This window comes from Ambystoma mexicanum, chromosome 7q, assembly GCF_040938575.1.
Source record: "Ambystoma mexicanum isolate Mex_15411 chromosome 7q, UKY_AmexF1_1, whole genome shotgun sequence".
Classification (NCBI taxonomy): domain Eukaryota; kingdom Metazoa; phylum Chordata; class Amphibia; order Caudata; family Ambystomatidae; genus Ambystoma; species Ambystoma mexicanum.
This window is the reverse complement of record NC_090941.1, coordinates 369,110,690-369,182,778: the sequence shown is the minus strand read 5'-3', so window position 1 is coordinate 369,182,778 and position 72,089 is coordinate 369,110,690.

Genomic DNA, 72,089 nt, shown 5'->3' with positions numbered 1-72,089 from the left:
GTGCACCCACACATGTGAGGTACCGTTTTCATCGGGACACCTGTGGAAACGCGGGACGGTAGGCCATGTGTTGTTGGGGGCGTGTTTTGATGGGTGCATCGAGCAAAATGTGCAGAAAAAGTGGTTTTATCCGACATCTCGGAATTTGCAGGGCTGTCTGGGTAAAAAATTCTGGGGCGATGTGCGCAAATCATACCTCTGTGGATTCCCACGGGTGTCCTCTTTTCGGAAATGCATGGGGTTCCCCGTTTTCCTTGGTGGTTTGGACACCCGAGGCCCATATCTGTACGTTGTGCCGGTCGGCAGAATGTCTGAGATTTCGCTCTGAAAACAGACTTGGGGTTACTTGTGTTTTAGACTTTCCCCTTGGCGGCCAGGTAGGTGCACCCACACATGTGAGTTACCGTTTTCATCGGGACACCTGTGGGAACGCATGACAGTAGGCCATGTGTTGTTGGGGGCGTGTTTCGAAGGGTGCGTCGAGCGAAATGTGCGGAAAAAGCATTTTTTCCCCACATTTCGGACTTTGCAGGGCTGTTTGGGTAATAAATTCTGGGGCGATGTGCGCAAATCATACCTCTGCGGATTCCCACGGGTGTCCTCTTTTTGGAAATGCATGGGGTTCCCCATTTTCCATGGTGGCTTGGACACCCGAGGCCCTTATCTGTACGTTGTGCCGGTCGGCAGAATGTCTGAGATTTCGCTCTGAAAACAGACTTGGGGTTACTTGTGTTTTAGGCTTTCCCCTTGGCGGCCAGGTCGGTGCACCCACACATGTGAGGTACCGTTTGCATCGGGACACCTGTGGGAACACGTGACGGTAGGCCATGTGTTGTTGGGGGCGTGTTTTGATGGGTGCGTCGAGCGAAATGTGCGGAAAAAGCTTTTTTTTCCCCACATTTCGGACTTTGCAGGGCTGTCTGGGTAATAAAATCTGGGGGGATGTGTGCAAATCATACCTCTGCGTATTACCACAGGTGTCCTCTTTTCGGAAATGCATGGGGTTCCCTGTTTTCCTCGGTGCCTTGAACACCCGAAGCCCATATCTGTACGTTGTGCCGGTCAGCAGAATGTCTGAGATTTCGCTCTGAAAACAGACTCGGGGTTACTTGTGTTTTAGGCTTTCCCCTTGGCGGCCAGGTAGGTGCACCCACACATGTGAGGTACCGTTTTCATTGGGACACCTCTGGGAACGTGTGACGGTAGGCCATGTGTTGTTGGGGGCGTGTTTCGATGGGTGCGTCGAGCGAAATGTGCGGAAAAAGCATTTTGTTCCCAACATTTCGGACTTTGCGGGCTGTCTGGGTAATAAAATCTGGGGCGATGTGCGCAAATCATACTTCTGCGGATTCCCACGGGTGTCCTCTTTTCGGAAATGCATGGGGTTCCCCGTTTTCCTCGGTGGCTTGGACACCCGAGGCCCATATCTGTACGTTGTGCCGGTCGGCAGAATGTCTGAGATTTCCCTCTGAAAACAGACTTGGGGTTACTTGTGTTTTAGGCTTTCCCCTTGGCGGCCAGGTAGGTGCACCCACACATGTGAGGTACCGTTTTCATCGGGACACCTGTGGGAACGCGTGACGGTAGGCCATGTGTTGTTGGGGGCGTGTTTCAATGGGTGCGTCAAGCGAAATGTGCGGAAAAAGCATTTTTTTCCCCACATTTCGGACTTTGCGGGACTGTCTGGGAATTAAAATCTGGCGCGATGTGCGCAAATCATACCTCTGCGGATTCCCACGGGTGTCCTCTTTTCGGAAATGCATGAGGTTCCCTGTTTTCCTCGGTGGCTTGGACACCCGAGGCCCATATCTGTACGTTGTGCCGGTCGGCAGAATGTCTGAGATTTCGCTCTGAAAACAGACTTGGGGTTACTTGTGTTTTAGGCTTTCCCCTTGGCGGCCAAGTAGGTGCACCCACACATGTGGGGGTACCATTTTCATCGGGACACCTGTGGGAACGCGGGACGGTAGGCCATGTGTTGTGTTTGTGTGGTTTTCATAACGTTTTGACCCATTTGCTGGTGCCCTTTGTCTCACAACCCTTTCTTTTCCCAAATGTGACCTACATTTAGTCGCTGCTTTAGCCACCATACACTTTTGTAACCTGCACAAGTCACCTACCCTTGAAAAGGTCTGCCTGTGCTCTTTCAAAAAATGTATGGCTGCCGTTCCTCACCACATTGGTTTTCCCAATTTACAAATGCTAAGTGCATCTGGTCAGGCCGTGAGCTTAAAACTCCTGTGTACCATGGCTCAGTGTTTGGCTTGTGGTATTGCTTGTTTTGTAAAAACACTCCAAAAATTGTATGCTCTCCTAACTGCAAGAGTCGGGGGAATGTAGCGGAGCATTGCTTTTCTCAAAATTCATAGAAGCCATTGCCGTACCAAGCCAACCATGTCCAACACATACCCTTTTTTTCAGTCATTTTCCCGCTTTTCCCCCATTCGATGGCAGTTTCCCCTACCTAGTTGTTGCCTGACTTATGCAAATCACCCCTTCCTAAACTTGGAATTTTGTCTACTTTTCAGAAATATATGCCTTTCTGTCCTCCAATTTGGCTTTCCTGCCCTTTTCTTCCATTCCGTCCATGCATGTTCAATTGGCAAAAATGGCAAAAATCGCCTACCTCTCACAAAACGGTTAATAACCACATAAAAATAATTTTTTTCCATTTCCACTCAACCTGTTCCTGAAAGCCACGAAATTGGGGAACTCAGCACAGCAAACCATTTGTTCCTAGCTCTTACAAGGTAAAAACCACAGGCTTCTTTGTACATCATTTCATTGGCATTTTTTGAAAAAACCCAACATTTTTGCACTTTTTCCTTATTTTCTCTCACCCCCCTACAGCAACCTGGGATTCCTGGGTGGCGTTACGACCGCCTACATGTGGGAAAAAAAGGAGCCAAATTTGGCCGAGATATCTCATGTAACAAAAAAGTTACAAGTCACTGAATGGCCACATACCAAAATCACCAAAAAAGGCCCTGGCACTGGGGAGAAATACCCATGACACTTAAAGGGTTAAAGGTAACCTTGATGTGGAGCAAGGACTAGTTAATGGAGCGCTGGGTACAGTTGTTGGCTTTCAAACATACCCACGTGACAATAACGTTAACGGTAAGAAAACCTTCACAACAATAGGTATAATCTGCCACGCAGGAGCCACAACCAATGCAGGTCACTACACAGCATACATACAAATGAAATGTGGATGGTTCGAATGTAATTATAGTACCATTACTCCAAAGCAGAGATTACCAGTAAATCTTACAAACACTTATCTAATCTTCTTAAAACCAAAATGTAACTAATCTGTACTTAAATATTAACAAAAATTCAATTAAAAAACTGTAAACTGTTAGAATACGCCAACAGCTATCTAACTGGCCCAAGATTCTATAACAACCAAACAGATCAATGAATACCACTAAATTATAACAAAAAATAGATAGTTAGAAGACGCCAACATGTATCTAACTGCTCCAAAAATCTGCATCAAGCCAGCAGAAAGAACATTAGCCAGAAACAACAAGTGAACACTGAAAATAAACAAACAAATAGACAGTAGTGGCTGCGTAGTTATGGTAAAGTTGCTGTTTCCATAGGAAGAGCACCTTTTGGGTGGCTTATAACTCCGCTCCGTGGACATGACGTGTGTGGTGGTTGTGGCCATGGCATAGAGTCTTTGGAGCAAGGCCATATGGCCATGCATCCAAGACTCTATGCCCTGGCCACAAACACCGCAGCATAGCACACCCATTGTGGCTTATCCAGTCTTGGGTGCATAGACAAGATCAAATCTATAAGTAGCGAAGTTATAAACTGTTATGGGTGTGGTATGCTGCGGTGGTTGTGTCCAGGCCTAGAGTCTTTCCTGCATGGTCAAGACCACATTTATAAATAGTGAAGTTATAAGTCACTATGGGTGTGGTTTGCTTCGATGGTTAGACTTATTATAATATACTTACTGTTTGGTTTAGTAACTATAGTACATGTATTCCTTGTTAATTTCTGTGATAAAACAAAAGATCATGTTAGTATTGGTATTTTGTAACAACTTATAACATGGAATAATCAACATTTCTTTTTTACCCTCAAATTTAGTACATTACAAACCAGTGTACTGTGCAATTTGCTCAGTTTCTGTGTTTGTTGCTAAAATCATTGGGTCTGTGGTAAAAAATATCCAAGGTGGATTAAAAAAACATTTTTTTTGTTATGCTACAGTCTATTTGTTTGTTTGTTTTCAGTGTTCACTTGTTTCTAGCTAATGTTCTATATGTTGGCTTGTTGCAGATTTTTGGAGCAGTTAGATATCTGTTGACATATTGTAACTGTCTATTTTTTGTTATAATGAAGTGGTTGGTATTGATTTATCTGTTTGGATATTGTAAAATTTTGGTGTAGTTAGATACCAGTTGGCGTATTCTAACGGTCTGTTTTTTGTTATAATGTAGTGGTATTGATTTATCTGTTTGGTTATTGAGAATCTTGGGGTAGTTAGATACCAGTTGGCATATTCTAACTGTTTACTTTTTATATAATTTAGTGGTATTCATTTATCTGTTTAGTTGTTGTAGAATATTGGGCCAGTTAGATACATGTTGGCATATTCTAACTGTCTATTTTTTGTTATAATGAAGTGGTATTGATTTATCTGTTTGGTTATTTTAATATTTTGGGGCAGTTAGATAGCTGTTGGCATATTTTAACAGTTTATGGTTTTTTAATAGAAGTTTTGTTAATGTTTAAGAACTGTTTAGTTAATGAATCTTGGTTTTAAGAAGATTAAATAAGCGTTTGTAAGATGTGCAGGTAATCTCTGCTTTAGAGTAATGGTACTATCATTACATTCGAACCATCCACATTTGTTTTTATATATGGAGTATAGTGACCTGCATTGGTTGTGGCTCCTGTGTGGTAGATTATATCTATTGTTGTGAAGGTTTTCTTACCAAGTGATACTTGAAAATGTGTGAATCCAGTCAGCTTGCAGTTGTTTTTGGTACCATCTGCATTGTAACGTAGAAGCATTAGTATTACGTACTTACTATGTGTTTGTATTAGTAAGGTGAAGCGATTATCTGAATTGCAGGTAGTACATAATCTACCACGGTTTGCATTTTGTACAAGTTGCTGAAATGGAACAGATTCACAATTAGATATTGATACATACACAAAACACTCATTGGGGATTTGTTCTTGTGTCACATTGTTGCAGAGAGTGCATTTATGTTTCCACATGTATGAAATCTGGAAGATTTCATTTATAGGTATGTTTTTGTTTTCCAGTACTTGTAGTAAGTACATTAGAAATTCTTGTGGACCTTCCTGTGAGTTTATAGTGAATTTTACCATTCCAGCACAGTAGTCCAATTGTGGTCTTATTCCATAAACACTATGCATGTTGTCAGGATTGTTTGTTGCGTTTCTATGAAGTACTAACATTTGCAAACACAATTGGTCTGTACTGTGTAAGTAAATGTTGTCAACAATCGGTGGTAATTGAAATAGAATATTCATTGCTACAGTTGCATAGCAACTTACACCAATTACATTTGAAAGTTTAAATGGACCAGGTAGTTCTGTATCTGAGTGCTTTTTTTTGTGTTTGTCTTCCTTTTTTGAAGAAGTACCTGGTTTACTTTCCCTAAGTTTCTTTTTTGTTTGTGGTACTTGATGAAGTATTAGTTTATTTTTTTATTCTCTTTGGAGGATTTGCAGTTACATCCTGTTGCATTTCTGTTTTATTTAGTTTTCTTTTAGAACATTTTACTTTTTGTGGAACAGGATGTGTTTTTAGATGGGGGGTGTATAGTGAACAAAGTCTATTGTATTCTATAATGCAAGGAATATCAGCGTTTACTTTACTTGGATCAAAGTTGATTAGAAATAGACCGTCAAGTGTAGGGTAACCGTGATAGTGCTCCGTAGCTCATGCCTTCTTTAAAGACTGTGTTACCAATGTCTATCAATGCTTTGTCTATGGTACGACCTTGCGATTTATGAATGGTGACTGCGTATGCAAGAGTTAGAGAAAATTGTTCTCTGCGTACATACATGTCGTTGAAGAGAAGGAATCGAACTGTTGAGCATCCTATCCTTTTCACTTCTGAAAGTTTGTCAAAGAGAATATTGACAAACTGAATGTTGTTGTCACGTGGGTAAGTTTGAAAGCCAACAACTGTACCCAGGGCTCCATTAACTAGTCCTTGACCCATGTCAAGGTTACGTTTAAGCATTGCTCTGCAATTTAAGGATCATTTTAATATTTTTTCCAATCCAGCTGTGTTGGAGATCGAATTTTCTAAACTATTTAGTCTTGTTGTGGCTTGTTCACACATGGGTAGTGTCATACCATGTATGTCTAGTTTGTCTGTGGCGCTAATTTCAATTATTGGTTGCCTTTCATTTTTTAACATTGTTTCATTGAATTTGAAACAGCTTGCAAGAGATGGCATTAAGGCCATACAATTGACATTTTTGTGGGCTAATTGTTCCATAACATCCGTAGCAGATGCATTATCGCCATAAAGTGCATGAATGTGCCGGGTTTTCAATATTGCTTGTGCTTCTTGAGATAAAATACCAACTCTAATACTTTTTAAGATGTTGGCATAAGTGAGATCTGCAGATTGCAGCATATTTTCTGTTAATTCTTTGTATTGGAAATGTTGCCAAAGGTTGACATTTCCAATGCTGCCAACAGTTTTACGGCAGAGTTTGTGTCCTAACGTTTTAAAAATAGGCTCACCTTTCATTGGTGTCAATTGAAGTAGATCTCCAAAAACAATAATGTGTTTTCCTCCCAAGAGCTCTTAGTAGTTTGGAGTACTTCTTGTAATCTGAGGTGAATCCAAGCCAACATTCGGTTGGGGACCATGCTCACTTCATCTATTAGTATCATTTTCATTTGTTTTAATACTCTGCGTAGTTCCATTGCAGCTTCTGTAGAAATTTTGTAATATTCTAATTTGTTTTGGTGTTCTCCTGGCAGGAGTAGTAATTGGTGTAAAGTGACACCACCTATGTTGTAGGCAGCTAAACCTGTGGGGCAGTGACAAAAGCTGACAATTTGCTGTTTGTCAATTGTTGAAGGAATTTACTGATGATTTTGATTAAGAATGTTTTGCCAGAACCAGCTTCACCACTGACGTACAGTAGTATAGGTTTGTAATTTTGGCAGGTGCATTCTTTGTTTTCATGTTGTACACCATGCACAATTTCTGTTGTTACTTCTTGAAAAATGCTACGTTGCTCATTGTTTAGTTTTGATTGTAGTATAGTTAAGTCTTCTTTATCTTCATACTGACACATGGTCTTTTCTACTTCCGTCATAGCTAATTCTGCCTCATTTGTTATTAGTGGCTCTCCCACAGGTTCTTGGCTTCCTGTTACAGAAGGTTGACTACTGTCAAGAGTGTCCTTATCTAGTTGGGTCTGGAGTTCTTCGTGTTGCTGTTCACTGTGAAGCTTGTTTTGTACTGTGTAAAGTTTACATTGGTTATAGTGCTTTCATTTGCTTTGAAAGCGTCTTCATAGGAGTCATAGTTACGTAGTATTTCTTCTTCTTTTCTCCATGGTTTAAAGAGTTGTAGCAGGGACATGTAATATAGTTCTTTATGTGGAGGAGTCTTTAATGACAATTTGATATGATTAATTAAATTTGGTTTGGTGAGTTTTACTAAGCTGCCTTCACAATTTGACACTCTGTATTTACCTTTTTTTCATCGGGTTTTATATTATTGTTGTATGTGAAGTGTTGGGCTATGTGGTATAGACACATGGTTTCCAAAGTGGTACTTCTGTTTGGGTAGAATGTGTCCAGTAAATAGTTTTTTTAAAATGACTTGACTGTTGGGATCATGTTTGGCTATTGTTTCTATATCGACGTATGATTTTAGAACTCTTTTTCTAGATTTAGCAGGACCAAGACTTAGCAATACTATATTTTCAGATTTTCCATACAAAGCAGTACCAGTTAAACGATCTGCTGCTTCATAGGAGCCACATTCTCTATGGGAGAGCATTTTTATGCCCAAGCTGTATAATTTCTCAGACAGTGTTTTTTCTGATGACAGGTCGTTCCAGAGGTCTTGGAGACCTGTTTTTTCTGCTTTGGTTAAGTATGCTGTAACATATCGTGCAACTGCAGTGGAATTGTCTGCAATTTACTGCACAGCTATGTTTGCATTCCATAAGTGGGCAATGATTGCATTGTAATCATTGATATATTTTTCTTCTTCTGTTCTTTTTATGTAATATGTATTTTTAGGTGATTTACCTTCAACACTATGTCTAACTAAAGACATGAAGTTGTTTACTTGACCTGTTTTTGTAACCGGTCTTGGGAAACCAAAGCAGCATTTGGTGTATTATTTCCCTTTGTTTTTGTATTTGCGAAGACAATATGTACCACATTTGTGTCTTTTAAATTGAAAAATGTGTGCATGAAGATTACTATTTGTTGCTTCTGATGGAATTTCACAAGTGACATATTTTTCAATAAACTGTAACACAGTGGCGTCATTGTCTTGACCAAATATAGGAGCATCTTCAATCCATAAAAAAGCATGTGGATATGTGGTGCTCCTCTAGCTTGGTATTCTTTTCTCCCAAAGAAGTGTTGCACTTCTCCGAGGGGAGGAACAGTTTTATTACAAATAAAGAGTAGTATAGCAATGAAGCTATGGTGAAAATATCTTGAAACATTAACAGGATCTAGAAAACAAAGTTCTCCAGGTGTTAGTATATCTATGTTTGTTTTGTTTTTGTTTGATATGCGTAGGAAATCATGTAAATCTTCCCATGCATATTCTGCACAACTTAATGTAACAAACCAAGTGGGTGGGCCAAGGTTTTTAGCATACAATGTACATCTCCACAACGTCAAAACCAGTGCTCTTTAGTACCACTCATGTTTGCTAATAGATTTGTAATAATTGATTGTAAAACCTCATCTTTTTGTTGAACTTTTTGTAATAATTGTGTAGCTGACATATTTTGAAAGTGGGATCCTGATTTTAATGTGTGTGCAACTCCGTAACATACAGTTGCTAATTCACTTTCAAAGAGTAGGTGGAATATGTATTCCACATTTTGTCTAAATCTGGGATCTTCAGAATACATCCGTAACGAGCGGTATTCTGATGCTGTTATTTGAATAGGTCTATCATCGTACCTTCCTCCTTTGCCAGTAGGAAAGAGTAGAGGAAAAGCACGTGCTTCTATACCTTTTTCCCATATGCTGATTCGTGATCCTTTTGTTTGTCGCATTTGGTACGTTTCTAGTGCATCTTCTACAGTGTCATTAGAGTGCAATGGATAAATTGTATAATGGACTAAAGTATTGGATACTGAAGCAGGATCTAGAAGCTCAAATTGACCAGCTTCTGGTGACTCTTGAATTATTTCAGTGTTTTCCTTCAAGTTGTCTTCAATATTAATTTCTTTGTTGTATTCATTATTGTCTTTTAGATATTGCAAGGCTTGTCTAACTTTATGTAAATCTACCAGTTGTTGCCAAATTTTTTTGTCTTTTGTAGGTACACCTAAGATAATTAAAGATTGCTAAATTGGATGTTGCACTCCAAGAGTGTGCACATTTTGTTTTAGATCTAATGGTAAATACACTACTTTTCCACGAATACCTTTCACTAATTAAGAGGGAGGTAATTTTGCTGTTTTATTGTTGAAGGCGTATTATTGCTTGAAAGGGGTGCACTGTTTGAATTATGATGCTCTCATATAAATTGAGTTGTTGTAGGGGTTTTGGTAGCGGAAATAATTCCAAATTATTTGTGATAGCACGTGAAGGAGTTTGGTTGTTGTCAAGTTTTGTACTGCAGTAGCTGCAAAGTATTAAGGGGTCAGTTATTTCGTATTTGTTTTCTGCTATAAGGTAGAGAGCTAATTCAAACCATTTAGAATCTTTATTGTCTTATATTTTGTATGTTAGGTCTACAGCTTTTGTGTTATTTTTGTAAAAAGTTCTACAGTAACATACACACACATGGTTTGGCACTTCAGCAGATGTACTTTTAAATTTCAGTATTTCTTTTTTGTATGTGTGTAGTAGAAGGTTGCCATGCATAGAATTGTTGCTAATTTGTTTTAAAGCAATTTCATTCTGTAAGTGGCTTTCACTTCCAAAATTTTTTTTCTGGATATAGTTGATTTCTTCAAGTAGGCCTTTTGCTGTACCATGTAGAAGAATGTTATTTAAATTGGCTAGTGCTGAAGCAGGACTTTTAGCATAGTACGGTTTATGAACTAGATTTCTTATAGTTGAATGATGTGTTGATATCATTTTGATATAATGGAAGGTGGTTTTTCAAGTAGGTCCTGAAATGCAGGCCAATGAATGTCCTTGTAGTCCTGTGTACTTACGTCCTGGACAGGTATCCATATGTTGCAGTAGTTTCATTTTGATTTTGTCTTTGCCTTTCACATATTGATTGAGGAATTGGTGTAAAGACTTGAAAGATTTTTTTGGGAATGTTACACATTGACGTGCATGGCCATTTGTATACTACACGTTCTGATTCAGTTGAATGGAGAGGTAATTCTAAGTTTTCGGGGGATATTTTTGTAAGCAGTATTTCTTGTTCCATTATGGTATTATTAACTTTTTCATAACCTCGTCCACTGCTATGTATGGCAATTGTATTTGTTTGCTTTTGTTTGTATGCTTCTTCATTAAAATATGGTTTTGTGCGTGTAGTGTGACTCCATTCACCTCCACAGATATTTAAGAAGTTATTTCTGTTGACATTTCGTTTATTGATGTCTTTTTTGTAATTTAGTCATTAGTTTTGTTAGTGGTTTCATTTTGTTTAACACTAAAATAAATAATTAGCGGAGTGTATCGAGTGTGTTGCCTGTGCCTGGTGAGGCTTTCTGCCATTGCCCCTGCAAGGAGAGGAAAAGGAAGAGCTTTGCCATAAAACGCCCGACCCCGCCAGAGCGGAGCATAGCAGAGTGTATCGAGTGTGTGGCCTGTGTTCCCTGGTGGTCCGTGGGGGGCGTGGACAGTGAGGACAGTGAGGAGTAACATCACACATCACCTCGAAATTGGCAAGCTGGTAAGAGCGGATTAGCGCAGACTGGAGCGTGCGCTGCTCCAATTAAAAATAGCTGTGGGTGCATGTGAGGCCGGGAGTCCGCACAATGAGGACAGTGACAACGGCGAATACCCGCGCTCACGCGAAGCGTAGCGTGGCATCTGTAATTGCTAATACAAATGTACCTATCCTGCACGCTGCTGCGGCGAGGATCCCACAAGTGGAAATTAGAGACTCGGCCCCGCCTGTTGCACCTCTCCCCCTCTCAGTACCGCAATCTTCATCTTTAACCCCTGTTGGTACAGAAACAAATAGTAGGGAGAATGGAGGAGGTGTAGGAATAAACAGAGCAGCGACCGAAGTATGTGATGGAAGGGGGGTCAATGAAAACACGAGTAAGCTTGGTAGTGTGAGCGAGGAAGAAGCGGAGGTTGGGGTTGATGAGGGCGCCGCGAGTGATCAACAAACACGTAAACACTCACACCCAACACAAGCCGAGGATGTGATGGTAAAGGAGATATCGGTGGTAGTTGTGAGTGACAATGCAGGTTGTGTGAAGGAAAGATGCATTGTAATGGCACATCATACACCGGCACTGAGTAACATCCCCCCCTCTCGCCAGCTACTAATCCCCTCTCAGCTCTAACTGTGTGTCCGACCATGTGTAGATATTCTGGGTGAGGCCGAAACTTATGAGAGGGGTACAGCCGATTGGGGTGCCTCGACAGGTACTCATCTGAATCATAATGTTAGTGTAAAGCATACGGAGAAAATGGAAAAAGACAGGAAATGGGATCTAATTCCGGCGAAAGAAGCTCAGGTCAGAGATGCTGGAAATAATATCCAACCAGCAGCAATGACAATTGGTACGGAAAGTCCTATAGAGGAGCAAGCGTCCTCGAGGCTCCTACAAGCAAGGCCAGAGGTGACAGTCCCAAGGATGGTGAGTTGCTACAAGGATCCTCTATCTTCAACATCGACTATGGAGAATATATCAAATTCAGGGCCATCTTTAAAAATGTTGGCATGGGCTAGAGTTGCAGCAATGCACAAGCCAGAACCTAAAACTCTAAACACAGCGAAAACGATTGATACACCACCATTCCTGAATGAAACAGAGGGCCCAAGTCCCACTCTACAAATAATGATGAAGACCACAAATTCAGTAGAGACAGTGCTAGAGATAAATGAGGACTGGACAAGACCTGAGGTCTGGAATGAAAGAACTGCTGAGCCAAACTCTCCTAAGATAATACCCCAAAGAGATTCCTTGGGGATCGCTGATCAACTGCTGAAAGATCTAGCAGCGATGAATTCCAAAATAGCGCAACCACGAAAGCCCTCCCAAGCAAACTCAAGCGAGAAAACAACGCCACAAGTTGGGTGGTTATCAAACAAGGACCGGAACATTGCTGACGTCTTGAGACTTGAAGCAAATACACCAGCGTTTGAGACGAGAAATGATGAAATTGTAGTTTCTCAAAAGAGAGGTAGAAGAAACATAAGCTCTGATAGCGAAACAGAAGGCTTGTCCAAATGATTTAAAGGGAGATTAGGGAAGAACGGATCCCCTCTGCTCAAATGCCCAAGAGAGCATATTGAGAGCCAGTCAACCTCTGAGTCTGAGTGTGAAGACAAGACACCATGCGTACACAAAGCGAGTCACCAGCCGAGTCGAGCATCAAATTCTAGTGAAGTGAAAATCTCTCAAGACAGCGCCGCCCTCTTAGAGTTGGTTGTTGCAAAATTAAGTCTGATTTTGATGTCAGCCACGACAATAGCTGTGGCGCCTTTGATGAAGTTGTATGAGAATGTAAATGAGAATTGCCGTGACCAAACTACGCTAATAGCACTACTCAACGCAAAAATCATAAAACTGGAAGCCGACCTAATGGAAATGACAGCACAGGTCGTTATGACATGAGGAGGCAACGAAATCTCTTTAACAGACTTAAAAGAGTCTCTAAAAAATTCAGCGGAAGATAAGAGACTCCTGGCGGAAGTCACAAGACAGGCCTTGACACTGTTACAAAATGAACGTAAAGACAAGGAGGTTTGCGGTTACCAAATGACAGCCCAATAAAGAGCTTCCTCCAGTCGCTACAATGTCAGAACTGGGAACAGAGGCTACTGGTGAGAAGCCACTTATTGATAACCAACTCAAAGAGAAAATTGCGAAGAATAAGAAGGCATCTCCATCTCAGAATTGCTGCTATGTAAATGAACTCACCATTAGCAAGGTGTCAAGTGTAACCCCCGAGTAAGGACTGAATGAAATGGGCAGTCCAATGAATATGGGTATACAAGCAGTTTCAACTTCCATGACGATACCAGTAAAAGCAAATTCATTGATCACTTCTCAAAGTGAAAGAGAGAACGGAAATGGTGTTAACTCCCCAATAATCGACCTGACTGACCTAGATAAAAGCAATGCTCCCAGCACAGTGAGTGCCGAGATTAGTTCTAAATCACCACCACCAAAAAAGAATGATTCACAGTGGTTTGATATATTCGAAAACCCAAAATCGCAAGTGAGCGGTGAAAAACCAAAGAAAGGTCTGAAGGCAGATCAGAAGCAAAGTAATGGTAACAAAAAGACGAAAACCTCAGCAAGCCCAAAAGAACAAAAAGTAGAGGAGTTCAGCAAATTTCTTTAGAACTATCAAAGCAATGAATATTACAATAAACAACACAGTGCAAATCACAACAAAAAATAAAAATAAAAATAACAAAGAAGATGCTGTGCCAGACGGGGAAACTGAAACTTTAGAATCTCAAGCAGAGAATAAAGAATCCCAGCCAGGAACAATCAATAAATCAATTAATAATAGTGCTCCCCTATTGATTGATGATGATGAGGAAGATTCTGAGGAATTATTGAACCTGTCAACTTACAGCACACCAGTTGACGAAGGCTTGGAGAATAAAACCACGACTGAAGTAAATCAAATAAGCGAGGATAAAAGTGGCCAAGGTGAGACCCCAGTTGACTTAACTGGTCCACGGGTGCCAATACAAGAACATGAGAAAGTGCGAGACGACCATCTTAGAGGTGAAAGAGTGGTCTCTTGGCCTCGATCACCAATGAAAACAAACCCTACAAAAGAAAAAGAAAGTGCAAAACTTCAAGAAACCCAAGTCTTCCACACGCTTGAGGAAAAACGTGTGATAAGCATGCTGAAAGCGAATAGTGGGGTTTTGTTCCCGGTAGAAGCACAGACCAAAACAAAGGAGGCTCCTCCAAAACACAATTTAAACCTAAAGCCATTGAAAGTGGTCCCGAGCTCTGTTACTAAATTAGATGGGGCTAAGAGTGAAAGGCCAAATAAATCCAACCAGCAGCAGCACCCCATCCCCAATTCCAAACTTAAGACGCCGGTAAGACTCCACCCTTTCAGAATACTGGTGGAAAAGATTGAATCCAGATATTCCAAAAAATCCCGGCTTTAAAAAGTATGAAAAGTGCACAAATCAATCGGGTTGAAATTATAACAGACGCAATCCGGAAATGTGTCCTGCTACACATCACGGACAAGAAAGATGTGGAACTAGTCATGATGTGCGAAAGGCAGTTGTGGGAGGCTGGCTACCAAATTTATGAGGTGGACAACGCTCTGGTGGGAGTTCAGCCTGATAAATTAAAGGAAAAAAAAGTGACAACAGAAAAAAGAAAGGGATGCCCGGTGAACAGCCCTGCAATAGCAGGTGTCAGTGATGATGCTCGGAGAAACGATGAAACACAATCAAGGGAAGGAGATGAGAATTAATCTTGCCCATTGAATGATACAAGATTGAATGCAATTAAAATAACTATAGAGAATTGGCAGGACAATAAATCGGCAGACTCTATGAATGAGGACTCGAACATCCAGGTAGACAAGGGAACAAGATGGGCATGGTTGGCAAAAAGTTTAAATGGCTCAATGAAGAGTTAATGCCAGGAGAAACACGAGAGGCTTTTCTCACCTTTTGAATTCTACACCCAAAAGTTTAGGAAAGGCTGATTTGATATGCCTGCAAGAAACGTGGCTCGCAAATATACCTTATGTGGAGGGCTTTGATGTTGCAATAAATCCAGCTATTAGAATGACCAAAGGACGTCCAATGTCGGGCCAATTATCCCTAATTAAAAGAAAATGCGGTATGATAATCAAATCAGCTGTAAATATTTCACCATTCGTGCAGAAAATTTGTGTAGAACCTGCAAGCCAGTCAGAGCTGAAGGTGCAGGTGACTCACCTTCTAAACGTCTACTGGAACACAACGCCGAAAACACACCAAAAATTCAAAGATGATCTCCTAGACGCAATCGACAACATCATAATTGATGACCCGGAAGCTAGGTTGATTGTGTGTGGAGACTTTAACATGAAAATAATAGAACTTGACCAACCAAAGGCTGCTGCAAACTCCAAAGAAAAATATAACAGTGAATGCTGGTTAAAAGAAATGTCATATAGGAATCTGACAATGTTGAATGGAACAACGCGTGGAGATATCCCAGCTAAGCCAACCTGGGAAAGAGGTGGTCAAAAATCTATATTAGATTACATCTTTGTATCGAACAATCTGGTGCAGGATATAATCTCCTTCGAGGTGAACAGGTCAAACAAAAGTGACCATAATATTGTGGTTATGGAATGGAAGAAAAATAAACCTGCTCAGAGGAAACAATGGAGACAATGAGTGTTGTTGGTCCCAGGGCGGAACAGATTGCGACTTAGAAATGGTGACATATTGAAGTGACAGAAATTCTGAAACAGTACCAGGAACGGGGTTGGTCTGATCTAATTGAATACCAGCAGTTCTTAGAGATTTATAAAACTCAAAAGGGCAACCATATGACTAAACCTGGGTACAAAAATCATCAATACGATTCTGATGTTGCAAGAAGGAAAAGAGAGTTGAGGAAATTCATAAGAAGAATTGGTGCTGCAAACCTAAGGAATGACAATCATCAAGTTAAAAAGGCAAAGAATAAATACATCAATTGGTGTAAACAGCATCGGGCTATAATGGAACAACGAGATGCCGAGCTAATGCTGAAGGCTCTAAACCAAAGAAACTCCAAAGGCTTTTGGGCTATAATAAATGAAGTATCTAATTCCGAAATGGCAATAATATCAAGTATGGTACCTGAAAAAGAGTGGGCAAGTCACTATGAAAAATTATTCAAAAAGAGAAAAATCCCGAGTACCACAAATTTTCAGTGGAGCGGACCCTGGGAAATTGAAATAGACAGAGAAGACATTCGCGCAACTATTAAAAAAAGCAGTTCCTCGCGCGCAGCCGGGCCAGATGGCTTGTCAAATGCAGACTTAAAAGAGAACATCGACGAGTGGGCAGACTTCTGTGACATTTTGTTCCCCTCAATAATTAAAGAAGGAAGGATCCCTGTGTCATGGAAATCTGGGATAATCGTACCCATCTTTAAGAAAGGAATCTGCACGGACCTTGCTAATTATCGGCCAATAGCCCTCTTAGATGTAGTGGGCAAAGTGTTTGCAACACAACTATTGGCGCAACTTACAGCATGGATCCGAAAGGAGGATATTTACGATGACCGACAGTCTGGGTTTGCCTAAGGGGTAGGCTGTGGCGTAAATTTACTAATGCTGAACCTGCTAAAAATTGATGCAATTAGATCTGGCCAAAAAATATATCTTGCATTCATTGATATGGCGAATGCGTTTGATGGAGTGGAAAGTGGATAGGTTAGAATTGGCAAAGTTTTGCCAATTCTAACCTATGGATCTGAGAACATGTTTGGGTGCGAATACAAACTATGGTCACGATGCGAAGGCTTTCTCTGGAAGAAAATTCTCATGATCCCCCAAGGGACGCCAACTGCGAGTGTCCTGTTTGAAGTAGGGATGTCGTCACTTAATGCAAGGATCACTTGGAATGAGCTATCACTATTTAGGAAGACATGTGAAGAGGCAAATCTACCTCCTTTCAAAATTTTGAGAGAAGAGATGAATCCAAAGAAATCAGCGCTAAAAGAATGGAAACAACAGTGCAAAGTGATCCTAATCCAACTTGAAACAGACGAACAAACTCTTTGGTATAATCCAGACTCTGTGAAAAAGAAATTGTTGGATCGTGATTGGATCGAAATAGCAGAGAAAAGATTGACCCAAAAATCCATGCAAAATAAGAAGCAAAAAAACGAAATACGCTTCCAAATTACCTGAGGCTAGCACCTTGCAAGCGTTTAAGAAGGTTGTTCCTAAAGTTCTGATTGAATATCTTTGAAACAAAAGAAATTCTGAGTCACTGATGGAGGATCCCGATAAACAATATAAAATGTAGACTGTGTGCTAAGGAAGAGGAAAACTTAAAACACCTGATTCTGTATTGCACGGACCTAAGGATCCAACGTGAGAATTGTCTGGGTAAATTGAGGAGCTCATACCAGACGTATAATGCTGAAGAATGATGGAAACATCTGCACATCGGGGAAAGCAAAAAGCTGATGATTGGCATGATGCGATTTTTGGAGCAAATCCAAATCCAATTGGAGACAAGATCTCCACATACTTGTAGCGATGACGCAGAGTGCGAGAGGAAAGAGACTGTTTTAAATGAAAGACTCATAAGATATGTAGCAGTCTAATTTTTGAGTAAAGAAATATGTGATCATCAGAATGACGAAGCAAAAGGATTGATAAGAAAGATGAATGATTTTAGAGAATAAGAAAAATTCTATGTTGACAAGTTTTCTTGTCTTTTTATTTTTTTTTTCCTCTTTATGTGTATCTATTTTCAAAACGTTTGTATAAACTAAATGAAAGAAAAAAAAATCTTTTGAGAAAGATTGCACTGTCCATCAAAAATTCTAAGATTAATTTCCTATGATAGGTTTTAAAGGTTGTGCCTGATTTCTCTCCTGTTTTTATAAGATTTTGAAGGACTTTGTGAGAGAACATTTTTGCTAAAATATTTTTTGGTATGCTTACTTGGCCCTATTTCAAGATTTATAGGAGCAGTTTTATCAGTGGTGGTAGCTGAATTCTTGTTAATTGTTTTCTGTTTCATTTTACATTTTGATAGAAGAGACAAAGTTTCTGTACTTGAGGCTGGTTTTTTTTCGCTAAATGACTGTATTAGCTGTTTTGTTTCAACTTTTTTTAACAAATTCTGCTAGAGATGGATGCTTATTTTGGACACTTCTATTTTCATTTGCTCTACTTCTGCGTTGCTTTCTACGGACTTGATTTTTGGTAGGCATTCTTTAGGGTCTATTGAAAAAAATAAAGAAGGTATGGGTTGGGGTGTTCTGCAAAGTATGTGTGCTGTGTGCATGAGTGTCTGAGTATGATGATAAAGATGTATGTGATGGTGTGTGATTGTGCATTGGGCAACTACAACTAGTTGGGATGGGTATTCTTGAATGTATGTGCTACTAAACTGGGGTTCAGATGACAGTAGAAAGTAAACCAGTGGTGTGGAAAAGTACAAATAGTAAATCTAATGGTATACAATTAAAACAGTTGTTTGTTCTATAATATCAACATTCTAGGGGCTGAGCTGGGTCATTTGTGTGCCGAAAAATGGGAATTTGCCATTCTGCTATTCTGCCTGTAAATCTCTGTTTAACAAATGGGGATTTGTGGACAGAATGGTGCATAATCTCTATTTTTAGGTGCAGAAATAGCATGAATTAACCTTACAATGTGTTTCAGTAATATTACAAATATGATGGTGATATTTAACTTACTTTTTTCTGGAATGAGCAGGTTTCTTCTTAGTTGTTGTTTGTACTTCAAATTCTGCTGCTTCTTTTCAGGAGAGTGGTCTTCACTGCAATTGTAAAGGAAACAAATTAGTAATATTGTTTGAATATAGCACTGATTTTAATTTAGACATTGATTTTTATGTTTTTGTACAAGTATTGTTGTTTGATATTTGAACATAGTGTGTGCATGCAATTTTGTTTGAGTATGTTAACTCTTTATATTGTACTTTAAATATGTTAGTTCAACATGCTTTGCAAATGTGTGTGTAAAAAGCAATTAAATAGCAGATATGTTTGGAAGTGACAGTTGATTATAGGAGATGGGAAAAATGACAGTAAGTTCATTTTATAGGTTATACAAGCTAAAAGTCAGTTAATTTATTTATATGAATCTATAAGAATTGTACATGTACTATATAGAACATATGCATACCTGTAGTTTGTGTTCATGCATATGGATATGCATGCAGCTGCCAGTAGAAATCGTGGAGACTAGACCAGTATTTCTTGTAGAAGGTGCTTGCCAATGATATGACACTTGTACTCAGAGAGATTAACAGTACATTTGAAGTGCTGATCTATGATGATGCAGTTAGATGTAGAGGTCTTGGATGTGATTGGTGGATGTGACTGCCTAGCTATATCCAATGAGGGAATGGCACAGAAAGTGAAATGAAAATGGTAGAAGGACTGTCCATGTTATGATATGTCCGCGGACATGGCGATGGTACGCGGACTTCGCGTGTTACATCTGGGGATTTTGGGGTGGGGAGGCATGCAAATGAGAATGAGCAGAGCAAGGGATTGGTCAGTAAAGTTTAGTGGGTGTGTTGTGCCAGGAGAGAGTTTCTCAGATACTCTTTTTGCTGAGAGAAGAACAGATAGCTATGGCTGTGTGTTTCAGAAAACAGATTGTTTGGATTTTGGGAGACTCGTGGATACATTGGTTGAAGGTGCATGCAGAAAGCTGTGGAGTAGCTGTAGATCTTGGATTCCCACATGTGGAAGTGCACTGGCATGGAGTATGTGGAATGAAGTGGTTGGACTTGCTACCTCTCTGTGCTACTTTGGAGACAGAGCAACATCCAGACATAATTGTAATTCATTGTGGAGGGAACAGTTTAGGACATGTGTCTGGAATGTCTTTGCAATTTGCAATGAAAGAAGGACTTGGGAAGGTCATGGACATGTTTCCAAATTCTCAAGTAATTCTTTCACAGATTACGCAGAGACAAATGTGGCTTCGTTCTTCTTCATTTGGTCCACAAATGGAGAAAGCAAGGTGCAATGTCAATAAAGCTGTTTGTGGTTTTCTAAGAGATGTTGGCATGTCCTCTTTTCACAATGAAAATATTATGTTTCGTAGCACATACATTTTTCGCAGAGATGGAGTCCATCTTACTAATGCTGGCAATCAGATTTTTCTGAGAAATGTACAAAATGCATTGCAACCTTTTTTGGAATTACAGCATCCATTTTGTAGTAGGTGTTGAGCATTTAAAATTTTTCAAACACAAACAAACACCACCAAAATGCTCTTTTCGGAGCCACCACTTCCTCCCAGACAAAACTGCAATAGGGCAGCACCCCAAAATTTTAGATGTTCGCGGACTGTCTGTGGACTTCTAAAAAATACACAAGGCACACAAAAATACACTTCATTTATTTTCACTTCTATTTTTAAACTGTGAAAGGCGGCTCTGAAAAGAGCCTTTTTTTTGTTGTTTTATATTTTTTTTGTTTTTTATACACGACACACTAGGAGAGGATGGAAAAGGAGGGTAAGGGGGGACACCAACCACGGGGATAAGAAAGTGCGGGTGGAGAGGGGAAGATGTAGAGAGGCCTTACTTAGGTAGTGAGCAGGTCTTCTCGTGCTCTGAGACCAGAGTCTCAAAAGCACTTCGAAGTCTTTCCACCCTGCAGAGTACTGCGTCACAGTACATACACACAACTGTGACCCTCGAAAGGTAAGGGTCATCAGCATTGTGAATGGCCTGTGAGGCAGCTGGAGCAATACGCTGTCCCACAGGAGTGTTCCTTGTGGTGACAGGATCAGAAACAGAGGATGTAGTAGAGGAAGTGAACCTACTACGCTCCTCGCAAGGTACAACCTTGCGAACAGCCCCCGCGTGTAACAAATTTAGGTGTCGCTTCATAGTAGTCGTACCAAAGCTATACGAACCAGGCCTCCCGTGACTCAGTACCATTTTGCACTGGTTGCAAGTTACTTGGTTCGCACGCACCTTAGGTACGTTACCATGAATGGTAAATAACCACCACACCCAAGACTCACGGCGAGTGTTGGTAGTAGGGACTTCCACTACCTCATTCTTGTCATCCTCTTCATCCTCCTCTGCATCCTCACTCCTTTTCCCCTCTTCAGGCCCTTTGGGAGTTGGTGGTGGTGGAGGGGATGGTGGTGGTGCTGAGTCAGATGCAGCACCAGGTGGCAGTACTGCAGCCATGGATGCCATCAGGTTTCAGATAAAAATCTGGAAAGTTGGCAGCAAAATGCACTGTGTTCTGTAAGAAAGCCAGAAAGACAATGAGAATGAGCTCTAGGGTGTGGCCTTTTATAGGGGTGCTTGTGGGCGGTTCGTGGACACATGCACTGTCCGTGGACAGATCCAACACCAAAAAAAGGTCGAAAAAGTCCCAAAAAGTATGTAGAAACTCAGGATTACTGTCTGAGACTTGTGCTATGGTGATTTATTAATGAAAAATATTGTGAATTTCCTGAAAAGGTAGTTTTAAATTGTTCGGGGACACGAACAGTGTCCGCAGTCAGAACACACGCTCAGCGTGGGCGCGGTCACAAGATAGCTTCGCGAACATGTCTGCGAAGGGAACCGGTGTCTGCAAGACACCAAAGGCATGGGAACTGTTTTGCGCATGTGCTTTGGTTTTCTCCGGACCCTGTTCGGGTCCTGAAACTAATTAAAAGTGCGACACAAGCGAAACAAACAGTTATGAACAGGCGGTTGTTCTTAGAACAGTTTCAATCCGCTTGCGAACAATACAGACAGGCATAGTGTCCTCAAGACACACCCATTTTGTTTATTTACGAACATGTCAGGACACTGCATGTGTTTTTAGAATAGTTTCACCTCGCTTGCGAAAAATACGGACAGCGTCCTCAGGACTCCCCCATTTTGATTATTTGCGAACATTTCAGGATATTGCTTGTGTTCTTAGAACGGTTTCAACTCGCCTGCGAACAATACAGACAGCGTCCTCAGGACACCCCCATTTTGTTTATTTTCAAACATTCTGGAACACTTGATGTGTTCTTAGAACAGTTTCAATCTGTCTACGAACAGCACGGACAGGTCTAGCGTCCGCAGGACACCCCCATTTTGTTTATTTACAAACTTTTCAGGACACAGCGTGTGTTACTTTGATTACGGACATCTCAGACACCAAATGTGTTCCTAGAACAGATTGGACTTGTTTGCGAACATTACAGACAGGCATAATGTTCTTAGTCCATCTCAATTTTGGTTAATTGCGGATATCCCAGACATCTCGTGTGTTCTTAGAACAGTTTCAACTTGCTAGCGAACAGTACGGACAAGTATAGTTTTCTGAGGACACCTGCATTTTCGTTTTGTCATGGACATTCCAGACATACACGCTGTCCGTGGATATCTGAACTGCTTTTAAAAAAATAAAAGAAATGAATTAGGACACAATATAATAATTTTACTTTATTTTATATGGATGTTAAATTTATGACAGAGAAGGTGAAGCAGAAACTGAGACAAACACAGGAGAATTGGGGGTTACAATAGGATTCATATGAGGTGAAGAAGGGATGGAAGTCTCATCAAAACGTTTTGGTTCATGGAGAGGGTTTGGGGATAATTGACTGGGATATGGTGAGGGGAGACAGGTACATGTGGGACAATGGTATCTAGTTTTTTGTTTGAAGTGATCCTCCACAAAGTTTTTTAAATGAGTAGGTCCATTTTTTCTTCCATGTGCTGGAGAGTCTTATCCAATACTTCATTTTGTTTACTATTTGCAATTTTTGTATGGTCTGTACAAAAAAATAATGTATATGTTCAATGTATATAAAATTATATTTATTAATTGGTTTATATAGTAAAGTCTATACCATTAGGTTCACTATCTTCAGACATTTCCTCACGTGGGAAATGCTCCTCTAGCCACTCCAGAGTACTAGACATTTCTGTGAGAAAAAAAATAATATGACTTTTTTTTATATCTAATAAAGAAAGTTTAGAAATATATTAGTAAAATGCAGTACACTTACTAGCTTCTGGTAAGGTGTGTTCTTACTGGTCTGTAGATATGCTTATTTGTGGAGTTTCTGTGAGGTAATCACGTTGGAAGCCTATCTTTCTTTTTTTGGTATATTCCATTTTAGAACATATTGGGCCTCATCACAAGTCTGGCGGTAACCCATAAATGCGGCGGTAGCGCTATTAACGCCGCATTTAAGGGTCCGCCTGATCATGGCTTTGGCGGATTTCCCCCAGGTAAATGCACATGTGATGTCATCAGTGATGTCATCAATGACATTTGTGATGTCATCTTTGATGTCCTAGGTGTTAGGCTTAGCAGTGCACCATGGTGGCGTGAGTTATGGTTGTTTAGCTTACCATAACGGCGACTTTCAGGGGTTTTTCGGTTTTACTTTGAATCATAACGTCCCTTTAACAAAGTTTTTTTACTGAATTTCATAGGTTTTTAGTAGCGCAACTTAACCATAACGCCCCTTTAACAAAGTTTTTTTTACTTAATATATATACACATATATATATATATATATATATATATTCAGTGAAAAAACGTTGTTAAAGGGACGTTATGGTTCCAACTATCATTCTATTATTAACTTCAATCCAGTATACTAAGGTACTCATGTAGAAACATAGGCATTGTGTGCAGCATACATGATGGAGGTGCAATATTCATAAGCTTGCCATGTTGAATAGTGAAATGATAACTGTTTTCATATTAGAGTTTTGCGCACAGTGAAACTTGTGATAAGTAGGTAATAAAACCCACTTACTACATAATTGCATTATTATAGACAAATCACAAAGAGACAACACCACATACAAATATGAATATATACAAGGGAATTGAAGTAAGAAAAAAAAACAGCAATAGTAGCAGAAAGTGTTCATAACCTAACTGATTACCTTTATGCAGAGAAATGATTGCACTGTTTCAAAGCTGTTACTTACCCTATCTATATATGTCACATGATGTGTCTGGACCCTAAGGAAAATAGGGTGAGTACAACATATAAAAATATGAGCATATACAGGGAAAGTACAGTAATAAAAAAAACATCAAAAGTATCAGAAAGTGCTGATAAATCTACTGATATTTTTAATGCACAAAAAGGATTGCTGTCTTTCAAGGTTCTGTCTTCCCCTATGCATATGTTTCATATGATATGACTGGACCCTAAGGGAATTATTGTAAGAAGATACTTGAAGGATAAGTCTACAAATATAGTACATTTACAATGTTTAGTTCCTGACTGTTACTGAAGAAAATCATGTGGCCTAGATATGTCAGGAAAGGAAAAAGGGGGAGTCAGACATGTGATGTCATCAGTGATGTCATCAATGACATTTGTGATGTCATATTTGATGTCCTGGGTGTTAGGCTTAGCAGTGCACGGTGGTGGCGCGAGTTATGGTTGCTTAGCTTACCATAACTGGAGAATTTCAAGGGTTTTTCGGTTTTACTTGGAACCATTTTTTCACTGAATTTCATAGGTTTTTAGTAGCGCAACTTAACCATAACGTCCCTTTAACAAAGTGTTTTTACTGGATTTCATAGGTTTTTAGTATCGCAACTTAACCATAACATCCCTTTAACAAAGTTTTTTTACTGAATTTCATAGGTTTTTAGTAGCACAACTTAACCATAACGTCCCTTTAACAAAGTTTTTTTACTGAATTTCAGAGGTTTTTATTAGTGCAACTTAACCATAACATCCTTTTTAATGGAGGAAGACCACTAGCATCCTAGGTTCTCAAAGTGGGAACACGGGGTGGTAAAAAAAAGATTTTTCTTCCCAAACCGGGACGCCACAGGCAGGCGTCCCGGTGTATGAAGGAAAATCTTTTACCAAGATGGACACCAGGGAAAGGGAAGGCGGGGTGTAAAAAGAGAACACAACAGGGCATCGGCGGGGGGTCAGGAAGACCAGGATAGGGGCACGGGGCATGAGTGGGGGGTAACACAAGGGAGACACGGGGCATGAGCAGGGGTGGGGGGGTAACCCAAGGGAGACACGGGGCATGAGCGGGGGGGAAAGAAGGAAGACACGGGGCATGAGCGGTGGGTGGGGGGAAAGAAGAGAGACACTGGGCATGAGCGGGGGGTGGAAAGAAGGGAGACACAGGGCATGAGCAGGGGGTGGGGGGTAAAGAAGGGAGACACGGGGCATGAGCAGGGGGGGTGGAAAGAAGGGAGACACAGGGCATGAGCGGGAAAGAAGGGAGACACGGGGCATGAGTGGGGGTTGGGGGTGAACAGGGGAGACACGGGCCATGAGCGGGGGGAAAAGGAGGGAGACAGACACGGAGCATGAGCAGGGGTGGGGGTGAACAGGAGAGACACAGGCATGAGCGGGGGGTGGAGGGTACAGGAGGGAGACACGGGGCATGAGCGGGGGGTGGGGGAGTACAGGAGGGAGACATGGGGCATGAGCGGGGGGTGGGGGGAACAGGGCAGACACGGGGCATGAGCGGGGGTGTGGGGAGGAAGAAGGGTGACACAAGGCATGAGCGGGGGTGGGGGCAACAAGGGAGACACGGGGCATGAGCGAGGGGTGGGGGGAAAGAAGGGAGACACTGGGCATGAGTGGGGGGTTGGGGGGAAGAAGGGAGACACGGGGCATGAGCGGGGGGTGGGGGGAACAAGGGAGACACGGGCATGAGTGAGGGGTGGGGGGAAAGAAAGGAGACACTGGGCATGAGCAGGGGGTTGGGGGGAAAGAAGGGAGACACAGGGCATGAGCGGGGTGTGGGGGGTGCAGGAGGGTGGGGGAAGAAGGGAGACACGGGGCATGAGCGAGGGGTGGGGGAAAGAAGGGAGACACAGGGTATGAGCAGGGGGTAGAAAGAAGGGAGACACGGGGCATGAGCGGGGGTGGGGGGGAAAGAAGGGAGACACGGGGCATGAGCAGGGGGTGGAAAGAAGGGAGACACAGGGCATGAGCAGGGGGAAGTAGGGAGACATGGGGCATCAGCAGGGGGTGGGGGGAAGAAGGGAGACACGGGGAATGAGCGGGGAGTGGGGGGAAAGAAGGGAGACACGGGGCATGAGCGGGGGGTGGGGGGGGAGAAGGAAGACACGGGGCATGAGCGAGGGTGGTGAAAAGGAAGACACGGGGCATGAGCGAGGGGTGGGGGGAATGAAGGGAGACAAGGGGCATGAGCGGGGGGTGGGGAGGAAAGAAGGGAGACACGGGGCATGAGCAGGGTGTGGAAAGAAGGGAGACACAGGGCATGAGCAGGGAGAAGAAGGGAGACATGGGGCATCAGCGGGGGGTGGAGGGAAGAAGGGAGACACGGGGCATGAGCGGGGAGTGGGGGGAAAGAAGGGAGACACGGGGCATGAGCGGGGTGTGGAAATAAGGGAGAACCGGGGCATGAGCAGGGGGTGGGGGGTAAGGAAGGGAGACACGGGGCGTGAGCAGGGGGTGGAAAGAAGGGAGACACGGGGCATGAGCGGGAAAGAAGGGAGACACAGGGCATGAGTGGGGCGGAGAAGGGAGAAACGGGGCATGAGCAGGGGGTGGGGTGAACAGGTGAGACACGGCCCATGAGCGGGGGAAAAGGAGGGAGACAGACACTGAGCATGAGCAGGGGTGGGGGTGAACAGGAGAGACACGGGGCATGAGCGGGGGTAGGGCAAGGTGGGGCCCCCACCCCCGCTCATGCCCCGTGTTTGCCCTGTTCCAACAGGGCAGACACGGGGCATGAGCGGGGGGAAAGGAGGGAGACACGAGGCATGAGCGGGGGTGGGGGGGAAAGAAGGGAGACACGGGGCATGAGCGAGGGGTGGTGGGAAGAAGGGCGACACGGGGCATGAGCGGGGAGTGGGGTGGGAAGAAGGGAGACATGGGGCATGAGCGAGGGGTGGGGGAAAGATGGGAGGCACAGGGCATGAGCGGGGGGTGGGGGGGAGAATGGAGACACAGGGCATGAGCGGAGGGTGGGGGGGTAAGAAGGGAGACACGGGGCATGAGCAGGGGGTTTGGGGAAAGAAGGGAGACACGGGGCATGAGCGGGGGGTGGGGTGGGAAGAAGGGAGACACGGGGCATGAGCGGGGAGTGTGGTGGGAAGAAGGGAGACACGGGGCATGAGCGGGGGGAAAGAAGGGCGATACGGGGCATGAGCGGGGGGTGGGGAGGGAAAAGGAAGACACGGGGCATGAGCGGGAGGGAAAGAAGGGAGACACGGGGCATGAGCAGGGGGTGGGGGGGTAAGAAGCGAGACATGGGGCATGAGTGGGGGGGGAAGAAGGGAGACACGGGGCATGAGCAGGGGGAAAGAAGGGAGACACGGAGCATGAGCGGGGGGTGGGGTGGGAAGAAGGGAGACACGGGGCATGAGCGGGGAGTGGGGTGGGAAGAAGGGAGACATGGGGCATGAGCGAGGGGTGGGGGGAAAGAAGGGAGACACGGGGCATGAGAGGGTGGTGGGGCGGAAGAAGGGAGACACGGGGCATGAACGGGGGGAAGAAGGGAGACATGGGGCATGAGCGGGGGGTGGGGGGGTAAGAAGGGAGACACGGGGCATGAGCGGGGGGTGGGGGGAAAGAAGTGGGACACGGGCCATGAGCAGGGGGGAAAGAAGGGAGACACGAGGCATGAGCGGGGGGCGTGGGGGGAAGAATGGAGACACAGGCATGAGTGGGGGTGGGGGGAAAGAAGGAAGACATGGGGCATGAGCAGGGGGTGGTGGGGGAGAAGGGAGACATGGGGCAGGAGCGGGTGGTGGGGTGGAGAAGGGAGACATGGGGCATGGGCGGGGGATGGTGGGGAGAAGGAAGACACGGGGCATGAGCAGGGGGTTGGGGTTGAAAGAAGGGAGACACGGGGCATGAGCGGGGGGTGTGGGGTAAGAAGGGAGACACGGGGCATGAGCAGGGGGTGGAGGGGAGAAGGGAGACACAGGGCATGAGTGGGGGGTGAGCAGGGGAAAGAAGAAAGACATTGGGCATGAGTGGGGGGTGTGGGCGGAAGACAGAAGACACGGGGCATGAGCGGGGGTGGGGGGGAAGAAGGGAGACACGGGGCATGAGTGAAATTGGGGGGGAGAAGGAAGACATGGGGCATGAGCGGGGGGTGGGGGGTGGAAAGAAGGGAGACACGGGGCATGAGCGGGGGTGGGTGGAGAAGGGAGACATGGGGCATCAGCGGGGTGTGGGGGGGAAAGGGAGACACGGGGCATGAGCGGGGGTGCGCATTGGAAAGAAGGAAGACAAAGGGAATGAGCGGGGGGTGCAGGGGGGAGAAGGGAGACACGGAGCATGAGCGGGGGGTGGGGTTCAAAGAAGGGAGACATGGGGCATGAGAAGGGGTGGTGGGAAGAAGGGAGACACGCAGAATGAGCGGGGGGTGGGGGGGAAGGAGGGAGACACGGGGCATGAACGGGTGAGTGGCGCGAGAAGAAGGGAGGCACGCGGCATGAGCGGGGAGTGGGGGGGAAGAAGGGAGACACGGGGCATGAGCAGGGAGTGGGGGAAAAGAAGGGAGACACAGGGCATGAGCGGAGGGTGGGGGGGAAAGAAGGGAGACACAGGGCATGAGCGGGGGTGGGAGAACAGGGCAGATACGGGGCATGAGCGGGGAGTGGGGGTGGAAGAAGGGAGACACGGGGCATGAGCAGGGGGTGGGGGGTAAGAAGGGAGACACGGGGCATGAGCAGGGGGTGGGGGGAAGAAGGGAGACACGGGGCATGAGCGGGGGGTGCACAGCGGAAAGAAGGAAGACACGGGGCATGAGCGGGCGGTGCGAGGGGAAGAAGGGAGACACGGGGCATGAGCGGGGGGTGGGGGGGAGGAAGGGAGACATGGGGCATGAGCGGGGGGTGGCGGGTACAGGAGGGAGACACGGGGCATGAGCGGGGGTGGGGGGTACAGGAGGGAGACACAGGGCATGAGCGGGGGTGGGGGGAACAGGGCAGACACAGGGCATGAGCGGGGGTGAGGGGTGGAAGGGAGACACGGGGCATGAGTGCAGGTGGGGGGGAAGAAGGGAGACATGGGGCTTTAGCAGGGGGTGGGGGGAAGAAGGGAGACACGGGGCATGAGCGGGGGGTGCACGGCGGAAAGAAGGAAGACACCGGGCATGAGCGGGCGGTGCGAGGGGAAGAAGGGAGACACGGGGCATGAGCGGGGGGTGGGAGGGAGGAAGGGAGACATGGGGCATGAGCGGGGGGTGGCGGGTACAGGAGGGAGACACGGGGCATGAGCGGGGGTGGGGGGTACAGGAGGGAGACACAGGGCATGAGCGGGGGTGGGGGAACAGGGCAGACACGGGGCATGAGCGGGGGGTGGGGGGGAAGAAGGGAGACACGGGGCATGAGCGGGGGTGGGGGGGAAGAAGGGAGACATGGGGCATGAGCTGAAGCAAGACACGGGGCATGAGCAGGGGGTGGGGGGTGGAAAGAAGGGAGACACGGGGCATGAGTGGGGGATGGGGGGTAAGAAGGGAGCAGCGGGGATGGGGGGAACAGGGCAGACACGGGGCATGAGCGGGGGGTGGGGGGAAGAAGGGAGACACGAGGCATGAGTGGGGGTGAGGGGAAGAAGGGAGCCACGGGGCATGAGCGGGGGTGGGGTGGAAAGAAGGGAGACACGGGGCATGAGCGGGGGGTGGGGGGGAGAAGGGAGACACGGGGCAATGCAGGGGTTGGGGGGGTAAGAAGGGAGACACGGGGGGTGGGGGGGAAGAAGGGAGGCACGGGGCATGAGCGGGGGGTGCACAGGGGAAAGAAGGAAGACACGGGGCATGAGCGGGGGCTGCGGGGGAAAGAAGGGAGCCATGGGGCATGAGCGGGGGTGGGGGGAAGAAGGGAGACACGGGGCATGAGCGGGGGGTACAGGAGGGAGACACGGGGCATGAGCGGGGGGTGGGGGTACAGGAGGGAGACACAGGCATGAGCGGGGGGTGGGGGTAACAGGGCAGACACGGGGCATGAGCGGGGGGTAGAGGGGAAGAAGGGAGACACGGGGCATGAGCGGGGGGTTGGGGGGAAGAAGGGAGACACAGGGCATGAGCGGGGGTGGGGGGAGAAGGAAGACACGGGACATGAGCAGGGGTGGGGGTGGAAAGAAGGGAGACACAGGGCATGAGCAGAGGGTGGGGGGGAGACGGGAGACACGGGCATGAGCAGGGGGTGGGGGAGAAGAAGGGAGACACGGGGCATGAGCGGGGGTGGGGGGGAAGAAGGGAGACACGGGGCATGAGTGAAAGTGGGGGGGAGAAGGAAGACATGGGGCATGAGCGGGGGGTGGGGGGTGGAAAGAAGGGAGACACGGGGCATGAGCGGGGGTGGGGGAGAAGGGAGACACGGGGCATGAGCAGAGGGTGGGGGGGAAAGGGAGACACGGGGCATGAGCGGGGGGTACGCATTGGAAAGAAGGAAGACAAAGGGCATGAGCGGGGGGTGCAGGGGGGAGAAGGGAGACACGGGGCATGAGCGGGGGGTGGGGTGCAAATAAGGGAGACATGGGGCATGAGCAGGGGGTGGTGGGAAGAAGGGAGACATGCAGAATGAGCAGTGGGTGGGGGGGAAGAAGGGAGACACGGGGCATGAGCAGGGGGTGGGGGAAAAGAAGGGAGACACAGGGCATGAGCGGAGGGTGGGGGGAAAAGAAGGGAGACACAGGGCATGAGCGGGGGTGCGGGAACAGGGCAGATACGGGGCATGAGCGGGGAGTGGGGTTGGAAGAAGGGAGACACGGGGCATGAGCAGGGGGTGGGGGGTAAGAAGGGAGACACGGGGCATGAGCAGGGGGTGGGGGGAAGAAGGGAGACACGGGGCATGAGCGGGGGGTGCACGGCGGAAAGAAGGAAGACACGGGACATGAGCGGGCGGTGCGGGGGGAAGAAGGGGGACACAGGGCATGAGCGGGGGGTGGGGGGGAAGGGAGAATGGGGCATGAACGGGGGGTGGTGGGTACAGGAGACAGACACGGGGCATGAGCGGGGGTGGGGGATACAGGAGGGAGACACAGGGCATGAGCGGGGGTGGGGGGAACAGGGCAGACACGGGGCATGAGCGGGGGGTGGGGGGGAAGAATGGAGACACGGGGCATGAGCGGGGGTGGGGGGGAAGAAGGGAGACATGGGGCATGAACTGAAGCAAGACACGGGGCATGAGCAGGGGGTGGGGGGTGGAAAGAAGGGAGACACGGGGCATGAGCGGGGGATGGGGGGAGTAGGGAGACACGGGGCATGAGCAGGGGTTGGGGGGTAAGAAGGGAGGCACGGGCATGAATGGGGGGTGGGGGAAAGAAGGAAGACACGGGGCATGAGCGGGGGGTGTGGGGGGGAAGAAGGGAGACACGGGGCATGAGAGGGGGGTGGGGGGAAGAAGGGAGACATGGGGCATGAGCAGGGGGGTTGTGGGGGGAGAAGGGAGACATGGGGCAGGAGCGGGGGGTGGGGGGAGAAGGGAGACACGGGGCATGGCCTGGGGGTGGGGGGAAGAAGGAAGACAAGGGGCATGAGCAGGGGGTGGGGGTGGAAAAAAGGGAGACACGGGGCATGAGCAGGGGGTGGGGGGTAAGAAGGGAGACATGGGGCATGAGCAGGGGGTGGGGGGGAGAAGGGAGACACGGGGCATGAGCGGGGGGTGCGCAGGAGAAAGAAGAAAGATACGGGGCATGAGCGGATGGTGTGGGCTCAAGAAGGAAGACACAGGGCATGAGCCGGGTGTGTGGGGAAGAAGGGAGACACGGGGCATGAGTGGGGTGTGGGGGGGAAGAAGGGAGACACGGGGCATGAGTGGGGGTGGGGGGGAAGAAGGGAGACACGGGGCATGAGCAAAAGTGGGGGGTAGAAGGAAGACACGGGGCATGAGCAGGGAGTGGGGGGTGGAAAGAAGGGAGGCACGGGGCATGAGCAGGGGGTGGGGGGGAGAAGGGAGACACGGGGCATGAGCGGAGGGTGCAGGGAGAAGAAGGGAGACATGGGGCATGAGCAGGGGGTGGGGGGAAGAAGAGAGACACGTGGCATGAGCGGGGGGTTGGGGGGAAGAAGGGAGACACGGGGCATGAACAGGGGGGTGGGGCGAGAAGAAGGGAGACACGCGGCATGAGCGAGGGGTGGGGGAAAGAAGGGAGACACGGGGCATGAGCAGGGGGTGGGGGGAAAAGAAGGGAGACACAGGGCATGAGCGGAGGGTGGGGGGGAGAAGAGAGACACGGGGGATGAGCGGGGGATGTGCGGCGGAAAGAAGGAAGACACGGGGCATGAGCGGGCGGTGCGGGGGGAAGAACGGAGACACAGGGAATGAGCGGGGGGTGGGGGGGAAGAAGGGAGACACGGGGCATGAGCAGGGGGGTGGGGGTAAGAAGGGAGACACGGGGCATGAGCAGGGGGTTGGTGGGAAGAAGGGAGACACGGGGCATGAGCGGGGGGTGCCCGGAGGAAAGCAGGAAGACACGGGGCATGAGCGGGTGGTGCAGGGGAAGAAGGGTGACACGGGGCATGAGCGGGGGGTTGGGGGGAAGAAGGGAGACAAGGGGCATGAGCGGGGTGTGGGGGGTACAGGAGGGAGACACGGGGCATGTGCGGGGTTGGGGGGTACAGGAGGGAGACACAGGACATGAGTGGGGGTGTGGGGAACAGGGCAGACACGGGGCATGAGCGGGGGTGGGGGGAAGAAGGGAGACACGAGGCATGAGTGGGGGTGAGGGGAAGAAGGCAGAAACGGGGCATGAGCGGGGGGTGAGGGGTGGAAAGAAGGGAGACACGGGGCATGAGCGGGGGGTGGGGGGAGAAGGGAGACACGGGGCATGAGCAGGGGTTGGGGGGGTAAGAAGGGAGACATGGGGGGTGGGGGGGAAGAAGGGAGACACGGGGCATGAGCGGGGGGTGGGGGGTGGAAAGAAGGGAGACAGGGGGGGTGGGGGGTGGAAAGAAGGGAGTCACGGGGCATGAGCGTGGGGTGGGGGGAGAAGGGAGCCTTTGGGGCATGAGCAGGGGGTTGGGGGAAGAAGGGAGACACGGGGCATGAGTGGGGGGTACAGGAGGGAGACACGGGGCATGAGCGGGGGGTGGGGGTACAGGAGGGAGACACAGGCAGGAGCGGAGGGTGGGGGTAACAGGGCAGACACGGGGCATGAGCGGGGGGTAGAGGGGAAGAAGGGAGACACGGGGCATGAGCGGGGGGTCGGGGGGGAAGAAGGGAGACACGGGGCATGAGCGGGGTGGGGGGAGAAGGAAGACACGGGGCATGAGCGGGGGTGGGGGTGGAAAGAAGAGAGACACAGGGCATGAGCGGGGGTGGGGGGGAGAATGGAGGCATGGGGCATGAGAGGGGGGAAGGGGCAAGACACACGGGGCATGAGCAGGGGGGGGGAAAGAAGGGAGACACAGGGCATGAGCAGGGGGTGGGGGGAAATAAGGGAGACACGGGGCATGACCGGGGGGTGGGTCCCCCACCCCTGCTCAAGCCCCGTGTCTGCCAGGTTCCAACAGGACAGACACAGAGCATGAGCAGGGGGTGGGGGGGGAAAGGGAGACACGGGGCATGAGCGGCGGGTGGGGGTACAGGAGGGAGACATGGGGACGAGCGGGGGGTAGGGGTACAGGAGGGTGACACGGTGCATGAGCGGGGGGTGGGGGGAACAGGGCAGACATGGGGCATGAGCGGGGGTAGGAAGAAGGGAGACACGGGGCATGAGCGGGGCGTGGGGGGTTCAGGAGGAAGACACATGGCATGTAAGTGGTTGGGGGGTACAGGAGGGAGACACAAGACATGAGCGGGGGGTGGGGGGAACAGGGCAGACACGGGGCATGAGCGGGGGGTGCACAGAGGAAAGAAGGAAGAAACAGGGCATGAGCGGGCTGTGCGGGGAGAAGAAGGGTGACACAGGGCATGAGCGGGGGGTGGGAGGGAAGAAGGGAGACACGGGTAATGAGCGGGGGTGGGGGGTACAGGAGGGAGACACGGGGCATGAGCGGGGCGTGGGGGGTACAGGAGGGAGACACGGGGCATGTGCGTGGTTGGGGGTACAGGAGGGGGACACAAGACATGAGCGGGGGGTGGGGGGAACATGGCAGACACGGGGCATGAGCAGGGGGTGGGGGGAAGAAGGGAGACACGGGGCATGAGCAGGGGGTGGGGGGAAGAAGGGAGACACGGGGCATGAGCAGGGGGTGGGGAGTAAGAAGGGAGACACAGGGCATGAGCAGGGGGTGGGGGGAAGAAGGGAGACACGGGGCATGAGCGGGGCGTGGGGGGTACAGGAGGGAGACACGGGGCATGTGCGTGGTTGGGGGTACATGAGGGGGACACAAGACATGAGCGGGGGGTGGGGGGAACAGGGCAGACACGGGGCATGAGCAGGGGGTGGGGGGAAGAAGGGAGACACGGGGCATGAGCAGGGGGTGGGGGGAAGAAGGGAGACACGGGGCATGAGCAGGGGGTGGGGAGTAAGAAGGGAGACACGGGGCATGAGCAGGGGGTGGGGGGAAGAAGGGAGACACGGGGCATGAGCGGGGGGTGCACGGAGGAAAGAAGGAAGACACGGGGCATGAGCGGGCTGTGCGGGGAGAAGAAGGGTGACACGGGGCATGAGCGGGGGGTGGGAGGGAAGAAGGGAGACACAGGGCATGAGCAGGGGTTGGGGGGTGAGAAGGGAGACACGGGGGGTGGGGGGGAAGAAGAGAGGCACGGGGCATGAGCGGGGGTGCACGGGGGAAAGAAGGAAGACATGGGGCATGAGCGGGGGGTGCAGGGGGAAGAAGGGAGACACGGGGCATGAGCGGGGGGTGGGGTGGAAATAAGGGAGACACGGGGCATGAGCGGGGGATGCACAGGGGAAAGAAGGAAGACACGGGGCATGAGCGAGGGGTGGCAGGGGGAAAGAAGGGAGACATGGGGTATGAGCGGGGGGTGGGGGGAAGAAGGGAGACACGGGGCATGAGCGGGGGGTACAGGAGGGAGACACGGGGCATGAGCGGGGGGTGGGGGGGTACAGGAGGGAGACACAGGCATGAGCGTGGGGTGGGGGTAACAGGGCAGACACAGGGCATGAGTGGGGGTGGGGGGAAGAAGGGAGACACGGGGCATGAGCGGTGGGTGGGGGGGGGAAGGAAGACACGGGGCATGAGCGGGGGGTGGTGGGTGGAAAGAAGGGAGACATGGGGCATGAGCGGGGGGTGGGGGGGAGAAGGGAGACACGGCGCATGAGCAAGGGTTGGGAGGTACAGGAGGGAGACACAGGACATGAGCGGGGGGTGGGGGAACAGGGCAGACACCCGGCATGAGTGGGTTTGAGGGGAAGAAGGGAGACACGAGGCATGAGTGGGGGTGGGGGGAACAAGGGAGACACGGGGCATGAGCGGTGGGTGGGGGGAGAAGGAAGACACGGGGAATGAGCGGGGGTGGGCGGTGGAAAGAAGGGAGACACGGGGCATGAGCGGGGGGTGGGGGGGCGAAGGGAGACACGGGGCATGAGCAGGGGTTGGGGGGTAAGAAGGGAGACACGGGGGTTGGGGGGGAAGAAGGGAGGCACGGGGCATGAGCGGGGGTGCACGGGGGAAAGAAGGAAGACACGGGGCATGCGTGGGGGGTCAGGGGGAAGAAGGGAGACACGGGGCATGAGCGGGGGCTGGGGTGGAAAGAAGGGAGACACGGGGCATGAGCAGTGGGTGGGGGGGTAAGAAGGGAGACACAGGGCATGAGCGGGGGGTGCACAGGGGAAACAAGGAAGACACGGGGCATGATCGAGGGGTGCAGGGGGAAAGAAGGGAGACATGGGGTATGAGCGGGGGGTGGGGGGGAAAAAGGGAGACACGGGGCATGAGCAGGGGTACAGGAGGGAGACACGGGGCATGAGCGGTGGGGAGGGGGGTACAGGAGGGAGACACAGGCAAGGGCGTGGGGTGGGGGCAACAGGGCAGACAAGGGGCATGAGCGGGGGGTGGGGGGAAGAAGGGAGACACGTGGCATGAGTGGGGGGTCGGGGGGAAGAAGGGAGACACGGGGCATGAGCAGGGGGTCGGGGGGAAGAAGGGAGACACGGGGCATGAGCGGGGGTTGGGGGGGAGAAGGAAGACACGGGGAATGAGCGGGGGTGCGGGGTGGAAAGAAGAGAGACACGGGGCATGAGCGGGGTTGGGGGGGAGAATGGAGGCATGGGGCATGAGTGGGGGGAAGAGGCGAGACACACGGGGCATGAGCGGGGGGTGGGGGGAATGAAGGGAGACACGGGGCATGAGCAGGGGGTGGGGGAAATAAGGGAGACACGGGGCATGAGCGGGGGGTGGGGGGGAAGAAGGGAGGCACGGGGCATGAGCGGCGGGTGGGGTTACAGGAGGGAGACACGGGGCAAGAGTGAGGGGTGAGGGGGTACAGGAGGGTGACACGGTGCATGAGAGGGTGTTGGGGGGAACAGGGCAGACATCGGGCATGAGCGGGGGGTAGGGGAGGAAGAAGAGAGACACGGGGCATGAGCGGGGGGTGGGGGAGAAGAAGGGCGAGACACTGGGCATGAGCGGGGGTGGGGGGAAGAAGGGAGACATGGGGCATGAGCGGGGGGTGGGGGGGAGAATTGAGACACGGGGCATGAGCGGGGGGAAACAAGGTAGACACGGGGCATGAGAAGGGGTTGGGGGGTACAGGAGGGAGACACGGGGCATGAGCGTGGGGTGGGGGTGGAAAGAAGGGAGACATGGGGCATAAGTGGGGGGTGGGGGGAAAGAAGGGAGACACGGGCATGAGCGGGGGGTGTGGGGTACAGGAGGGAGACGCGGGGCAAAAGCGGAGGGTGGGGGTACAGGAGGGAGACACGGGGCATGAGCGGGGGTGGGGGGAACATGGCAGACATGGGGCATGAGCGGGGGGTGGGGGAGGAAGAAGGGAGACACGGGGCATGAGCGGGGGGTGGGGGAGAAGAAGGGGGAGAAACAGGGCATGAGCGGAGGGTGGGGGGGAAGAGGGGAGACACGGGGCATGAGCAGGGGTGGGGGGAAGAAGGGAGACACAGGGCATGAGCAGGGGGAAAGAAGGAAGACACGGGGCATGAGCGGGGGGTGGGGGAGAGTTAAGCGGAAAACCTGTGCAGTTCCCTCTGGGGCCACTGCAAAAGATTTAGGCTTACAGGTGTTGGCAGTAAACCAACTTGGTAGCTGTCTGTACCACACAGATTCACCTGGTAGCTGTGGCTGAGCAGTCAGTCCTCTCTCAAGAAAAGTTAGGCAGTATATGGAGTATACAAAAAAGGGTAATTTACACAGTAGAACAAGCAAACACGGAACAGAGCTTGGGTGTAAAGATATATAGGTATTTATTTATAACAACACATCTATAGAAAACACTCTGGCACTAATACGGCAAACAACTTCAATTACAACTACTACGTAAATCAATCCTCCTAACAATAGTTCGACAAGTCTAGGTTCAACGGCATCACTTATTTGCAGACAGAGGTGAATGCTTTAACCTAGATGGCACTCTAGTATTCGTTAGGATCGGAGAAAAAAAAAAGGCAGGGTATGAAATCAACTCGGTACCAACACTTTTACGGACAAATGCAAGGCAAGTAAGGCAGGGTCTACTGTAGATTGCAAAGTCAGAGGCCAGGCCCACTCAGAGATAGGCAAGGCGATATGTCCCAAAAAGTATCACAGTGGAAATGCACTTCAAGTCTTTGTCGCAAATTGTTATAGAAAGATTGGATCAGTTCAGACTAGAAAGTTAAGAAAGCGTGGAGGCGACCCAATGGAGCGGCGAGGATTAAGACACCTCACGCTAACCGTCAAAAAGGGAAGCCAGGCGGACACGGTACCTTGTATGTGGAGAGACAGCTCCGGCGGGGGCAGTTATTCCTGGTGGTGGATGCAAGTCAGGGCTTTGCCAAGAGAAGAGATGATCTCGTCGTCGAAGGAAAGTTGAAGATCGTGGCAGCACCAGGGAAGAGACCAGCCGCGGAGTGCTCCGTCACAAGGCACCACCTTTTGGTCGTGGTACAGTGGGGAGTGGCTATCCGGTTGCCGGGGTTCTCTGCATGGGCAATTCGACCACTACATCCTGGAACAAAGAAAAAGCAAAGGGGACTGGTTGTTCCCACCAGTCAGGGGAAGAAGACTCTCCGGCGGGGAGATCTCCTCTGTCGTCGGGAAGTGGTGAGTCGGTTCAGCAGGGCTCCACCAGAGGTGTCGTCGTTGCAGGTTGACACAGCATTACCCTCGTCGGATTCTTAGGTCCTTTGGCGACTTCTAAATATCCAGTCCCAAAAGCCCTGCTTTTATGCAGAAACCCCCATTCATTCAGCCAAGCTGTCAATCAAAACACACTAAGTGGTGAGCGGGGTGGCTCACCACTTGGGCCAATCACACCAGAGTACGACTTGAGTTGGCAAGGCAATTCAGTCCAGGGTGCCTAAACCCCCTCCCACACCCCCTGTGGTACCCAGACAGAATGGCACCACTTTGGAGGGCTTCTGTACAGAAGCCCACCAAAAGTGGAACAAAGGGCTCAACCTTTGGTTTAGGAGTTACAGAGACGAACACAGACGCCATTTTAAAAACCGAGTTCTGGCAGAAAATACCAACCGATAGATTTATTTAAGACAAATAAACCAGTGGTATGTTAGAGATTGACGAGAAAAAGTATCAACCTCCAACAATGGGAAGAATCCCATAGGGTTATATTGGGGTCGAATATAACAAATAGTTTCCACTGCCACCATCCAAAACTCGACGAGGGGGGACGGGACAGTGCCACCTCGAATAACAGACCCAGGAGTAATCGAATTAACCCTACTAGTACGTCCACAATAGGATGGTTTGTACTAGTTCTGTTAGTAAATTTAGGTCTAGTAAAGCCAATGGTGACTTTACATGCCTGGGGAGACAGTAGTCAGTCCCCGGGTATGGAGTCTATGGTGGGGGTCCTCTAGGATGCCCCGGTGTTACGGCACGGAGGGTGCGGTGTAACACACATAGAAAAACATGAGACCCTATGGAGTAAAAGACCCCATAGCCAATAGAACAAATTTACATTCAAAGGAATTACACACATTCATGTCCAAGAGTGGGAGAAAAGTGTCTCACTCTTGGCAGGATGGAAAAAAACAAACTCTAGAAATCCAGCAAAGCTGCTGGGGGACTCACTAGGTTAGGAAATTCAGCCTAAACAGAGAATTCTCCCTAACAGGCACCCTCCACCAGGCCCCCACTCATGTCCAACAGGGGGGTACAGGAGGGAGGCACGGGGCATGACCGGGGGGTGGGGGTGGAAAGAAGGGAGACACGGGGCATGATCGGCGGGGGTGGGGGGAAAGAAGGGAGACACGGGGCATGAGCGGGGGGTGGGGGGGAAGATGGGGGACACGGGACATGAGCGGGGGGTGGGGAGGAAAGAAGAGAGACACGGGGCATGAACGGGGGGTGAGAGGGGAAAGAAGGGAGACACGGGGCATGAGTGGGGGGTGGGGTGAAGAAGGAAGACACGGGGCATGAACGGGGGTGGGGGAGAAGAAGGGAGACACAGCGCATGAGCGGGGGTGTGGAGACACGGGGCATGAGCGGGGGCCCCAAGCCCGGGGCATGAGCGGGGATGGGGCCCCACCCCCGCTCATGCCCTGTGTCTGCCCTGTTCCAAAAGGACAGACACAGGGCATGGGCGGGGGGTGGGGGGGAATATGAGAGACACAGGGCATGAGCAGGGGTTGGGGGAAGAAGGAAGACATGGAGCATGAGCGGGGGGTGGAGGGGAAAATGGGAGACACGGAGCATGAGCGGGGTTGGGGAAGAGGGGAGACACGGGGCATGAGCGACACGGGGCATGAGCGGGGGGTTGGGGGAACACAAGGGAGACACAGGGCATGAGCGGGGGGTGGGGAGGAAACTAGGCACACACGGGTTATCAGCGAAGGTTGGGGGGGAACAGGGCACACATGGGGCATGAGCGGGGTTGGGGGGAACAGGGTACACACGGGGCATGAGCGGGGGGTGGGGGCAATGGGAGGAACACACAGAGCATCAGCGGGGGGTGGGGGGAATAGGGGAGACACATGGCATGAGCGTGGGGTGGGGGGAAAAAGGGCACACACGGGGCATGATGGGGGGTGCGGGGGAACAGGGCACACACGGGGCATGAGCGGCGGGTGGAGCTGGGAAAGGAGGGAGACACAGGGCATGAGCGGGGGTGGGGGGGATCAGAGGAGACACAGGGCATGAGCGGGAGTGAGGGGGAAGGGGAGAGACACACGGGGCATGAGCGGGGGGTGGGGAGAGGGCGAGAGACACACGGGGAATGAGCGGGGGGTGTGGGGGAGAGGAGAGACACACAGGGCATGAGCAGGGAGTGGGGGGGAGGGGAGAGACACATGGGGCATGAGCGGGGGGTGGGGGGAGGGGAGAGACACATGGGGCATGAGCGGGGGTGCGGGGAGGGGAGAGACACACAGGGCATGAATGGGGGGTGAGGGGGAAGGGGAGAGAGACACGGGGCATGAGAGGGGTGTGGGGGGAAGGGGAGAGACACGGGGCATGAACGGGGGGTGGGGGAAGGGGAGAGACACACGGGGCATGAGCAGGGGTTGGGGGTAACAGGGGAGACAGGTCATGAGCGCGGGGTGGGAGGGAGGGGAAAGACACACAGGGCATGAGCGGGGGTTGGGGAACAGCAGGGAGACACGTGGCATGAGCGGGGGGTTGGTGGGAAGGAGAGAGACACATGGGGCATGAGCGGGGGGTTGGGGGAGGGGAGAGAAACACGGGGCATGAGCAGGGGGTGGAGGGAAGGGAAGAGACACACGGGGCAAGAGCGGGGGGTGGGGGGAAGGGGAGAGACACACGGGGCATGAGCGGGGTGTGGGGGGGAAGGGGAGACACACGGGGCATGAGCGGAAGGTGGGGGAAGGGGAGACACACGGGGCATGAGCGAGGAATAGGGGAGACACGGGGCATGAGCGGGGGTGGGGGAACAGGGCAGACACGGGGCATGAGCATGAGCAGGGGGTGGGGGAACAGGGCAGACACGGGGCATGAGCGGGGAGTGGGGGGAAAAGGGAAGAGACACAGGGGGCATGAGCGGGGGGTGGGGGGAGGGGGAGAGACACATGGGGCATGAGCGGGGGGTGTGGGGGAGGGGGATAGACACACGGGGCATGAGCGGGGGGTGAGGGGGAGAAACACACAGGGCATGAGCGGGGGGTGAGGGGGAGGGGAGAGACACAGGGGGCATGAGTGGGGGGAAGGGGAGAGACACATGGGGCATGAGCGGGGGGTGGGTGTGAAGGGGAGAAACACACGGGCATGAGCGGGGGGTGGTGGGAAGGGGAGAATCACACGGGGCATGAGCGGGGGGTGGGGGTGTTAGGCAGAAACCTGTGCAGTTCCCTCTGGGACCACTGCAAAACGTTTAAGACTACAGGAGTTAACAGTAAACCCAATTGGTAGCAGTCTGCACCACCCAGATTTACCTGGTAGCTGTGGCTGAGCAGTCAGACTTCTCTCAAGACGAGTTAGGCAGTATATGGAGTATACAAGATAGGGCAATTTACACAGTAGGACAAGCAGACACAGATCAGAGCTTGGGTGTAAAGACATATCATTATTTATTTAAAAACACATCTATGAAAAACACACTGGCACTAATATGGCAAACAACTTCAATCACAGTTGCTATAAGTATATATCAATCCCATAACAATATTTCGACAAGTCTAGGTTCAAAGACACCACTTATTTGCAGACAGAGGTGAGTGCTTAACCTAGATGGCACTCTAGTATTCGTTAGAGAGGGATAGAAAAAGGCAGGGTATGAAACCAACTCAGTACCAACACTTTTACGAAGCAAATGCAAGGCAAGCAAGGCAGGGTCTACTGTAGATCACAAAGTTCAGAGGCCAGGCCCACTCGGAGAGAGGCAAGGCGGTATGTCCCAAAAGTATCACAGTGGAAATGCACTTCAAGTCTTTATAGCAAAATGTCACAGAAAGGTTGGACCAGTTTTAGAACAAAAGTTAAGAAGGTCTGGAGGCGGCCCAGTGTAAAGGTAAGGATTTAAGACACCTCACGCTAACCGTCACAAGGGAAGCCAGGCGGACACAGTACCTTGAGAGTGAAGAGACAGCTCTGGCGTTGGCTGTTGTTCCTGGTGGTGGATGCAAGTCGGGGCTTTGCCAGAAGAAGAGATGATCTTGTCGTAGAGGAAAGTTGGAGATTGTTGCACCACCAGGGAAGAGACCAGCCGCGGATTGCTCAGTCACAAGGCACCACCTTTCGGTCGCGGTACAGTGGTTAGTGGCTATCCAGTTGCCGGGGTGCTCAGCACGAGCAATTCGACCACTAGACGTCCTGGAAGCGAAGAAAAGGCAAGGGACTGGTTGTTCCCACCAGTCAAAGGGAAGAAGACTCTCCAGCAGGGAGATCTCCTCTATCGTTGGGAAGTGGTGAGTCGGTTCAGCAGGGCCCCACCGGAGGTGTCGTCGTTGCAGGTTGGCTCAGCTTTACCCTCGTTGGATTCTTAGGTCCTGCTGAGAGTCCCAAAAGCCCTGCTTTTATGCAGAAAACCCCCATTCATTTAGCCTAGCTGTCAATCAAACATGCTAAGTGGTGAGCGGGGCGGCTCACCACTTGGGCCAATCACACCAGAGTGCGACTTGAGTTGGCAAGGCAACTCAGTCCAGGGTGCCTAAACCCCCTCCCACACCCCCTGTGGTACACAGACAGAATGGCACCACTCTGGAGGGCTTCTGTGCAGAAGCCTGCCAAAAGTGGAACAAAGGGCTCAACCTTTGGTTTGGAGTTACAGAGGCGAACACATACGCCATTTTAAAAACCGAGTTCTGGCAGAAAATACCAACCGGTGAATTTATTTTAATTAAATAAACCGGCGGTATGTTAGAGACTAATGTGAAAAAAGTATTAGCCTCGAACAATGGGAAAATCCCATAGGAATATATTCGCGGTCGAATATAAAAAGTAGTATCCACTGCCACCATCCAAAACTCGACGAGGGGGGACGGGACAGTTCCCCCTCGAATAACAGACCCAGGGGTAATCGAATTACCCCTACCAGTACGTCCACAATAGGATGGTTTGTACTGGTTCTGTTAGTAAATTTAGGTCTAGTAAAGCCAATGGTGACTTATGTGCCCTGGGAGACAGTAGTCAGTCCCAGGGTATGGAGTCTATGGTCGGGGTCACCTGGGACACCCCAGTGTTACGGCACAGAGGGTGCTGTGTAACACACATAGCAAAACACATGAGACCCAACGCAGTAAAAGCCCCCATAGCCCATAGAACACATTAACATTCAAAGAAATACCACAAATCATGTCCAAGAGTGGGAGAAAAAGATTCTCACTCTTGGCAGGATGAAAAAAAAAACAAACTCCTGAAATCTAGCAAAGCTGCTGTGGGACTCACTAGGTTAGGAAATTCAGCCTAAACAGAGAATTCTCCCTAACACTCGCCCCCCCCAGACTAAGGGACAGGAGGATTTAATCCACTCCTGGATGAATCTCATACCTCTAGTCGATGACATACATCCTAGAGAGACCATCAGCATTTTGGTGGTGACACCCTGACCTGTGCTGAATGGTGAAATCAAACCCTTGCAGGCAGATTGACCACCTCAGTAGTTTTGGGTTTTCCCCTTTCATTTGCATTAACCATCTCAAGGGTTGGTGGTCAGTCTGAATGACAAAAGTAGAACCATACAAGTATGGCCTAAACTTCTTCAGAGCCAACACGATAGCAAAGCACCCTCTTTCGATTGTTGCCCACCTTGTTTCAGGATCCTTCAGCTTGCGGCTGATGAAGCAAACGGGGTGCTCCCTACCTTTCCCATCCAGTTGACTGAGTACGGCACCTATTCCTACATTTCATGCATCGGTCTGCACAATGAAGTGTTGGCGGTAATCAGGAGCTCTGAGTACTGGGGCTTGGCAAAGAGCCTTTTTCAGGTTTTCAAAAGCCTGATTGCACTGCTCGTTCCATTTGACCTTTTTAGGAAATTTGGGCGAGGAGATGACATTCAGTGGAGAAGCTATGGTCCCATAGTTCTCTATGAAATTCCTGTAATACCCAGTGAGGCCTAGGAAGGCTCTCACTTGGGTTTGAGTAGTAGGTGTTGTCCAATTTTGCACAGCTTCAATCTTACTGGCCAAAGGCCTTATTTCTCCACCTCCTACCTCATGTCCAAGATAGACTACCTTACTCTGTCCAATTTGGCATTTACTTGCCTTTATGGTCAGATTGGCTCGTCCAAGAGCCTGCAAAACATCTCTCAGGTGGGTTACATGTTCTTCCCAGGAATTGCTGAACACTGCGATGTCATCCAAGTATGCCATGCAGAAGTCCTCCATCCCATTCAGAACCTGGTTTACGATCCGTTGAAACGTAGCAGGTGCATTCTTCAATCCGAAAGACATTACCTTAAACTGGTATAAGCAAACGGGGGTAGAAAATGCAGTTTTCTCCTTGGCATGGTCTGTCAGGGCTATTTGCCAATAGCCTGACATCAAGTCAAATGTGCTGAGGAATTTGGCGGCGCCAAGTTTATCCACCAACTCATCTGTTCTTGGCAAAGGGTGGACATCAGTCTTGGTGACTGCATTAAGAGCTCTATAATCCACGCAGAATCTAAGCTCTTTTGATCCGGCCTTTGGTACTAACACACCTGGGCTAGACCATGGACTAGTAGAGGGCTCTATTACCCCGAGATCAAGCATCTTGCTGACTGTAACGCTCACCTGATTCCCGCAGAGGCGCCGGTCTTGACTGGGTGAATGCCGTATCTTCATAGGTGATGTGTAACACACGGTTGGCTCTTTGGGCTGGACCTCTGTGCACTGTATGTCTGACTCGAAGAGTAAGATGTCTGCAGATAGAAAATATGGGATTAATGAACTGGGATTATTGGGTGCCTCTCTCCTCTTCCCTTTCTCTTCTCCTGTAGAACCCCAAAGGTTAACGCCCTCACCTTAGGTAAGTGAACGCCGAGCTCTCCATCTGCCTCGGGGCAGGGTGCCGTAACCAGTTTCTTCACTGGATAAGGGTGCAGGCCTCTTGACCTCAGAGGACTGCTGTCCGTCGTTAACTGCACGAACGGTAAGTTCTGGGCACTTCAAATGTCTTAAAAGTCTTTTGTAATGATATCTCTTGTTTTGCAGGGTTCCGGCGATGGCGGATGGCGGGCTGATGAGAGTTGAGGATCGAACCCGCGTGAGGAATAGAAGCGCCTGGAAGCACGTAAGTAAGCGCTTGTAGCCTGCTTCACAATGCGCACTAACTGTCCCTTTTATCTTGCAGGTACAAGTTCGGAGCTTTAGAGAAACTGAAGGGTGCTGGAATACCCACTGGATTCGTCGTGGGAAGGAGTAATGGCACGTGAGTAATAAAGTTGCCCAATGTCTTTAAACACACCTTCTTTTGTCTTTCAGATGCGGGATGCAGCGCCGAAGGCCTCCGGAGCGTGCGAAGAGCTGGTAAGCTTTTGTCTTTCAGATGCCGGAATGCAGTGCGAAGACCTCCGGAGCATGCGAAGAGTAGGTAAGCCTTTGTCTTTCAGATGCCGGAATGCAGCGCAAGGCGTTGGTGACAGCCGATGGACCAGGTAAGAGATGCGCTGCCACTGAAGACCGTAGTGCTAACCTGTTCTTTCTTTGTCTTTACAGGTGCTGCTGAAGACTGGATTCCAGGATGGTAAGCCTTTGTTCCCTTAGGCCCAGGATCAGAAGCAGAAGACACGATGAGCGTTCTGCTGCAGAGAATGCAGAATAACGCAAAGCAAGATTCATCCATCGGGTGTGGTTTAAATAGCCTCCTGTAGTGCTTAGGTGTCTCCTTCCACAGCCACGCCTAGGTAAGATAAGAGTTCCTGCTTTCCAGAAGAGTTCCAGGGTTCTGCACCTAGGGAGTGGCTCCTGCCCCACCCAACAGGAAAAGTAGTCCCAAACAGAAGAGGATCAGGGGTTCAACTGGCAGGTAAGTAAGCAGCATGGTCTGCTGCAGGTAAGTCCACCCAAGCATTATGAGCCCGGCGCTTCCAGCGCTGGGACTGGGCATCTTTATGAGCCTGGTGCCACTGGCGCCAGGACAGGGTCCAAAAGGTCCCTGGCTGGCACTCGGAACCGGGGTTATGGGTCTGCTTCCAAGGGAGTCGGGCAAGTCCTGATCTTTTGGAAGCAGAGATCATGACACTGACCTCACCTTTGATGTGGGTTCGTACGTTTTCTGACATTCGGTATCCTCTGCTTTTGACTGGCAGACAGTCACCAGCGAGTATGTCGTGCTGGCCCCAAGGGGTCAAGCCTGGTGAAAGCGAGAACAGAGAGGCAAACTGATTCAACATAGATTTGCACTCTTCTTGTTGCTCGGGTGTCAGATTGGAGGAGAGATTTACTCCTTCAATTTGTTCGTCTAAAGGTAAGCCTCTGAGGAGATCCGGAAGAGCTTCACTCTCTTCTTCTTCCTCTGATGATGCTAGAAGCAATGCTCCTACATCAGGTCGTGAGACATACGCTTTAAGGTGGTTGGTGTGGAAGACTGTCGGAGCCTCCTTGGGATTGCCCAAGTCCACCAGATAGTTAACCTCTCTGAGTTTACCCACAACTCTGAAGGGTCCCATCCACTTATCTTGCAAGGCCTTCTGCCTTGTTGGGATCATAACGAGAACGAGCCGGTCTTGAGCAAACTCAACCATGTTAGCCTTTTGATCGTGCCAGTGCTTGATCAATGCTTGTCCAGCTTTCAAGTTATCGCTTGCTTCCGTCATCATGTGCGACATTCTCCTCCGGAGACCTATCACGTAGTCAGTCACTCTGACTGGCTTGGAGGAAGGAGCACTCTCCAACCCCTCCTTAATCAGGGCCAATGGACCTCTGACGGGATGACCATAGAGTAGTTTGAAGGGAGAGTAACCTACTCCCTCCTGAGGGACTTCTCTATAAGCAAAGAGAAGGCATGGCAGTAGAAGGTCCCACTTACGCTTAAGGGGTTCCTCTAAAGCACCTATCATGCTCTTCATGGTTCGGTTGAACCGTTCTACCAACCCATTGGTTTGTGGGTGGTAAGCTGTTGAGAACTTGTAAGTAACTCCACAGGTTTTCCACATGGCTTTCATGTACTGGGACATAAAGTTTGACCCCCTGTCAGAGATTACTTCCTTAGGAAACCCGACCCTAGTAAAAATACCAAGGAGGGCCTTAGCCACAGCCGGAGCTGTAACAGTCCTCATAGGAATTGCCTCAGGATACCTAGTAGCATGGTCTACTACAACAAGTATAAACCTGTTGCCTGAGGAGGTTGAATGATCAAGTGGACCAACAATGTCAATCCCTACTCTCTCAAACGGGACTCCCACAACTGGGAGAGGCACTAAAGGTGCCACATTCTTGGAGCCAACCTTAACAGAGGTCTGGCAGGTGTGGCAGCTCCTGCAGTGTTTTTCTACTTCGGCCCCCATCTTTGGCCAATAGAAGTAGAGAGAGAGCCTTTCCTTAGTCTTCTTGAAACTCAAGTGACCAGCCAAAGGAATCCAGTGGGCTAACTGCAAGAACTGTGGTCTGTTCTCTTGGGGTACTACAAGTCGTTTGTAGTCTCCAGGTGCCGACTCGGTCGGTTCACTGTAGAAGAGGCCATCTTCCCAGTGCAACCTGTATTTCCCAGGCTCTTGCCCTTCAGCCTGAGCTTCTGCCTGGTGGCGAAGACCTTCCAGAGTTGGACATTCTCTCTGTCCCTCACTGAAGTCTGCCCTGCTGGGTTCACCTTCTGTCAGTAAAGACTGCAGCTCAGGATGGTCAACAGGATCCAGATCTCCAATGAGTTCCTGGCCTTCCATTAGCTCTTCCTCAGAGTCTAATTCTACCACACAGGGTTGTATCTCCCTCTCAGCCTCAGCTGGAGGTGGAGTTACGGGTGTAACTTTGGACAACCGCGGTGAAGTCTGTGTTGGCTGCACTGAAATGCTGGCTGCTGGTTTTCGGGATAGAAGTCTTAGGTTTCCCTTTCGCTTCTGATTTCTTGGAGACAGCTGCCGAGAATTCCAGTGGAGCAGGAGTGATCTCTTTCTTCATCATCTCCTGGAGAGTACCGCGCATGGTCCTCTCTCTTGCGGATCTGGTTAGCTCCTGTAACCGTTTACTAGGAGGTCTGGGAGTATGCGATACAACTCCGAGAGTTTTCAAATCGTTACCCAACAGTACGCGTCCTGGTACCTCACTCTGTATGCTGACAGGTATCTTCACAATCATGTCGTTACACTGCATGAGAACTGGTAATTGGGGAAGCATCTGCTCAGGCCCTACTGCTAACTTGGTGAGGCGTTTGGGTGCCTTAGCAACATCCTCAGCCTGAAAAAACGATTTATCCACCACAGTTATGCTGGCCCAGTGTCCCTAATGGCAGGAGTCTCCTGACCATTCACCTGGACACTGTCCTTATAATACTCTTTAGTATTATCGGGGATAGAAGTATGGACATCTAAATTCTGTTGTTCCCACAGCCCCAGAGATACTAAAGAAACACTGGCTGAGACTCCAATGGGTTTGTCAGCTAGCAGTAGAAAGTTTCCACTTGCCATTTGGACTTCCTCCTCTGGAGCGAAGGCTAAGGAGACAAGCTGGACCCCTGAAGGTTTACCCTTACATCTGGGATCTCCTTTCACGTGGTCAGTCGAGACACAAACAAAGCATTTAACGAACATTTTTTGGAATGGTGGCTTGTTCTGACCTCCTTCCGGTTTGGCACCAGAAGACACACTATTCTGCTCTGGTTTTCCCAGTGGCTTACCCTTCTGGTTTTGTTTGGGGCCCTCTTTGGAATTTGAGTTATTCAAATTCTCTTTTGAGTCTTTTTTAGGCTGTTTTCCCTCATCCTTTTTCTGAGTTGCCCCAGAATCCTTATGAGTAGCCCTGTTGGCAACCCACAAGTCAGCAGCCTTAGCTAGCTTCCGGGAATCCAATTCCTTCGAATCAGCCAAGTGCTGTCTGAGCTCAGGAGAACAGGCATCATAAATAGACTCCAACATAAAAAGATTCCTCATACCCTCATAAGTGTTCACTTTGTAACCCTTAATCCATCCCTCTAAGTTTTTCAACCCTTCACTCACCCAGGTAGCCCAAGGGGTACCATCATGCCTTTTGAGGGTTCTAAACCTCTTAAGATACAGAGAAGGGGTCTTCCCGAATCTAGCTATCAAAGCTAGTTTCACACTTTCGTAATCCGTCTTATCCGCCTCCCCCAACTCCATTACCACGTCAGTCACCACAGGAGGGAGCCTAGAGAACAACCAGGGAAGTAAATCATTCCCGGTGATGTCCTGGAGCCCATGATTGTACTCAAACAGTTGTAACTAATCCAACACATCCAATCTCGGTTCATACATACCCACTAATTCCTTCGGCATCCGGGGTCTTTTGGGACTGGAGCTCCTAGAGGAACCAGAGGAGAGAGAAGCATTTTGGATAGACAACTTTTTCATCTCTAACTCGTGATTAAGTTCTATTTCCCTGAGTCTTAACTCAGCTTGCTTCTGCTCAGCCTGGGCATTCATCCGTCTGAACTCGAGCTCTTGGTTTCGTTCAGATTGAGAAAAGAACCGTTTGTATTCTAATTTGAGCTTCATTTTTTCAAGTTCAAAATAAGCAGGGTTACTTGTGGGACCTGGTATGGGCCCCGTAGGCACAGCTGGTAAGGCAGGTAGAGGAGCAGGGGAGACAGTTTCGTTAGCCTCTCCGTCCTCGTCAGCCTCTTCATCGCTATCATCAGAATTACGATTCAGATCAACACCATCACTGTTATCTACAGTTGCTGGAGAAATTGGTTCCTCTGAACCAGTACCCAGACTTTGGTTCGCCAGCAATCTCTCTATTAATTCTAACTTCTTGCCTCTTACAGAAAGATTCTCTTGCCTACAGAGAGCTCGCAAACTCTCAGTATTTTCACCTGACAAGGATTCTTGACTGTAAGTTTCCATCGTAGACATGTTTTTGAAAGTTGCTTTTTAGTGCTAAGTTTTGTGATTAGTTATCCTAAAGTGTCGAAAAGCATTCTAAACTGTATACTCGATACAAATCCCACCGCTGTATACCAGTGTTAGGCGGAAACCTGTGCAGTTCCCTCTGGGACCACTGCAAAAGATTTAGGACTACAGGTGTTTGGCAGTAAACCCACTTGGTAGCAGTCTGTACCACACAGATTCACTTGGTAGCTGTGGCTGAGCAGTCAGACTTCCCTCAAGAAGAGTTAAGCAGTATGTGGAGTATACAATATAGGGCAATTCTTCACAGTAAGACAAGCAAACATGCAACGAGGCTCAGTGTAAAGATATTAAGGTATTTATTTATAACGGAACATCTATGTAAAACACTATGGCACTATCACGGCAAACACTTCTATCACAATTACTCTACGAAGAAGAAACGATCAATCCCCCTAACAATATTTCGACAAGTCTAGGTTCTACCAGCATCACTTATTTGCAGACAGAGGTGTATGCCTCAACCTAGATGGCACTCTAATATTAGTTAGGACGGGAGAGAAAAATAAGCAGGTTACGAAATCAACACAGTTCAATACTTCACGGGAAAAATGCAAGGCAAGAAGGCAAGAACCACAATAGATCATAAAGTTCAGAGGCCCGGCCCACTCGGAGAGAGGCAAGGCGATATGTCCCAAAAAGTCTCTTAGTGGAAATGCGTTTGAGTCTTTGTAGCAAATTGTTATCGGCAGATTGAACCAGTTCAGAACAATACGTGAGAAACAGCTTGGAGGCGACCCAACGGAAAGGAGAGGATTAAGACACCTCGCTCAATCCGATCGAAAGGGAAGCCAGGCGAACACGGTACCTTGTTTGTGGAGAGACAGCTCCGGCGGGGGCAGTTGTTCCTGGTGGTGGATGCACGTCGGGTCTTTGCCAAGAGTAGAGATGATCTCGTCGTCGAAGAAAAGTGAAGTCCCGTGCACCACCAGGGAAGAGACCAGCCACGGAGTGCTCCGTCACAAGGCACCACCTTTTGGTCGCGGTACAGGGGTAGTGGCTATCCGGTTGCTGAGGTGCTCTGGACGGGCAATTTGACCACTGCGTCCTGAGGCGAAGACAGGGGAAGAGACTCTCCGGCAAGGAGATCTCCTCTGTCGTCGGGAAGTGGTGAGTCGGTTCCGCAGGGCTCCACCGGAGGTGCGTCGTGCAGGTCGGCTCAGCGTTACCCTCGTCGGATTCTTAGGTCCTGTGGCGACTTCTGAAGATCCAGTCCCAAAAGCCCTGCTTTTATGCAGAATACCCCCATTCATTCAGCCTAGCTGTCAATCAACACATCCTAAGTGGTGAGCGGGGAGGCTCACCACTTGGGCCAATAACACCAGAGTGCGACCGGAGTTGGCAAGGCAACTCGGTCCAGGGTGTCTAAACCCCCTCCCACACTCCTGTGGTAACCCAGACAGAATGGCACCACTTTGGAGGGTCTCTGTACAGAGGCCTGCCAAAAGTGGAACAAAGGGCTCAACCTTTGGTTTAGGAGTCACAGAGGCGAACACAGACGCCATTTTTAAAAACCGAGTTCTGGCAGAAAATACCATTCGATAAACTTATTTAAGATAAGTAGACCGGTGGTACGTTAGAAATTAACGAGAAAAAGTATCAATCTCTAACAATGGGACGAATCCCATAGGGTTATGTTCGGGGTCGAACATAACAAGTAGTTTCCACTGCCACCAGACAAAACTCGACGAGGGGGACGGGACAGTGCCCCCTCGAATAACAGATCCAGGAGTAATCGAATTACCCCTACCAGTACGTCCACAATAAGATGGTTTGTACTAGTTCTGTTAGTAAATTTAGGTCTAGTAAAGCCAATGGTGACTTTACATGCCCGGGGAGACAGTAGTCAGTCCCCGGGTATGGAGTCTATGGTGGGGGTCCGCTAGGACGCCCCAGTGTTACGGCACGTAGGGTGCAGTGTAACACACATAGAAAAACATATGAGTCCCTATGGAGTAAAAGACCCCATAGCCCATAGAACACATTGACATTCAAAGGAATTACACACATTCATGTCGAAGAGTGGGAGGAAAAGAGTCTCACCCTTGGCAGGATGGAAAAAAACAAACTCCCGAAATCCAGCAAAGCTGCTGGGGGACTCACTAGGTTAGGAAATTCAGCCTAAACAGAGAATTCTCCCTAACAGGCACCCTCCACCAGGCCCCCACTCATGTCCAACTCAAGTCCCCTTGCACCCTTACCCCCCAGCAATGTGGGGCACCCTCCACCAGGCCCCCACTCATGTCTCTCAGCACTCCCACCCCCTAGCAGTCAGGGGCACCATCCACCAGGCCCCCACTCATGTCTTCCTGCACCCCCACTCCCCAGCATCCAGGGGCACCCCCCACCAAGCCCCACTCATGTCCAACTCATGTTTCCCTGCACCCCCACCCCCCAGCAGTCAGGGGCACCCTCCACCAGGCCCCAACTCATGTCCAACTCATGTCCCCCTGCACCCCCACCCCCCAGCAGTCAGGGGCACCCTCCACCAGGCCCCCACTCATGTCTCCCAGCAACCCCACCCCCCAGCAGTGCGATTGGCCTGGGTACGTGTATTTCAGGGGTGCGCGGGTAGTCTTACAGGTGATTTCAGCAGGGTACGTGTATTACGGGGTTTGCGTGAACTTCCATACGTGACTGGGCCTGGAAGAGTGGGGTACGTGTATTCCTGGGGTTGACGGGAATATTTACATGCAACTGGGCTGGGAGAGTGTGTTACGTGTATTCCAGGGGTGGGCGGGAAGATTTACACGGTCGCCTACAACGCGCCAAAAAAAAGGTCCAATCCGGAAACACGTACGCCAGCATGAAGCAGGCACACATCCCGCGCAGCATAAAAGTGTGCACAAACAACAAACTAGCTAAGACGCCAGGATGAATATACCGTTCCTAGCAGTGGCCATGAGATACCTCAGGAGGAGGAGGAGGATAGTCAGGGCCACAATCTTTACACTCAGAACCAGCCTTTTTGGTATGCCTGATGACCAGGTGTATGGGAGGTACAGGTTTCCACCTCACATAATACTCGACCTGGTCAGTGAGTGGGAGGATGACCTCACATCACCCACCCTGTGCTCCCATGCACTCAGCCCCCTGGAGAAGGTCCTCAATGTACTGCACTTCTTGGCTACCGGATCATTTCAGCGGACAAGTGCCATAGTGGGGGGGTGTCACAGCCCACGCAGTCACGGTGCCTACACCAGGTGTTGGCCATCATCACTGCACGCCCATCAGTCCGCAGGCACATATACCTGCCCAGAACACATGCAGAAAGGCAGGCTGTCAGCCAGGATTTCTACGGTGTGGCACAATTCCCAAAAGTGCTAGGTGCCATTGACTGCATCCATGTGGCACTACGTCCCCCCAGGGCATCTGAGCACATCTATTGGATCCGCAAGCACTGGCATTCCATCAACGTCCAGGTAGTATGTGATGCCAAGAGAATCATCACCTCAGTATATGCCAACCATCCAGGGTCCACCCACGACAGCTTCATTTACAAGATGTCAACCCTAAACCGGGACATGGAAGCTGGGCGGCATGGCGTTGCATGGCTGCTTGGTGAGTATAAATGCCACAGCACACTCATGCATGACAGATACAGAGTAATGTCACTACCCCACTAATGATCCTCATCACCACCTCCCCAGCGGACAGTGCCTACCCTCTGAGCACCCACAGGATGACGCCAATTCGGAAGCCTATCACGCCTCCCGAGGTAAGATACAACACAGCCCATATTGCAACTCGGGGCATAGTGGAGCGCACATTCGGAGTGCTCAAGTCACGCTTTCGCTCCCTTGACCGGTCTAGCGGGCAGCTGTTATACGCTCCCCCAGTAGTGTGCAGGATCATAGTGGCAGCATGCGTCCTGCACAATGTTGCAACACGCCGGGGCCTGGCTGTAGACATGGTGGTGCCCCCATAACCCCAACCACATGCACAGCCGCTACGCATGGGAGGGGAAAGGGCACGGGGTGAGGCAGCCCGTACGCAGCTGGTGGCTAATTACTTCACATAGAAATCAGACCTCTGTGGAGTGCACACAGCCCTGGCACATACCATCTGACAATTAATGATGATTCAATCTGACAATTATGATGAATTAAGGGACAGTCAACTGTCAGAACCATAGCAGCCTGAGATTGTTCACCTGGAAGTGTCACAATGTGTGCATCCCTACCTACACAAACACCACCAAAGCAGTGTCATCAAAAGACACACTTCTATTCAGCAAAAATGAATACCCACTTGGAAAATACAACATGAGAACAGTGCCATGTCACCCAACCCCTCCCCGGCACCGCCACACATCACACCATGGCATGTCATGCTATGTGAGAGCAAACAAATTAATTCCCACAATATGACACAAGTGTCACAAAGTACAGTGTCCCTAATGGAAACTGGCCACACATGAAATCCTCACAGTAATGCAGGACCAACAACACACATTACCAAATATTTAGCAATAATACTAATCACCTACACAACCTCCAACCTACCATAAACATGACACTACAGATTTAAAAAAATGGTAGTCTCACTATCTGATAATGCCAGCACTTCGACCACTTCCAATTGTACAGTGTTAGCGCCACGCAAAAGTGTAGGTGCACTGCTTACAACATGGACTCCATTTCCAAAGTAGACCGCCTTGTGAAGACATGAGGAATGAACCTGCAAATTAGGAGGATGAGATGAATGCAGAGGCACATATCAATACACCATGCAGTGTACAATACAACAACAATATGCACTAGGAATGTATACACATTCCCACACAGCAAATGGGAGTCCAACGTCACTGTGTAAGTCAATGTCACTTGGGCACACCCTTTGCAAGCCCATGGAAACGGGAAGCAGGAGGGGTGTGTGTCACACAAACCCAAGCATCTAACCCAAATTCAGGACAAGCCTGCATGTGCCCAGCCACAATACAGCGTATGCCCACGGGAGCCACATAAGGCAGCACACTGTAAAAAAAAATCAAAAATCAAAAATCAAAAATCAAAAATGGCCATGTATGGGCCAGGGGGGGTGGGGGAGGCCACCCAGGAGGTCCGAGGACAGGATGCACACCAAAACCCACCTGTGTGGATTTTGGGAAAAAAAACACCTCCATGGGCTCGTGGCCTGCACGGCTACCCCATTGTGAGAAAATTGCTGCTGTCGCTCTCCTCACCCTCTGCAGCTGCATCAGGAGGTGGTGACACTATGGGAGGCAGCCCACACAAAGGCCTAGTCTGGTCCTCCATGGCAGCAAGCATGCGGGTGTGGAAGGTCTGGTTCTGGAGGATAATAGTGCGGAGGTCCCCATGCAACAACTCATGGGATGCCCGGACCTCCTCCCTAGTTGCCTGCATCTCAGCTGAGAGCATACCTGTGAGCCGCTCCAGCTGCTGTTCTGTCCTCGTGTCAGTTGAAGCCTCAAGCTCAACAAGAGTCACCCTGAGCTGACGGAGTTCCATCCACAGGGCTTCCCTGTGGCCCTTGGACTCAATAGAAATGGCTTCCCGCAGAGTCTCCAGTGCCGCCCGTCTGTCCCTGTTGGACGCCAACATGTCCTCCCTGTGTGACTGGCAAATGGAGTCTGTTGCCTGCTGTAGGTGTTCCATCAGCTTTTCTTGGGGGACAATGGATGTGGCCACCCTATCCATGGCCTGAGCCATCATCTCAGATGATGCTGCCTGTTGGTTTGACATACCGTATATGGATTGCTCCCATGCGGTATTGCCAGGTGGCGTACGGCCACCCCGTCGGCGGGCACCACACCTGTCTGGGGCAAGGCAAACTGCCTTGCTGTGCCGGCACTGCCTGAGGCTGCAGGACTGCATTCCCCCTCTGATCTGCTGGCCCAGGAACAGGATCAGATGTTGCAGAGTGTGACCCTGCATCCGTAACCACCAAAGGCAGACCTACCAACACTGACATCCCCATTGAGAATTCTACCCCTGGTGCAGGTGGGTTGGACAGTACAGAATCCCTCCCAGAAACACTTACCTGCAACCACATATAGGTCTCATCATCCGAATCGACATCTGAATAGAGCTCGGGGGAGGTGCACCCAGAGACACCCCTTGAGATAATGGTCTGCCGCAAGTGTGGGTTCTCACCCACCACCACACCACGTCCCTCACTGGTGCCCGGTCGGGCCTGAGACCCCTCCTGGGTCTGCACCATCTCCACAACCCCAGCAGTATCAAGTGCGTCATCCCCTGCAAAGACATGAAAGAAAAGAAATGGGAACAGGCATTAGCACCATGGCACACAATTAGGGCTGAGAAGCAACAGAACCAATACTTCATTGACTCATGTCCCACATGACTATAACCCTCCCATGCATGCACCGTCACTGCGTATGAAGGGGAGGCAAATGGCACACATTGATGACACCAAGATGGAAGACCAACACATTTGCTGCATGCTGGCTAGCAGTGCCATCACACATTGGCCTGTGATTGGCATGTCCAATACACATACATGACACATGCCATCACACAGATGGCATGTACCATAGCCATGTCACACATGTGACAATAGGACTGATAAATGCCTAGTGAAAGTGGTGGAATGCAAACAATCAGCCTGAATGAACACAGAATAATATGCAACAATGTTGTGGCAAGATGACACTTCAAGGGCAACTGGCGTGAGGTTGGGCTAAATGTCTACTGTTGCCAGAAGGGATACTGCAATACCCACATCCTGGTGTGCAGAATGTATTGGATGAAGCACATGGGTGACCCAAACCACTCAGGCACACACACCCTCACCTGTCACTCAATCAGAAGCCCTCACACACACACCATGCACATGGATGACACACACATGCATGTGCACTCACCGGACAATTCCTCGTAATCTGGCAGGTCTCCCACGCCTTGGATCTGTCCCTCTGTGACGTAGGTCCCAGCAACATACTCATGTGGAGTTAGTTCAATGTCCTCTGCTGGAGACCCACCTCCAGTCACTAGAGTAGCGGCATGACTTGAGGCCAGCTTTTTCTTTGCCTTGCGCTTCAGGTCATTCCAGCGCTTGTAGCAATCATTAGCTGTGCGCCTCATGAATCCAAGGGCACTTATGATGTCCGCGATGGTCTGCCAGTATGCCAGACGTTGTGCAGGTGTGGTCATGCATCCTGCAGTAATCACCATTTCGCTGTCATGTGCGGACACATACTCCACAAGTGCATCAAGTTCGGCCTGATTGAAGCTGGGCTTCCTTGGCGGCCAGGACTGTGTAGCCGTGTCTGGGGCATCAGCCTGTACTGGACGAGCACTCTTCCTCTTCCGTTTGGAAGGTGGTGGGGATCCTGAGTGTCCTACGCCACTCTGGACACTAGGGGCAGGAGCCCCGGTGGACTGTGGACTAGGAGTGTGGGAATGAACACTCACCATGGGACTTGATGCAGGCATTATCTGAAGTGTGATGTAGTCAGGGGGAACGTCAGCAGGATGGACTAGGACCGACACTTTCCTGGCTGGGAGACTCAGAGCTGGGGTGGATGGAGCAGCAGCTGCCCCTGCAGCCTCCCCACCCTGCCTACTCAGGGCAGCAGATGACATAGCTGCCCCTGATCCACGTGGCCTGGTGACACCAACGTGCACCACCAAACATGGCCTAGACCTGCTGACCTGGAAGTCAGCCATGGAGTCACCCTGTGCCAGGTCTGATGCCACAATGGGCTGGTCCAACAAGGGCTGAGCAGGTATGGTGTCAGCCACGTTACCCTCAACCGGGGGGGGCATGGGTGTCCCTGACTGGTCACCCACGCATGGGGGGCTAGGGGCACCCTGCAAGTCCCGGCCACGTCCCCTACCGTATCCACCATGCCCACCTCTTCAGGCTTGGCCACCTTTGCCACCCTTACCGCGTGCTCGCCTCCCAACCATGGCACTGATGTTGTTGTGCGTATGGGAGTTGCAGTAAACTATTGTCCTGGGCAATTGGTGGTCAAAGGGGTAGGGTACTAGATGGAATTCGTACCCTAGTGCTCTAGCAAGGCTGTATGTGACCCCTGGGGGAAGATGATGGTCACGCAACGCACAGGCACCCCAAAAAAGGGAGATAATGTGCATGCAACCCCTCCTAGACCACGTGCATGGAAAAATAAACCTGCACTATGCTGTGGCACCCAGAAACACAAAAATGAAAGTATGCGTGTCACACGCAGCCTAGAATGACCTCTGAAGGGGTACGCGATACACGGGGCAAGCACAGATGTTAAATACGTGCGCGACTCACCGTCTGCCTAGAAAAATAGCATGAAAAAGACGCGCATGTGCGCGTTGGCAACACCCCCGCCAAAAGAAGAATTGTACACTGTCTGAGGAGACAGGACAACAGAAGAAGTGAACGCTGTTTGAGGAAACAGGCCCAGGAAAAAGACAAAAAGACAAAAAGCTGTCAGAGGTAACAGGGAGTACGAACTTGGAACACCGTGAAGTAAATCGCGTGTGAACCGACAAGTACAGATTTCACCCACTCGCTCTCCACGAAAAGCACGTACAAGGAAAAGGCGTTCTACATGTACCTTTTAAACATGCCCACACGTCCAGCGTCACTTCCGCGTGTACGGGCTAAGGCCCTATCCTCCAATTGCACGAGCTGACACTCTGACGTTCAGTCATTGGATGTGTAACATGCACACGTTTACAGGGAAAAGCCCGCGCACGCACGTCACAGACGCGCATACACGCTGAGGCCATTTCCACCAATTACACGCTATGACACTCTGACGTGCTTATTTTTCTACGCGCCATGGAAAAAACGCACGTGCGCGTAACGACATAGACGCGCCTACATGCTGGGGGCCTTTGGGCCAATGAATTTGCGTACTGTGATGACGCACTTATGCGCTAAGGCCCTTTCCTCGAATTACACACAGACGTGCTGGATTTTCACGTGCCAAATCACTCCGTATCAAGCTGGCCACGCTTAAGCACACGGAAGACCACACTCCTGCCCAGAAGGCCGAATTACTGCCCCCAGAGCCCCGAGCACGCTCCCACATGCCATCTGCTGCTGCCTGATTGCCTACTGGCCACGTGCCCTGCCATTTGCTGCCTGCACATCAGCCAGGGGTGCTGTTGCTGGGACCACCCCTGCTGGAACCGAAGACTCCTGACTGTGATTCCATCGCTCCACAGACCAGCCCCAGGACCCAGTTGCCCACCCACTCCTGCCTCTGGGGTTGTCATGTTGGGCACTGCAACATCTGGCACCACTGGCAACCCCTGGCCAGAGAGGCAGAGGGGCACCAGCTTCACTGCCACTGAAGTTGGTGTCCTGGTGGAGCAAGTCCTGGGGCAGTATGATGCCCTCTTCGGAAGTTTGCGCGCTGACAAGGAAGGACGGACTCGGATCTGGACGGACATCGTGACTGCCATCAACGCGGAGGGATTGGCAGTCCGACTATTCCATCATGTCAAGAAGTGCTGGGAGGACTTCAGGTCCAGGACCCTCAACAAGGCCCGGCGCCTCTTGAAGGCAGCGGATGCTAAGGGGCGCCGGGGCCACTTGTCGGAAGATCAGATGAGGGTCCTGGAACGCATATCCCCAGCGCTCCACGTCCAGGTCCTTGAAAGGCAGACCCGTCTGGAGTCGAGCGGTAAGTGTACATGCATCCTGATTGTAAGCTGTGCGCGTGGGGGTGTGCCAGTAGTCTGCAGGTTGCACATGTGTTTTAATGGGGCCAAGTAGGGGGGGTGTACAGGGCCGTGAGGCTAACACATGTGAGGGCTCTCATGTGTGAGACATGGATGGTGCTTGTGTGTGTAGGCTTGCATGCCAAATGCAGATTTGTGGGCACACATGTTTGAATGAATGTGTATGTAAGTAGGCATGTTCATGATGTCACACATGGATGTTGGTTTCAGCTGCATGAATCTGCACTGTGTGCATGTGCATGTGTGTGTATTTGTCAAGGGGGCAACAGTGGTGCAACATGGATGCATGTGACACCGGGATGTGGAAGACTGATTGGCAGATGTGACATGGATGCAGATCTCAACACTGCAACAGTTGGCAGAGGTGTACACATGCATGCAAGTGTGGTGGTGTGTGTGCATGTGTAGTGCACTCCCTGTGTTGCATGTGATATCTGGCTCACTTTTGCCTGCTCATGCTGTTGTATGTGTATGGATGGTGCTGGCTGTTGCGATATGGCTGTGGTATGGCTCATGTGTGCGAGTTGAAATGACATGTGTGTTGGCGATTGTGATGCCATGTCTGAGGTTTGCCAATGCCACTCATGTACAACTGTCATGTGTGTATGTGTCCATTGTACAGTGCTCTGATGCCTGTGTTGTATTTCTCCCTGTCTGCAGCGTCAAATGATGAAGAGGGCGGAGAAGGTGCTGTGGAGCACAGGGGCAGGGATTGCACCGCCAGCCGGAGACGCAAGGCCCGGCTCCCCTCCCAGGTTGTCATCTCGTCGGGGAGTGAGGAGTCCAGTTCTGCGTGCCAGGCCACAGCTGCCGGGGGGAGGTCCAAGAGGCGGAGGTCGGAGTTGGACTCCTCGGCAGCAGAAGGGGCAGCTGGGACCCCATAGGGCCCAACGGGGGAAGATGGCACGGCGTCATCCAGGTTGGTGGGGGGTTTGGTGGAGGAGGAGGCAGTGCAAGCGACAGAGACGGGGTATGGAGGTGGGGATTCCACTGGTGCTAGTGGTCCAGTGCAGGACCAGGGACAGGAGGCAGCACAGGCCGCCGCAGAGGTGCCTGTGTGCAATCCTGTCCCTGATCCTGTCACTGCATCATCTTGCACCAGCAGGGATGCCTACGTCCAGACCCGTTTTCAGGCAGGGGATGAGTTTACAACAACTGGCCTTCCTCTGCCTGCAGACGTGGCTATCCAGGTACGGGTTGAGCCTGTCCTGACTGGTGTGGCGTTGCGTCAACGGGCCATGCAAGGTGACCTGCAGTCTTTTCATGGGGAGACTGCACGTCATTTCGAATGGCTCATTGATCGCGTCGGCCGCCGGATTCCTCCGTTTGCTGGAGCTTGTTCCGACCCCCTCCTCAACTGAACATCCTATACGCCAGTCATCCTCCGTGCCATCTTTCCACCCATTTGTCACCTGGGTGCCCTGTGGAGCTGCCTCTGACGGTGTGGCCAGGCGGGTGGAGGACACATCCCTGCCACAGTCGGGAGTTGGACATCCAGCAGGGGTGGCCACATCAACGACTGCACCCCGGCCGGTGGAGGATGTGCAGGCAGCAGGAGTCAGGGCACGGGCACAGGCACAGCAGCAGCAGCAACGAGGTGGGAGCCATGATGGCTTGGGGCCTTCGTAATCGGACGGGCAGGCATCGGCTTCCATGTGGCAGTGGTTGGGCCATGCCATAGATGCGGAGCGGCAGCGGGCAGAAGAGGCATGGCTCACGATGGTCAGGGCGGATAACTCCATGCGGAGGGCCCTGAGGGGGGCCGAGTGCCTCGAGGCAATCCGCAGGGAGTTGGAGGAGAACATGTCGCCATCCCTGCAAACCCTCGGGGCCATGGAAGAGGACTGCCTCCGGGACATTGAGCAGGAGTTCGATGATGCCCTGGCCTGGAACATCCAGAAGTGAGCCGTCGGACTAGCCCGCTGCCCTTGTAAATAGTTATTTAGTGTTAAGTTTCCTTTCGGTTTTGTTTTGTTTTGGGGCACTTGGACGATGCCCCAACTTCTTGTATATAGTTCTTCATTAGGTAGGATTTTATTTTATAGGTTTCATTTAAAGGATTGTGCACATGGACCCTGGATGTTCACTTTTTACATAGTTTGACAATGGATTTGGATTGTTGATTTATTTTTTTTCTCCATGGATCATTAGTTTTTTATTATTTTTGCACCTTGGATTTATTTTCTCAGACTGACACTTTGGAGACTTGCTTTTGGATTGCTTTTCATTTGGATTTCATGCGTCTTTTTCATTTATTGGACATGCTCAATTTCATTTGTTATTTCCATTTTCTTCTGTTCCATTTCATTGCCTTGCTTTTCTGTTTAATACATTATCATTTGGTATTTCAATGTGTGGTATTCTCTCTTTGGTTGCATGCATGTCGCAATGTGTGTTTTATTATTCACATGCTGTCATTGTGTGGGTTTGACGGATATATGTTGATGTGCAGACTAGCCATTTGGGATGCATCATGTGCTGGTGATTTCTTTGTGGGGTGGATGTCATACCTGGTGATGTGTTCGGACTGGGGTGGCGTGGGCAGTGTATTGAGGGGGCATGGGGGCCATGATTATGGATCATCATGAGGTGTTGGGGGGCATGTATGGGGGCCTGCTGGCAGGTGCCCTGCACTGCTGGGGGGTGGTGGTGCAGGGGGACATGTGTGGGGGCCTGGTGGAGGGTGCCCTGCACTGCTAGGGGTTGGGGGTGCAGGGGGACATGAGTGGGGGCCTGGTGGAGGGTGCCCCGCAATACTGGGAGTTGGAGGTTCAGGGGGAAATGAGTTGGACATGAGTGGGGGCCTGGTGGAGGGTGCCCTGCACTGCTGGGGGATGTGGGTGCTGGGAGACATGAGTGGGGGCCTGCTGGCAGGTGTCCTGCACTGCTGGGGGGTGGGGGTGCTGGGAGACATGAGTGGTGGCCTGGTGGAGGGTGCCCTGCACTGCTGGGGGGTGGGGGTGCTGGGAGACATGAGTGGGGGCCTGCTGGCAGGTGCCCTGCACTGCTGGGGGGTGGGGGTGCTGGGAGACATGAGTGGTGGCCTGGTGGAGGGTGCCCTGCACTGCTGGGGGGTGGGGGTGCAGGGAGACATGAGTGGGGGCCTGGAGGAGGGTACCCCTGACTGCTGGGGGCTGGGGCTACAGGGGGACATGAGTTGGACATGAATGGGGGCCTGGTGGAGGGTGCCCCTGGATGCTGGGGGTGGGGGTGCTGGGAGACATGAGTGGGGGCCTGCTGGCAGGTGTCCTGCACTGCTGGGGGGTGGGGGTGCTGGGAGACATGAGTGGTGGCCTGGTGGAGGGTGCCCTGCACTGCTGGGGGGTGGGGGTGCTGGGAAACATGAGTGGGGGCCTGCTGGCAGGTGCCCTGCACTGCTGGGGGGTGGGGGTGCTGGGAGACATGAGTGGTGGCCTGGTGGAGGGTGCCCTGCACTGCTGGGGGGTGGGGGTGCTGGGCGACATGAGTGGGGGCCTAGTGGAGGGTGCCCCACAGTGCTGGGGGGTGGGTGTGCAGGGGGACAGAAGTTGGACATGAGTGGGGGCCTGGTGGAGGGTGCCCCTGGATGCTGGGGGTGGGGGTGCTGGGAGACATGAGTGGGGGCCTGGTGGAGGGTGCCCCTGGATGCTGGGGGGTGGGGGCGCTGGGAGACATGTGTGGGGGCCTGGTGGAGGGTGCCCCTGGATGCTGGGGGGTGGGGTGCTGGGAGACATGAGTGGGGGCCTGGTGGAGGGTGCCCTGCACTGCTGGGGGGTGGGGGAGCTGAGAGACATGAGTGGGGGCCTGGTGGAGGGTGTCCTGCACTGCTGGGGGGTGGGGGTGCTGGGAGACATGTGTGGGGGCCTGCTGGCAGGTGCCCTGCACTGCTGGGGGGTGGGGGTGCAGGGGGACATGAGTGGGGGCCTGGTGGAGGGTGCCCCTGACTGCTGGGGGTGGGGGTGCTGGGAGACATGAGTGGTGGCCTGCTGGCAGGTGCCCCGCAATGCTGGGGGGTGGGGGTGCAGGGGGACATGAGTGGGACATGAGTGGGGGCCTGCTGGCATATGCCCCGCAATGCTGAGGGGTGGGGGTGCAGGGGGACATGTGTGGGGGCCTGGTGGAGGGTGCTCCTGACTGCTGGGGGTGGGGGTGCTGGGAGACATGTGTGGGGGCCTGGTGGAGGGTGCCCTGCACTGCTGAGGGGTGGGGGTGCAGGGAGACATGTGTGGGGGCCTGGTGGAGGGTGCCCTGCACTGCTAGGGGGTGGGGGTGCAGGGGGACATGAGTTGGACATGAGTGGGGGCCTGCTGGCAGGTGCCCCACAGTGCTGGGGGGTGGGGGTGCTGGGAGACATGAGTGGGGGCCTGGTGGAGGGTGCCCTGCACTGCTGGGGGGTGGGGGTGCGGGGAGACATGTGTGGGGGCCTGGTTGAGGGTGCCCCTGACTGCTGGGGGATGGGGGCGCGGGGGGACATGAGTTGGACATGAGTGGGGGCCTGCTGGCAGGTGCCCCACAGTGCTGGGGGGTGGGGGTGCTGGGAGACATGCGTTGTTGATCAGTAGTGCAAGGTGACATGTGGCTTGGCTGGGGGGCATGCCCATGGTGGATGGGCTGCCTGCGGGACATGAGCAGGGGTGCAGGGTAGTCCCCTGTGGTGTGGGCTGCCTGCAAGGGCCGTGGAGGGTGTAGAGGGAACACCTGGGAGGACCCACACATCCAATTGACGTGTAGTACTCCCCGGAACCCCTGAAATACACGTACCCTGCTGAAATCGCGTGTGAGACTTCCCGCGCACCCCGAAATACACGTACCCAGGGCATTCGCGTGTGGCACTTCCTGCGCACCCCTGAAATACACGTGCCCTGCAGGATTCGCGTGTGAAACTTCATGCGCACCCCGAAATACACGTACCCTGCAGGATTTGCGTATGAAACTTCACGCGCACCCCGAAATACACGTACCCAGAACAATCGTGTGTGGAACTTAACGTGCACCCCTGAAATACAGGTGCCCTGATGCAATCGCGTGTGTAACTTCACCCGCACCCCTGGAATACACGTACCCAGGACAATCGCGTGTGGAACTTCCCGTGCACCCCTGAAATACACGTACCCTGCTGAATTTGCATGTGAAACTTCCCACGCACCCCGAAATACACGTACCCTGCAGGATTCACGTGTGAAACTTCACCCCCACCCAGAAATACATGTACCCAGGACAATCGCGTGTGGAACTTCCCGCACACCCCTGAAATACACATGCCCTGATGGAATCGCGTGTGAAACTTCACGCGCACCCCTGCAATACACGTACCCAGGACATTCGCATGTGGAACTTCCCGCGCACCCCTGAAATACACGTACCCTGATGAATTTGCGTGTGAAACTTTCCACGCACCCCGAAATACACGTACCCTGCAGGATTCGCGTGCGAAACTTCACGCGCACCCCGAAATACACGTACCCTGGACAATCGCATGTGGAACTTCCCGCGCACCCCTGAAATACAGGTGCCCTGATGGAATTGCGTGTGAAACGTCACGCGCACCCCTGGAATACACGTACCCAGACAATCAAGTGTGGAACTTACCGCGCACCCCTGAAATACACGTACCCTGCTGAATTTGCGTGTGAAACTTCCTGCGCCCCCCGAAATACACGTACCCTGCAGGATTTGTGTGTGAAACTTCACGTGCACCCAGAAATACACATACCCAGGACAATCATGTGTGGAACTTCCGGCGCACCCCTGAAATACACGTGCCCTGATGGAATCACGTGTGAAACTTCACACGCACCCCTGGAATACACGTACCCAGGACAATCGCGTGTGGAACTTCCCACGTACCCCTGAAATACACGTGCCCTGATGAAATCGCGTGTGAAACTTCACGCGCACCCCTGAAATACACGTACCCTGTTGGGATTGCGTGTGAAACTTCCCGCGAACCCCTGAAATACACGTTCCCCGCTTGGCGTTTGCTGTTTGGCAGCCCTGTGAACTGGTCCAGGGTTAGCGCAAACATTTGCGATGAATTGGGGATTTTGATGGATTTTCCTTGCGCGAGGACACTGTGCGCCAGCCGCGTGCGCCACTTTTCTGCGAAATTCTATGAATTCTATGAATTACCCTATAAATATCTTAGAAAAATTCAACATAGCTGGTTTGGAGAACATATTAAAATTATCCTTAAACTGTAGAGTAATGCTTAATCCTTTAAGTGCCAAGGGCGAGGTATCTTGTCCTTGACAGTGCACACGCAGTGCCAAGGACGAGATAGCTCGTCCTTTTCGGCACCTTGTTTTGAGCGATCCCTGCAAAGCAGGGATCGCTCAAAACTGTAATCCAACCCCCGGGCTATGTGAGGGGGAGGTCCCCCCTCACTGCCAGGGGGCTGGATTACCTTCAGTTTCACATCGGCGTACGTAACGCACGTCGGCGTGAAAATGAAAGTAAATCCACCGCCGCAGCCATTTTCGGCTGCTGCGGTGGATAAAGAAGGTGAGTTCTCTTCTTTGTCAGCCTCGATCTCCGGTTGTATTTCAAGCCGGAGATCGAGGCAGGTATCGTTGGAAAGGGGAGATTCTCCCATTTCCAACGATACCAATTGTGTGGCATTGCTGCCCGCGGATCGGGCGCAGGGCACCTGGATCCGCGGGCAGCAACATCACGGATCAAATGAAGATCCGTTTGTGACGCGGGGGGAGGGGGGCTGCTTACTAGGTAAGCGGCCCCCTTCTCCCGTGGCCCCAAAGTATGGGGCCACAGCGCCAGGGACCCCTGGAGGCAGATGATCACTGCCCCCAGGGGTGAAATAAAAAAATTCAAAACAAAAAAAAAGTAGAGGGATGGAGGGAGTTGGGAGGGGGTTTGGGGCCCTGGGGCCCACTGGACCACCAGGGATGGAACAAAAGTGGTGTCCCTGGAAAAGGGACTTTCTCCCCTTTCAAAGGGCATCACATATGAGGCATTGCTGCCTGCGGATCGGGCGCAGGGCGCGCGATCCGCAGGCAGCAATGCCAGTGGATCAACGCAGATCCATTTGTGATGCAAGGGGGGCTGCTTACTAGGTAAGCGGTCTCCCTCCCCCACTGGCCCCAAGGCATGGGGCCACAGCGTCAGATACCCCTGGGGGCAGATAATCATTGCCCCCAGGGGTGAAAATAAAAATAAATAAAAGCAAAAGAAATCGAGGGGAGGTGGGAGGTGGGAGGGGTTTGGGGCCCTCGGGCCCACTGGACCACCAGGGATTGATCAAAAAGTGGTGTCCCTAGAAAGGGGACTTTCTCCCCTTTCCAAGGACACCACATATGAGGCATTGCTGGTCACGGATCGGGCGCAGGGCGCTCGATCCGTGACCAGCAAGCCACTAGACCACCATGGATCCGTTTGTGAGGTGGGGGGAAGGGGCTGCTTCAAGTAAGCAGTCCTCTCCCCCTCCTGGCCCCAAACTATGGGGGCACATGCATGTGAAACCTGGGGCAGATGGCTGATCATCTGCTCCAAGGAAATGTAAAAAAAAAAAAAGTGAAATTATGGGAAAAGGGGGTGGGGGAAGGGGTGGGGGCCACTAGCCACCATGGATTTTTTACTGAATGAAAGGGGGGGTGCCCCCCCAACCGAAGTAGAAAGGGGGCACCCCTTGTAACTGTCCCTGGGGGCAGATATCTGCTCCTAGGAAGGGGCATCTGACCCCAGGGAGGGATGCAAGAGGTGGGCCCCCCCTATCTGCCCCCAGGGAGGGTTGCATGAGGTGGGGCCCTCCATTTGGGGTGGGGGAGGGCTGAGGGCCACCCCCCGTTGCAGTACATCATTCGCTGCCAATTTAGGGTGCCCCTCAGCCCCACCTAAAAAGCAGCCTATGAATTTGTATTATTTTTTTTGTTTACCCAACTTTGTTTGGTGCAGATGGCCACATTAGTGTGGCAATCTGCCCCCAGGGTGCCCAAACCCTACTGCCCCATCTATTGGGGGTCCTGCCCCACCTTTTGTGGTGGCCCTCTCTGAGGCAATGTGCGCAAATCATACCTCTGCGGATTCCCACGGGTGTCCTCTTTTCGGAAATGCATGGGGTTCCCCATTTTTCTTGGTGGCTTGGACACCCGAGGCCCATATCTTTACGTTGTGCCAGTCGGCAGAACGTCTGAGATTTCGCTCTGAAAACAGACTTGGGGTTACGTGTGTTTTAGGCTTTCCCCTTGGCGGCCAGGTAGGTGCACCCACACATGTGGGGTACCGTTTTCATCGGGACACCTGTGGGAACACGGGACGGTAGGCCATGTGTTGTTGGGGGCGTGTTTCGATGGGTGCGTCGAGCAAAATGTGCGGAAAAAGTGTTTTTTTCCTGACTTTTCGGACTTTGCGGGGCTGTCTGGGTAAAAAAATCTGGGGCGATGTGCGCAAAACATACCTCTGCGGATTCCCACGGGTGTCCTCTTTTCGGAAATGCATGGGGTTCCCTGTTTTCCTCGGTGGCTTGGACACCCGAGGACAATATCTGTATGTTGTGCCGGTCAGCAGAATGGGTGAGATTCCCCTCTGCAAACAGACTGGGGGTTGCTTGCGTTTTCGGCTTGCCCATTGCCAGCCAGGTAGGTGCACCCACGCATGTGAGGTACCGTTTTCATCGGGACACCTGTGGGAACGCGGGACGGTAGGCCATGTGTTGTTGGGGGCGTGTTTCGATGGGTGCGTCGAGCGAAATGTGCGGAAAAAGCGTTTTTTTCCTGACTTCTCGGACTTTGCGGGGCTGACTGGGTAATAAAATCTGGGGCGATGTGCGCAAATCATACCTCTGCAGATTCCCACGGGTGTCCTCTTTTCGGAAATGCATGGGGTTCCCTGTTTTCTCGGTGGCTTGGACACCCGAGGCCCATATCTGTATGTTGTGCCGGTTAGCAGAATGGCTGAGATTCCCCTCTGCAAACAGACTGGGGGTTACTTGTGTTTTCGGCTTGCCCATTGCTAGCCAGGTAGGTGCACCCACGCATGTGAGGGTCCGTTTTCATCGGGACACCTGTGGGAATGCGGGACGGTAGGCCATGTGTTGTTGGGGGCGTGTTTCGATGGGTGCGTCGAGCGAAATGTGCGGAAAAAGCATTTTTTTCCTTACTTTTTGGACTTTGCTGGGCTGTCTGGGTAATAAAATCTGGGGCGATGTGCGCAAATCATACCTCTGCAGATTCCCACGGGTGTCCTCTTTTCGGAGATGCATGGGGTTCCCCATTTTCCTTGGTGGCTTGGACACCCGAGGCCCATATCTGTACGGTGTGCCGGTCTGCAGAATGTCTGAGATTTCGCTCTGAAAAAAGACTTGGGGTTACTTGTGTTTTAGGCTTTCCCCTTGGCGGCCAGGTAGGTGCACCCACACATGTGAGGTACCGTTTTCATCGGGACACCAGTGGGAACGCGTGACGGTAGGCCATGTGTTGTTAGGGGCATGTTTCGATGGGTGCGTCGAGCGAAATGTGCGGAAAAGGCGTTTTTTTCCTGACATTTCGGACTTTGCGGGGCTGTCTGGGTAATAAAATCTGGGGGGATGTGCGCAAATCATACCTCTGCGTATTCCCACAGGTGTCCTCTTTTCAGAAATACATGGGGTTCCCTGTTTTCCTTGGTGGCTTGGACACCCGAGGCCCATATCTGTACGTTGTGCCGGTCAGCAGAATGGCTGAGATTCCCCTCTGCAAACAGACAGGGGGTTGCTTGTGTTTTCGGCTTGCCCATTGCCAGCCAGGTAGGTGCACCCACGCATGTGAGGGTCTGTTTTCATCGGGACACCTGTGGGAATGCGGGACGGTAGGCCATGTGTTGTTGGGGGCGTGTTTCGATGGGTGCGTCGAGCGAAATGTGCGGAAAAAACGTTTTTTTCCTGACTTTTTGGACTTTGCTGGGCTGTCTGGGTAATAAAATCTGGGGCGATGTGCGCAAATCATACCTCTGCAGATTCCCACGGGTGTCCTCTTTTCGGAGATGCATGGGGTTCCCCATTTTCCTTGGTGGCTTGGACACCCGAGGCCCATATCTGTACGGTGTGCCGGTCGGCAGAATGTCTGAGATTTCGCTCTGAAAAAAGACTTGGGGTTACTTGTGTTTTAGGCTTTCCCCTTGGCGGCCAGGTAGGTGCACCCACACATGTGAGGTACCGTTTTCATCGGGACACCAGTGGGAACGCGTGACGGTAGGCCATGTGTTGTTGGGGGCATGTTTCGATGGGTGCGTCGAGCGAAATGTGCGGAAAAGGCGTTTTTTTCCTGACATTTCGGACTTTGCGGGGCTGTCTGGGTAATAAAATCTGGGGGAATGTGCGCAAATCATACCTCTGCGTATTCCCACAGGTGTCCTCTTTTCAGAAATACATGGGGTTCCCTGTTTTCCTTGGTGGCTTGGACACCCGAGGCCCATATCTGTACGTTGTGCCGGTCAGCAGAATGGCTGAGATTCCCCTCTGCAAACAGACAGGGGGTTGCTTGTGTTTTCGGCTTGCCCATTGCCAGCCAGGTAGGTGCACCCACGCATGTGAGGGTCTGTTTTCATCGGGACACCTGTGGGAATGCGGGACGGTAGGCCATGTGTTGTTGGGGGCGTGTTTCGATGGGTGCGTCGAGCGAAATGTGCGGAAAAAGCGTTTTTTTCCTGACTTTTCGGACTTTGCGGGCCTGTCTGGGTAATAAAATCTGGGGCGATGTGCGCAAATCATACCTCTGCAGATTCCCACGGGTGTCCTCTTTTCGGAGATGCATGGGGTTCCCCATTTTCCTTGGTGGCTTGGACACCCGAGGCCCATATCTGTACGGTGTGCCGGTCTGCAGAATGTCTGAGATTTCGCTCTGAAAAAAGACTTGGGGTTACTTGTGTTTTAGGCTTTCCCCTTGGCGGCCAGGTAGGTGCACCCACACATGTGAGGTACCGTTTTCATCGGGACACCAGTGGGAACGCGTGACGGTAGGCCATGTGTTGTTAGGGGCATGTTTCGATGGGTGCGTCGAGCGAAATGTGCGGAAAAGGCGTTTTTTTCCTGACATTTCGGACTTTGCGGGGCTGTCTGGGTAATAAAATCTGGGGGGATGTGCGCAAATCATACCTCTGCGTATTCCCACAGGTGTCCTCTTTTCAGAAATACATGGGGTTCCCTGTTTTCCTTGGTGGCTTGGACACCCGAGGCCCATATCTGTACGTTGTGCCGGTCAGCAGAATGGCTGAGATTCCCCTCTGCAAACAGACAGGGGGTTGCTTGTGTTTTCGGCTTGCCCATTGCCAGCCAGGTAGGTGCACCCACGCATGTGAGGGTCTGTTTTCATCGGGACACCTGTGGGAATGCGGGACGGTAGGCCATGTGTTGTTGGGGGCGTGTTTCGATGGGTGCGTCGAGCGAAATGTGCGGAAAAAGCGTTTTTTTCCTGACTTTTTGGACTTTGCTGGGCTGTCTGGGTAATAAAATCTGGGGCGATGTGCGCAAATCATACCTCTGCAGATTCCCACGGGTGTCCTCTTTTCGGAGATGCATGGGGTTCCCCATTTTCCTTGGTGGCTTGGACACCCGAGGCCCATATCTGTACGGTGTGCCGGTCGGCAGAATGTCTGAGATTTCGCTCTGAAAAAAGACTTGGGGTTACTTGTGTTTTAGGCTTTCCCCTTGGCGGCCAGGTAGGTGCACCCACACATGTGAGGTACCGTTTTCATCGGGACACCAGTGGGAACGCGTGACGGTAGGCCATGTGTTGTTGGGGGCATGTTTCGATGGGTGCGTCGAGCGAAATGTGCGGAAAAGGCGTTTTTTTCCTGACATTTCGGACTTTGCGGGGCTGTCTGGGTAATAAAATCTGGGGGAATGTGCGCAAATCATACCTCTGCGTATTCCCACAGGTGTCCTCTTTTCAGAAATACATGGGGTTCCCTGTTTTCCTTGGTGGCTTGGACACCCGAGGCCCATATCTGTACGTTGTGCCGGTCAGCAGAATGGCTGAGATTCCCCTCTGCAAACAGACAGGGGGTTGCTTGTGTTTTCGGCTTGCCCATTGCCAGCCAGGTAGGTGCACCCACGCATGTGAGGGTCTGTTTTCATCGGGACACCTGTGGGAATGCGGGACGGTAGGCCATGTGTTGTTGGGGGCGTGTTTCGATGGGTGCGTCGAGCGAAATGTGCGGAAAAAGCGTTTTTTTCCTGACTTTTCGGACTTTGCGGGCCTGTCTGGGTAATAAAATCTGGGGCGATGTGCGCAAATCATACCTCTGCGGATTCCCACGGGTGTCCTCTTTTCGGAAATGCATGGGGTTCCCCGTTTTCCTTGGTGGCTTGGACACCCGACGCCCATATCTGTACGTTGTGCCGGTCGGCAGAATGTCTGAGATTTCGCTCTGAAAACAGACTTGGGGTTACTTGGGTTTTAGGCTTTC